Below are 60,948 nucleotides of genomic sequence, written 5' to 3' on the forward strand. Positions count from 1 at the left end.
TTCCCGGAAGGGTGGAGCAATAAGAACGGTATTATTTAATCTTCGCTACATTAAAAGCTCTAGCAAGAAAACTAACCGTCTGGGTTTGTGATCGGCTCGAAAAACAGCTGTTCTCGAGTCGTAAACAACACCGATGGTTTTTGTTTGTTTTTTGTTCTTCGCTCGCACGGCTCAACGGAACAAGAAGTTAACCGAATCCTAGCCGCTACTACTAAGACGAAGATAGACGGAAGCAGCCGGATTGTTCAGCCCCTTTCCGGACCAGGAAACGTTCAACTACAAAAACGGACTTGATCTTGACTTCAACGTTTCTTTATTTTCAACTAGCAAAATGTAAAAGAACCCCCAATTTGAGCCTAGTGTTGGGGAAGAAGAAGAGGAGAAGAAGAGAAAACGTTTGTGGGGGAAACAACTGGATCCATCCAGGTTTTGGCCACGGATTGCATAGTTCTACGATTGTTTTTTTCGGGTTGGCCGCGGATTAATTCGGTGAGTGTTCATTTTGGATAAATCCTATATTTTTTGTATGTTGATGTTTAGTGCTATTTTATGTAAGTTGTTTTTTGTTTGTTTGTTTGTTCTGGTTTATTCGTTTGCTTGTGATTAAAACCGATAAGCAACTAAACCTCTATCATTCTACTTGCACTTTCTAACAGCTGACAGCGTTTCGTTTGGAACTATTTGTGTGTGTTTGTTGGGTCAGTATTTGCAATGTTTGATTGCATTGGAAGAGTTCAGTTGTATGGGTTTTGTTTCGCTAAATGTTTTCATTTGTTTGTTTTTGTTCATTCGTTTCACTTCATAATGTAGGTTGAAATTTGTAAGTAATATTTTTCGGTTGTTTTCTTATCATGCTCTTGATTTATGTTACTAGCGTGTGTTTTCTTTTAGTTCTCTTTTCACTCAATGTCAAGTAACGGGTATTTTTTGCTAAGATTTTGGTAGCTTAAGAAAAGGTCATATTTATGTTGTAATAAGATATCAATGAATGTGTTTGTTTTTAAGTTTTTTTCTTTGTTGTTTTGTTTGTCTCGCATCAAATGGTGAGTGTTGGTTTTAACTCTCCATTAGTTTCTCCGCATCGTACTTGCTCCATCGCATCCTTTTCTACCTGGTTGCATTTAGTTGTATTTCTTATTCTAATATATGCATCAAATGATCTGTGTTTCTTGCTACTTCGTTTCAATGAGATTCAAAATATATTATTGGCACATTCAAGCCTCCTCCACCATTACTTTACCCTGGACTTTACTTCCCACGTGGCTCCGGACATGGTACGGTACGATTAACACAGTAAACTTTATTCCCGTGTGTTTAAACACGGCGCTACATAAGCGCTTTCCTGCTCGGTGTATTTCTTCAACAAGGTTTCAAAACTTTCGGTTTTTGCCACTAAGCCATGCCCAAGTAACTGCAGGAGTCGAACAATTATGGCCATTTCGGCAAAAAGGGCACACCCTTTGATGGACTGTCCGTTAATCGAGGCGACCGGGTCGGGTCTACTTATTTGGTTTTGCTACTTTCGTATCGAAATAATACGAGTAAGTAGGGTTGAGCGGCAAAACTTATCTCACTGGGGAGGACCGTACCGGTAAAGTGTAATGAAATCGTTTATTTGTCGCACACACATTGCGTAGCACAATTCCCTCCGAGCATCCTTTCGTCGCGTGGACAATACGGCTTACCTTTCCCGGAAGCAAACACCACAACCCCCTTGGTGGACCTTGGATCGGTAAAAACGATCCAATGGAGGAGGGAAAGGTGAGAGGTGGCACATCTCACAAGTGGATCTTGCAGCAAACTTTACCGAACGCACATTGGCACTCCCACACGTTCGGAATAAGTTTAGCTATTGGCCGATCTCGTTCGATTTCGGTACCCAAACAGTATTTCGGACTATTTCTGAGGAGAAACGAGCGGCATCGCTAGAAGAAAGTTATTGATTCGTTGCCAAGGTCCGTGGGTCCCCGAGGAGCAACCCCACGCAGAACACGCGCTCTGTCTTTCTTATTATCTTTTTATTTCCGGTTGTTTCTCTGCCGTTGCCAGTTTTTTTTCCCTTTTTTGACGAGTTTTGGCAACTTCGAGTCAATCCCAAAAGCGAACGGCCAAGCGTTGGAACTAGCGGACAAGTCACTTCGGCCGAAAACTCCCTCGAACTTTTGCAACTCAATTTATGTGCCGGTCCGCTCCCGCCCTCACCTACTGCTGCTGCATATCCTTGTGTCTCACTTTCTCCACACTCTCGCCATCCGAAAATCGTTCGAGTACTTCTGTCTGATAAAAATCTTTAATTTCCGACCTTTCGGTACGTTACGCTGGCGTACCTTCCGCCGGGCGCAACTTGCAGCCAAATTGCCCACGGGAGTTTGGGGTCCGCTTCGTACCGGGTTTCGAATTCAATGATTCCATTTCGGCCAGTGTTGTGCCAAAGTTGTGGCCCTATGTTTGCACTCCGAGTGGTAGAGCTGAAATTAGGTCCACGTTCTGTCGTTCCTCAGTGAGATACACGAGATGTTTTTGAATGTCGTGCTGCGAAAACAATTGAATCGGACCCATCACATGTACTGGTTTGCCTTTGGGTAACACTATTAGTCCACTTATTTATGCTCGCCCCGGCGTATTGCGGAAAAGGCTTCTTGCTAACTTGCGGGGCGGGTCTTGCAGGGGGTTTTCTTTCTGGTTTTGCTGGAGGGAGTTTTCTTTTCAATTTTCCTTTACTTTTCAAGTACTTCCGACTGAGCATGTGAGTTTTCCTTTCCTACTCGCCCACCACGCTCATTTTCATCGTTTGGAATGCACACAAAACGTACGTACGCACTAGTCTTTTAGTTTAGTTTTGTTTCGTAACTGGGGCAAACGAGGAGGGACACGCAAGGATACAAAAACCCGAACGAAAGCGAGGATGGGAAACGAACAACATTCTTCTTAAGAACAACCACCATCCGTACTTACACAGCTTACAAGAGACCGTCGGCCACGGGGCCATTACTGTATCAAGGGGGCGTTCTGCGAGTCGCCAAAGTCCACCGTGTAGTACATGTCGTTCTCCAGGTTCATCGGCAGCGGCTTGTTGATTATCCGCTCCGGTTGCAGGCCGGCGTACGAGTTGGGCAGCTGGTGCGCGTAGTTGTAGTTCGGGTTGGAGTGGCTCTGCTGGTGCTGGTGCTGCTGCTGCTGGTGGCCCTTGCCGCTCAGCCAGTGCCGGTTGGCGCTGGCCGGCTTGGTCCGCCGCCCGAACACCGGTATGAGCTGGCGGTGCTTGGTGGCGAAGTGGCGATAGCTCTGGTGCACCTTGCAGTGACATGCGGTTACCTGTGCGGCGGAGCGGGCGGAGAAGAGCGGTTCGTAGGTTATCGCAGCGGTTCCAAGTTGTGGTTACGCCACAGGGACGCATTTGTTGAGAGGTTGATTTTGAACGTTGGTGACGAAAGGGGTCAAATATAAAGGCTCCGAATGGAATGAATAAGTATAACGAGCAAGTTTGGTAAAGTTTGTCTGAAACAACACGAAAACTTTGCTTCCGTTTGGCCTCATTTTGGTGAACCAGCCATTTAATCTTGTGATTAAATTTTCTTACCCCCGGCAAAAATCAATGGAGTTGTTTAAATTACAACAGTGTTGAAAATTTTACTTCCCACTTGGGATGAATTTTATTTCTTTTTAAATTAAAAAAAACACAGGCAAAGTACTTGCTTGCTTATTGTTGTGCAGCAAATTAAATGTACATGAACGAATTTCCAATGGACATATGAAAATATGTCGGTATGGAATACAGAATATTACGTGTTATATTTATTACTCAACCAGATGCAATACAGTTATTCAATGATATTTAATAATAGTTGAAACTGATTTGTCAGAGACAGTCCGGACCCGCAAGTTCGAACTCTCTCCAACAGCACTTATCAAATCAAAAAGGAACGAGATTAGAGTTAGGAAAAACTAAAAAAATATATAGAAAGCGGGCCAACGTTTCTCTTTACTCTGTTACAAGCACAAGGAGTACACTCTGTAACAAGCAGCAGGAAATAAAGAGTCAATTTTTGGATTTACTTTACCGCGTAATTTCTAAGAACTCTTTGAATTGTCTACGCCACCAGAGAGTGTTTGTAACAAAAATTCTTCTGTGATAAATGCGAAAGAACGAACCGCTTGAATTTGTTGTGAAATCATGCTCTGTTTCTACGAAATCATGAACTAAAATCAGTTGAGAAAATTGGAGTTCTCCACCGATCATTTATTCTTTGCTTTAGCTGCCTGAGAAAACAATTATGGCAATTAACAAGTTTTCCTAGTCGTCTCTATCACTTATTTTGTTCTTTTTATTGAAAAACTACGGTTGCTAAATAGAGGATTTATCGGCTAAATAGAGGAAAAGATGTTATTTTCGCGAAATTATTAGATCTCTCTCAAAATAACACCTGAAATCATGAATCATTTTTCATACTCATGCTTTAAATATGTAATAAGTTTATTCCTAAATAATATTACTTTACCTTTATTTACTTAAGGTTACATAAACCAGAATAATCATTGGCATGTAAACAACGAACATTTATTCATCAAAACCAAAAATAGACACTAGCAGACGGTAAAGTCAACCAGACTGCTAATGTTTTGTTCATCACCAACTTCAACCAACAAACTGAACAAAGCAAATCGACATAACAGAATCTATATACAAATTTTATAACAAAAACACTGATGATCGATTTGGAATCATTAGCCATTTTGACCGAACGTTAGATGATTCTGTGATACCATCAATTAGTTATTACGAGCAGAAGGTAATGGAATCTGCATTACCAACTTTTTTTTCAAAACTTAAGTTGCGTTAACTGCGATTTGTGGGTTTTTTCTATGGATGGTTATATTTTTTTGCAAAATTAAACAAATATAATTGATGAATTGGAAAAAAACAAGACTTCCATAGGCTTTTGCATAGAAAGCAAAACAGACTAAAATAAATAAACACCGCGGCATCGATGGTCCCTAATCGCACATTTTAATCTATTTCGTATAGCCAGCATGTAACAGTAAAAACTATGTAGCACAATATCGATTGCGCTGGATAAACATCGGGTCGGCTTCTGTGGCCGTCCGCGGTCACTGCAACTGCTTTTCCCTCCGCAGAGCAAACATAATTCTCATTTTCCCTCGTGGCTTTAGCCACCTGGGGTGGGAGGAAAGTTATGTGTGCCAGAGCCCTGCTTGTTGCTCGACTTGTAGCGGATCTTATTGACTTTGATCAGCAATCGATAGGCGAGCAGGGCCGTCGATAACTAATGAGCCACGGTTCGCTAATGTTTGCGGTGGCGCTTGGACGAGTAATAAATGGATGTTTTTCCTGCGTTTTTCCCTTCCCCGCTTTGTGCTTAGATGCCTCCGACACGTCTCGCTCGAGGTGTGGCACATGTTCTATTGATGGAGTGTTAGAAATGGAAGGTGGTGGGGGGGGGGGAGAGTGTGGGAAGGGTGAGTAGGAAAACATAATATAGAAACCACCCGGGCCACCCAATACTCACCACAATGGCTACAATCAAAATGGCGGTGGCCAGCGTGCCGGCCGCGATGTACGCATTGTGTAGCTCCAGCGCGCTGTTGTGCTTGCCGGCGTGTCCACCCGCCACACCGCCGTCCTCGCCGTACATCGTGCTGCCGCTGATGGCCCGGAGACCATTCTGGTTGGCCAACGTGTCCGAGAGCATCTCGCTCGAGCTCACCATCGTATCGATGACGAAGTTTTCTGTCGGAAGGTGAAAGCGAACGTAATGATATCATAACACCCGGGAGATTAGGAAAGTTTTCCTTCATTTTTTTTTTTCGCTCCTGCACTTTCATAATGTGTGTGTGTGTGTATGCGTGTGTTTGTGCTTCCCTTTGCAACCGGTCCCGTCTAGGACGTTTCGATTCCGCAGAAATGCCGTCCCGAGATTGTCGTGCGGGGAAAAGGGGCACGGGAATCGGAGCTGGCCAGTGTTTAATTTGGGCCCCATGAAAAACCCATGAAAAATGGTCCAGTTGCTTCCGCCGTAATCCGCCAGGATCATACTCCAATTAGTTTTGCTCTTGTGGGAATTTACCGCCCCGGCCTGGGCCGTGCGGGACATTCCGGCGAGTGGAAGTAAAGTGAACCATTTTATTGGCACTGTGTTGTGTGTCTTTTGTATTTATTTTCGATAAAAAAACGATTCGCGCTGGGTTTCAACATTGTAGACTATTTATTGAAAGGGATCCTTGTATAGGGGATCGCTGGGCAATATGCAACGAACTTGACCAGATGTACTTGCATATTTTTAAACAGATCTGGCTACTTTTAAATATTAAAACATAATAAATAGAGCAAATCATCTTATCTGATAAGAACAACAAAAATTTGGTGATGGTGCATTTGAGTTTAAATCATACAACAAGGAAACGGGATCTAGGACTCCAACCTAGTATGATTTCGATTATATTATATGAGTAAAAATGTGATCTATCGATCGAACAGCGATGGAAAACATAGTAAAACAACAGAAGTTGGCCATTTGCCATTAAACATTGTAATATACGGTATTCAACATTTGATACGAGCACAAATCTGAAAAATTAGCAAAAGCGCATAAGAATTTATTGCACTATATTCTACCGTTATAACCTAAATATAATTTACTCAAGAAGAGTTTATTTTATAGATTTTAAAATAATTTTGAACATAGATAAAGGAAAAAGTAGCTTCATACATGATCATTTGGTTTTTTGTTCAAAAATCTAAAAACAATTTCAAGAATTATCTTCAAACAGGTCTTAAAACACTGTGTTTGAATTGATTACACTGTTAAAATAACACCAAAACATAAAAATGACATATTTCTATAAAACTGTTTAAAATTTATTGTTTTTGTTAATAGGATATACGAGACTCCCAGACTAGCCAATCTAACAACTTTATAATGGCTCGAGTTCCCCTTCCTTTAAGTTCTAGAAAAGTGTCATTGTTCCGATGGAACGAGGTTCTTATATCGAATTGAAAGACGTTCATTTGTCACGTTCCGTGGCACAAATGTTCTTTAAAATGATTCCCCGTCCGCAACGCGGATGGCTTCGATGGGAAATCCATTACGGATTCTCCCATTGTTCTTCATCTGCCCTGGTCGATTAATATCGCATTTAAATAATAATTCCCATAACCCCGAGCACCCCTGCCCCCGTCGGCTCTCTTACCTTCGCACATTTTGCCGGTAAATCCTGGTCGGCAGGCGCAATAGAAGGACTCCTCCGTTGTCCAGCAGGTGCCGCCGTTGGCGCAAGGATTCACGTTGCACAGCTGTTGCGGATGAGGTGAATGTTGAAATGTTAAAATATGGCCAAGGATCGTGTGTGTCTGTCCGTTTGTGTGCGTGGGTTTGTGTGCGGACACTGGCTTACAATACGGTTCCGAAGAATGGGTTTATATATTTTTTAGCTCTATTTGCCCCTATTTTCCCATCCCATTAAATTGGCCCGGCAAAGGGTTTAGATCATCTGGTGTGCATTTTCCACCCGCGTCGGCCGAGCGTAGGCATGCTCTATCGTCCCACACATCGTTGACCTGATTGTCGAAGCTACACCCGCCACAAAAGGGATCCATGTCCCGCCCATTTTTTTTTTTTAATCGGGGTCGATTGCAAAAGAACCCTCAACCCCGGGCACTAAATGGAAACCTGTGGGATAGAGGGTTTTGCATGGTTTGTTCCGGTTCCTGTTACATCCCTTCCGTGTGCCATAATACGCCAATCCGCGTTTAACGCACCAATTGGTGCGTACAGGATGGGCCACCATTAGCTCGGGAGTAGTTATTCTTTCGCATGTGTGTTTGCCCGTCCGCTTCATCGGAAGCCTTGAATTGATTTGGATATGAAGCCCAGGAAATGGGAAATGAATGGGTGTGGCAAGAGAAACGGACGCCTAGACCTTCATCTCCTGGAAATCCTTTCGGGATTCGGGAAACAAATGATTATGTTTGCGTTGTGGACTGGTGGTTCATGTTGGGGGTAAAGCTTTCAAGGGTTTTGTAAATAGCGAAATGTTTCTGATTTTTACGATCACGGAGTATTTTGAGAGCCATTCGTTTCCATTTTGTAGCTACCAACAGTTCAAAACTGACTTTAAACGAATAATTGATAAACTGTACGACGATAAAACAGGCCATTTTGAGACATTCATTTTTTTTCTTTCATAAATCATCATTATTTTGAAAAATTAAAAACTACTTAACAAGGGAGAGAAAAGAAACCAATATGTGGCGTGTTGATCAAGACAATCATGTGACAAACGTTTTCAATTGACTGTTTTTCGTTTGAATGCTGATTTTCAAGATTGGCGCTTGAAATGTTAATGCTTTTTTGTGTCATTATTGTTTCCTAAATAAAGAGTACTATTTTGAAAAAGGGAGAAGTATTATCGCAAGAATCTCATTCCAAGGAAATTTGTTAGAAAATACAAGGGAAGTCAATATACAAAGGTTTGAAAAGGGGTGGAATTCACAATCGAAAACGCCATAATAAGGACAAATCCATGGAACTGATATGAGAAGTAGTAGTATATATGGTTTATATAGGCTTTGGACCGCGTGGTTTCCTTCGCCTCTTTTACTGATATGAGAACCATCGAACAGTTTCATAGATTTTCTTTAAATAAAATATTTGCTACCTCAAAGTACAGACTTATTACGCTTCATTCAAATTAAACAAATGCACATACACTGGAAAAAAAGCATTGATGCATACTATTTGTTAATTGATTTATAGTATCCTTTTCAAACAGTGTAGTAAGTCTTTTCCAACATGGAATTGGAAAATGTTTGAGCCGATCGCAACAGTTTCACGCTCAACAATAAATTTTTAACATTTTATTGTAGCAGGTGCAATTATTCTCCAAGCTAGCTGTTTCGATACCTTTGTTGGGTGCGTTTTATATTTTTATTGACTGTTTTACATGGCAAAAATATGGAAGCAAGTTAAAAGTGTTCCATTTAATCGGTTGATAAGTCACGAAAAACACGCACTGCTTGCCATCGCAATCGATAAAAAAACCTCCAATTGTATGTTTCGTATCGATCGTCAACAAAATAAAAAAGGCCAAACCATTTAAAGCCATTCACAGAGGGTGAACAAAATTTCACGCTGCTCAAAAGCGCTGCTTGTACAACATGTTTGACCCAAAAAAATAATCCTTTTATCGGGCGGGCGAGGGAGTGTGGAAAAGCATCGAAAAACCCATGATTGATAAAAACAACGGAAAAGTGAAGAAAAAAAATACGTAAGCCTAACGCTGGGACGGTTAAACAGTTGGGAGGGCAAAAAAGTTGGGCGACGGAAGACGGCCGGAGATTAATTGGTCCGATGCCGATAGCAAACAATGTGTCAAGCGAGCCGAGGAAAAAAGTCGATTCCAATTCATCTTGTACAAGTCGCCCGCAAGTTGGGGCTGGCCGGAAAGCCCATTCCGTGCGCACCATTTCCTCGGTGCGTTTTGTAAGTTTCCTTTTCGTAATAAATTGTGCCCTTTTTTATTGTTGCTGTTTCATTCTCCTCTCGACGATTGCTTCCGAATGCTGTTGTTTGCATTTTGTAATGAGTATGATTTTGCTTTGATCCCCCCTCTCAACTGGAATGTGTTTTTATTACTTTAATATTCATTTGCAACGTTTGTGGGAGGGAAGACGAGTTTTTCCAACCACAGTGAAAACACGGAATCGATCCTTGAACGCAACGAAGCGGAAGCACAAGGCATCACATTTCGACAGGTTTACGTAACGGGCTTCGGCATTCACCGTGTCCATCGTGTCCGGCATCAATTGAATGATGGATGATGAAGTTCAACCGATGAAAGGATGATTTGTGACGCTAGGAAAATTAATGATTTATTGGCTTTCCGTTTACGTAGCTACTTTAAATACGAACATTTCAAACACAAAATATATTTAAAGGGTAATGGATGCTCGTTAAAAATAAACATAATTGGAAGCTTTCTCCAACAAGGTACACAGCGAAACGGGATTAAGCATGTTTACTTTGCCGGAAGAGGCTATTTTTGAAAACGCACAATCGCACGAACGAAAACAAAATTAGTAATATAATCTTTTAATTCGCTCCGATAAGATGGAAACACGAATCCCGACCCGGAACCTGCTCGGCCGTAGCTTGCGCCTACATTTGTAGCCCATCATCAAGCGGTGGAGGAGAGAAAGCAAACCAAGTAGTGGGAGAAGAGGGAACCCGGAATCGCTTTCCCAGTTCCGGAAGACGTAATCTAAATTCCTTCGGAGATGTTTTCATTCCTTCTACTTCCACTTGGTGCGATTGGCGAGATGGAGAGAAATATTTCATTCCATTTGTTTCGTTTCGTTCGTATTTATTTTATTTATATCCTGGCTCTTCTTGGCGTCCTTTGGTGGTTTGAGAGGGCGTTTTCCGTGTTTTCGTTCATTCCACGCTTTATAGGATAACGGGGCAAAAATGGCGTATTGAACATCTCGTAATTCTTGGGTGTTTCGTTTCTCTTTTCACTCGCTCCAAGGACTCGAAGGACTCTTCCGACCGAGAGGGCCCTTCCCGGGCTTTCGCCAGTATGCGGCAGCACATAGCTTCGACAAGTTTATCGAATCGAATGAAATACGACGTCAAGTCTGGGCTTCGACGGGCCACAGACTCCCACCGAGTCACATTGGCGATGACACGAGCGCTCCGCTGACGACGCCCATGGCCGCTGTGGGCTCCGGAGGGTCTCGAGGGTGGGACGGAAGCTTCCACCCTTTGGGAAGGAATGTGTCGTGCTGCTCGATTTCGGAAAAGAACGTACCACCCCCCGCCTCATGTCGAATGCATACAAATATGAAAGTTATATCTGATTTATACCGACGCCCAAGTATGTCCGGAGTTGAGGAGCACGGGTTGTTTATCGTACCGACGGTCGACGTTGGAAACGTGGGACATGGGACGACCCGGAGGTACAGCGGGACGCTGGGTGGAGAGATCCAAAATCAATACAGATTAAATTCCCTCCGGGGGTGCCCAAGCGAAGGAAAATATCGCATCCCAGCAGAGTGCGCAAATGTACGCCCGGCCGAAGGTGGTAAACAGTGGTTTTATGTACATGTTATTCACCCCCGCACACACACGCACACATACACATTCACGTGCGGGTGTGCGGAGGTGTGATATCCGACAAACAGCAACAAAGTCCCTTGACAAGGGTATATTACACTTCTTGCAGCTTCTTGGGCTTGGCCAGCCGAAGCCCAACCTTTTCCAAGACCCTCGAGTGGCCAACGGAACGCGGCGTCGTGATGGAGTTGAAGTAAAGTCCCCGGGTGCGCCGGTATGCAAATGATGTTGCATAAAAATCGAACGCAAGCACCGGGAGTTGTCACCTGAGATGTTCTTCGCCAGACAGAATTAGATGGAGCTGAGCGAGGCAAAGGGAGCGCGCCTTGTTACGTATGCATTGGAAATATGCATGACTTAGGAGGGAAAAGGGTAGTTTCAAAGCTTCTTAGACTCACTTCGGATCGGTGTCTATAAATACTGGCGAAGCCATTGAGTCAATTAGGTGTCAGACGTCGTTGAATAATATTCTATCAGCTGAGTAAAACATGAAATAATACTACACTGTACTGCAATGGAATTATGAACATTGTCTCAAGTTTTTTTTGAACACGATGGAAGTATAAAAGCTTGTTTGAGATTCAAAAATATTTTGTTTTGGTGTGTTACTCATTTCAATGTGGTTCAATGTAAAGCCAAATGTAGACGAAATAATCTGGAATCTGAACAGTAACTACATACTGTTTTCCACAAAAAAGTTTAATGGAGAATTCGAGAAAGACGTCTGCAATAATGTGTACACAGGATAGACGGGAAAAATGTTTATGTTTAACAATTAGTTTAGTTAAAATAAAGCATAACACAATAAGGAATCATGAGAATTAGTTTTAGGACATATTGATCTTCATACGGATGGAAAGTACCGACGTACTATTGTCATCACTGACAAAATGACAAAACATATTGCGATATAAATTGTAGAGAGCTATTTTGGATTCTAAAACATCTTCTTCTTCTTGGCGTAACGACCTTGTTGGTCATGCCTGCCCTGTAAAGGGCTTACGAGACTTTTTACCTTATGTGTACATGGATAGTCAGTCCTCTCGTACAGGGGAGGGTCCGGTCTCGGTTGGGATTCGAACCCACGCCGTCGAGGTGGTGAGCCCCGGCGCTCATGGGCCGATTTTCTAACCGGCGCTACCGCTCGGCTGTCGCGGACCCCTATTCTAAAACATCTAAATGTTTTAAACAAATTAGGAAATTCCATACTTTCGTAGAAAACAATCATTTATATATTAGAAACATCTAAACTGTGTAAAAAACTAACTAAACTATCAACTGTTACAAATGAACTATCAAAACTGTGGAGTGGCGCATTGTGGCCAACCGATTAGAAGCGAAACATCCACACCAGAAAAGCTGTTAAACCCTGGTTTTTTTTAATGAGTAAAGCATGTGCGTTCTGCTGTTTGAATTGCATTTGAAAAATTGACCAAAATTGATTTATTTGAATGCGCTAGAATGTTTCCATGCGCATCTTGTGGGCAATGTTAAAATGAAAAATACTCGTTTACCAGCCTAGAACTAGGCCCGGAATCGAATTTCGTTCATAGAAATGAAAACAAAGTTGTGGCAAATGATGTGTGAAAAGGGAAATTTCATATGTTTGCAACGTTTGTTGTGCAATCCTCTGTTCTCAGTTAAAAATATCAAATTTAATGTTTTCATACGTATAAACACTTTTTTTGACAATAATTTCGTTTTACCTCGACGAATTCACAACTTTCAACCAGTGAAACGAATGAATCAGTGCAAAATCTGTGTCGTTACGATTTGCGCCGGTGAAAAGGTGAAAAGTACTTTCCCTTCCAATTCACTGGCCGGAAAGAAATATCGTTTGGTGGTACGCGCCAAGAATTTCAATTCGTCGGTCGCCCGAAGACAACATGCATAACACACACTCGCGTGTGGTTACATCCGATGCCTGGCGGGTCATAAAATATGTACATCGGTACTTTCTCGCTCACATCGTGTGCCGGTTCAGGTTTGCTTTCGTTCGTTTGATGTTTCGAAATAAATAGAATAATAAAAAGCGGCCGCCTTTCCGAGGGCACGATTATCGTCCCGGTGCCGGTTGTCACACCGATATCTTTAATCGTATATTCATGGATAATTTAATCCGAAGCTGTATACGGTGCCCGGTACAAGTTTCAGGTTCGGGATTGTTTGCTGGCTTTGGTGCTTCTGAGAAGGTTTCCGTTTGAACCTTCATATTAGTGCTGCAACCCGATATTCGAATTAACTGAAAATTAACGCCGCTCTAAAGGACACTTTTTGCCGCTCGAGAGGACATTTGTCTTGTTTTATGACACGCGCACTCTCGATCCCGCACACACACACACACACACACATACAGTTCAGTTCAACCTGATTGAAATTCTAGCCGCGTTTCCATGGGATTCCTGGCGACAAAGGCGCACCCCATTCGGTTGGCCCGATTTTCGGGTGATCCGGATGCTCCGGAGAGGTTGTTTTCCGAAGGAAGCAGTTCTATTGGTGCCCATTTTCCGGTCCCTCAATACGGTGTGGGGGACGGTAGAAAAGGCCAACCGAAAAGAAAAGGTGCCCAAAACTATCCCTACACCGCTTGTGCCGCGGGAGGGCTTTTCTTTGCCGATCAAAAGCCGATGTGTGCCCGGGCGCATGGAAAAACAACTCTCAAACCTCAAATCCGTGATCCTTTCACCGACGCAAAAGGAGGGGGGTTGGGGCGTAGCGAAAAGAAAAGCCAGCGCTTTGGGAGCTGCGGGAGAGCTGGAGGGAGAGGTCATGGTTGTGGTGGGTGACCAAAGAGAAAGCCCAAACTTAGAGTCGTACACACTTTCGGCCAGAATTCGTTCTGCCCGAAACCTAAGAAAGGCTTACCGAACCGCTTTCGCTATCCTGGCAATGCGTTTCGACCAAAGTAGAAGAGAAGTTGGGGGGGGGGGGGGGGGGAAACGTGGGAAAGAAGAGAAACGGTTTTGGGCATGGAAAATCCTTTTTTCTTTTGCCGTACGCCAACCGGTTTACGGCACACAAAGGGAACAATATATCTTACGGTTAGTCGAAATGTTTTTCCCCATTTACGAGGGAAACTTTCGGCCACCGGATTGTGGATACGAAGCGTGAAAGAGAGAGAGAGATAGAGGGCAAGAGTGAACGAGTCGAACTAAATGGAAGCTGGAAAGCGGACGGACGCCTAGTGGATGGCCGTTCTTTTCGGTGACGGATGGCGAAAAGTCCAAACAATCGAACGAAAACCGACAGGACACACCGGAGTGCACAAACACAGCAAAAAAAAAACCCACGGTCGTAAAAAAAAGTTCAGAAAATGCCCTGCGGTGTGCGGCAAAAAAAAAATACTCAAGCGCGAGAGCGAGCGAGAGAAAAGGCACCGAAAATAACGAAAATAAGTGATTCCCATTTCCCGGTCCCCGGGTAAGCTGATTTATGTTTTAATCCTTTTTTTTCTCTCCACTTCTGCCATTTCCACGCCCGGCCGGGGTTGCCGTTGGAAAGTGTGCGACCGCGAGCGGGAACCCGAAAGTGTTTCGGTGGTCCATCCCACACCAATACTAAACAAGCTCGGGGTCGGGCTGCTCGGATAAGTCATCCGCACTCAGTGACTGATTTGATTTGTGGCACGGTCGGTTGACGGCTTCGGTCCGCCTGGCTGGTTTTCCTGCGACGATTTTAGAGCCGCGCGATTTTCGCTGGGCTCAGGGTTGGCGCATCGGTTGGGCCAGGTAAAAGGGAATGGTAGCTTGCTGGCCCAACGGAAGGAGCGAACGGAATGAACGAAACACGAGTGAAATGCACGAGGATGTTTCGAGGATGAATGTTCGCGTTCACGGGGAACGCATACGCCATCTTACGACCCGATCTAATGCAGCAAACAAAATAAAGCCACAATCAACCCGTGCACACCCGCTATATGGTCGATGCTCTGCGGATTAAATTACCGGCAAAGTCATTAAAGTTTAAATGGAGGCGCCCAGTTGCTCAAGCGGCGAACGGGTGGTGGAAGAGGGTACCACCGAACCCCACTCCACGCCGCCTTGGAGTCATGAATTTTAATTAGTTTTCAACCCGATTCCCCGTATGAAGATATAGGAGCATAATTATTCCACCATCCCGAAACCCGCCTCCACCGACACCCGGCCGTCCGTCTTGCGAGCTTTCGTTTGCTTTCCGAACGCCGAAAAATGCTGCTCGAAGAAATGCAGCGCGATGCAATCGGCACCGAACCGTGGCTCCGGACGAAAGTAAAATAAAACGCTGGCCGAGAAATGGCGCCGTCGGGATGTTGTAAAACCGGGTGCACTTTTACGGTGCCGCCGTAATAGCGGATAACACGCCACATAAATCAAACTAAACGACAAGATAATAGAGTGCAGAAGGAGATTTTTGATGGAAAAGAAAAGAGCGCTCAAATTGAAGCGCACACCGACAGGGCGCGTGCGGTCTTATGCGGGGAAATTTGAGTGGAAATTTTAGACACCAACATGACAAACTTGTGAAAACGGCGAAAGGGGGCGTGGGTTTCTTCGTGGCGTGGGTTCCCCGGACGCAGAACGTCGCCCACCAAGAGTTGGCAGTATTTGTTGATAGCGAGCGCGATGTTACATCATATCCATATGGCGTCTTGCCAGCCGGCACCATCTTTGCAGCACATAACTGCAATGTTGCATCGTGCGATGGATCTGCATTAAAAGCTAGACTCAACTCTTTTCGCAGGATTTTAGAGTTTCTTCGCGTGTTTCAGCGGGGGAGAATCTTAACGAGGAAGCTTCTATTCTAGTTTTTGCAGATCACATCAAAAGAAGAACTGTTGGACCCAAAAGGATCATTGTGAAAAGGCTTTAAATTAACGACAAAAGTTGTGACCAACCGTACAAGCGAAAACATCGAGAGAACAAATAAACTCAAACAATTCCACGCAAAGCTTATAGCAGAAGTACCGGAACTGTAGTGAAAAGTTACTAATGAAGCGCATGACGGGATATAGATGAAGCACTTTAACCTGATTTAAGAAAAGAATTATTTTGAGTTCAGTGATAATGAATGAGAAGAGTGTAATCAGGGGTAATTTCTGTTAAATGCCTGACAAAAAAGAACAAGTCTGTGAAATGTATTTTAAAGGCTTAAAAAATATTGTTCTTCTGATACCAAATTGAAGAAATTCATTATAGGTATGTGGCGTTCAAGTCAGCATCGTATCTATTACTTTAAACTTTATTTGTTTATTTTGCACTCTAGTCCTGTTTTTAAACACTTTTATTTTCAATTTCATAGATTTCTGTCCATATTGCCCGAAATAAGCATAACTGTAATTCAATCAGTTAAAAAAGTACAGAAAAAGGAAACATTGATAAATCATGTATGTGCATATGGAACAGAATTGTTATATATGGATAGAAAAACCATGACTGTCATACAACATGTGCAAATTTTTAGCATCGGGCTATTTACCGGAAAGGCTTTCAAAACCATATGCACCTTAACAGCTCCCAGCGCTAATAACAATCAGGAAACATGTCAGGATGAACTCAAAAGAAATGTTTCAAAAAACTGCTTCACAGCAGTTTGATAGTTTCAAATTTCAACAAATTTTTTTAACTATAAATTTAACGATAAACATTATAAACGTTGAAGATTTTTATTAACAAAGTAAAATCTACACGTCTACTAGACATACGGACACAGAAAAGATTAAAGAGACGCTTACATAGTAATACTGATAAGTTTAAAAATTGTCTCAAAATAAACTACACTCAATACGAAAAGGTAGAAAAATATAAACAAAGAAAGAAACTCGAAACTCTGGACTACAGACAATCTGTTCAGAATAAATTGCATTGTGAATGTATTAATTCGAAACGGATGAGCAAAATGTTATTGGAATGAAGTTATTAATTTTGGTATGAAATGGTTTATTGTTTGAAATTGATTTATTCCATTTCAATCGGAATAACTGCACGTTATAATTTTCAATCATGCAACAAGATTGCTTGAAGATGTCCCAACCAAATTGCCATCGGAGATTCTTGAGCCATTCACTTTGGCCCCCCCTATATTTTCATCGAATTTCATCGCAATAATCCACTGAACCGTATTATTAGGCCCGCATCAGGCGGGCATGCACTTACCGTACGAGGCACCTGATTGCAGTCCGGCCCGTTCCTGCCGCCGGGACACTCGCAGGTGAAGTCGTCGCCATGGTCGATGCACCGATGGCCGTCCGGGCAGGGATCGTTGGCGCAGAAATCGACCTGCGGGCGTAATGAGAACATCATTAGTGTTGTAAATCGAACGCGAATCGCGCGAACATGGCGGCCGACAAATGGCTGCCGTTCGATGTCCGTTGTTTTTCGCCGTGCGGTCGATGCCATTGCGGAGCAGGAACAATTAAAATCTTCTGCGCTATTAACCCCGAGCATGTAGGTTGGTCTTTTCCCAAGGTGCATTTCCGGAGAACGTCTAGTTTCTTTCATTTGCACCGAACCGAGGAACACTCGATGGCGCTGGCGCTCATTTTAATCTATGATCGATTGTTTAATTCAAATGCTCTCACCGTTTCTCTACGGCAGGCAGTCGAGCCGGCGACGGCAATCTGGCACAACTTACCTTAATGTGACACCGTTTGCCGGTGTAGCCCCGGGTGCACTTGCACGAGAATCCACCGATATTGTCGATGCACTGGCCGCCGTTGATGCATGGGTTGGATTCGCACTCGTTGTACTCGAAGTTGCACAGTTCACCGGAGAATCCTGCGAAATAGAGGGACGCGGCAACGCGGCGGGTGGCGAGTGCCGGGAAGAGAAGGGTGAATTATATTAATGCGCCATGGCAATGAATAATTTGCACGGTTCCCGGAAATCGGAGCAGACGGAGGCTTTTCTTCGCAAGCAGTGCCATAAAATATGCGGCCCGGCTGACGATGGTGGTGGTTCGTGCACAGCCGTGCCCGGGTCGTAATGCAGCTTTGTTGTAGAAAGTTTAGATCAATTTAAGTGCCACCCTCACCCTCGGAGTGCAAGGGTGTGGGATCGTTAGGACGGCAGCATAAAGCTGGCAAAGCTGGGTTTCATAAATTGTGTCATTCGCTACCGAACCAACTTTGTTACGGAGAATTATATTGAACTGTACAGAATTGCTTTCACTTGCGTACTGCAATGGATGCAGACGAAACATCGAGTGGCGCTACCACAACATTGTACAGTATTTTCAACGAAGCAAGCTGAAGTTAACTGCTTTCAGAGTTAACTAATCCATTTGCCTACAAAACAAATAAATTAAATTGAATGCTTAAAACGAATTAATAAATTCTTAAAAACTCTTAATTTCATCGATAACTGACAACACGCGCTGAAACGAACAAGTGTAGCTCAAACAAAAGCTTCAATACGCTTGTTCTATCACTATTCCAATAAAATGTTTTTGCGATGTTAGGTCAGCAATGCTTTTTCTAAGCCAAATTGTTAGTCCATCGAAGTAGGATTACAGTTTCAGGGTTTCTTTATATTGTCATAGTACATGAATTTCAGATGAATTGTTTATTTCTCTGCATTTGTTTTTTTTCTCTTCCATTACTTTCTTGGTTTAGTTTCTTACATGAATTGAAACTGTCTATAGTTTTTGCTATGTTTTAATTTTTCTTTTTCTTGACCAAATTGCTGTATCGCCATAATATACAATAATGTTGCAATCGTGACAAACCATAAATAACATAATCCGACCGCTTTTTTGAAGAGCTTTGCATACATTTACACTTAATGAAATTTCATTCTGTTGAAAATAATTTATAACTAAGTAAAGTTAAAAGTTTCAATACTAGAAAACTTTAAAAGATCAATTTCAAAGTGGACTTGTTATTTTTAATTGGAATGCTACCCATTTTTCACTATTGTAACTACTCTTATTTGGGTTGTTTGGAGATTGAAACCAAATTTACATTTCGGTTCATTTGTAAATACAAATGGCCTCGAAAATAATTATTTTTTCCAACACGTAAGCGTGGTAAAATCAACAAAGAAGAAAATAATTCGTCAGTATGTCAATAGTATTGTATGACATTCTTCTTACTGATAGATTTTTACTAAACTCGCATAATTTGTTACGATAGGTTAAAGTTCTTTAAATAATAGAGGTTAACCTAGAACAAAAATTGTAATATGATCAAAAAATCGACATTACATTGAACGTTGCTTTTAATAAATGCATAACAAGCATTTTAATGCCCATGTTTCTACTCAATGCATTTTCTGGCTTCGCTTCTCTCAAACGACAAATCGCGCCATAACAGAGTGAGATCAAATTCGCGCAGCACATACGTACAATTTATTCGCATTTGCAATGGCTTCTATATTTACTGCGCGCTGCGATGCCGTGTCGCGACGGCTCCTTAAAATAGCGCCTCGCAGAACCGATGAGCTCTGCTCCAGATTTCTCGAGATTGCAAAATACACACACACAAACACACAAAAATACACACGCTGGCCTCTTGCACTGCCACGCTGCGCAACATAATTTCACGTCAATAACATCAATTTATTTTCCATCACAAGCAAATTGAATTATTCTCCCCACAGACTTTCATTTCTGTGGGTTTCGCGGAAAACTATCGGTCGCCGCGCTCAAATTCGCCTTCGGATGCCAACAGGGCGGCAGGACGGAAAGGAAACAAGGGCGACACGGACGAGCCCGCTTCACCGATTTCTAGGACCCTCTGAGTCCCTTCAGGGTTGGGACAGCAGTGCATAGGGTTATCGTTGTATTTTTTTCTTCTTTAACTCGGCGCAATCTCTGCTTCTGTATACAGGAGGTTTTTTGTTTTTTTCTGACTCCATGTTTTTCTCTCGAGGCGCAAAAGGGAAGCGCCACCGTTGGCTTCCAATTTCGGCGCACCAATTTATTGCACATTGCACATGCACCAAGTCAAGTGCAAGATCGACCGTTTTTCATTCGTGCATCACCGGTCGCGGCCAACGATGCATACAGATGCGCGGCGTCGATGCAACTGGCAGGTCGTTTGCATGACGCTGCTCCGAAGGACTTCCGGTATTGCCAATCTGGGCCATTGTTTCGCTGTTGCGTCATGAGAACACTGGTGCTGTGTCAAACTGTTGACAGCTGGTCAAAATTGTCCTGTCAGTCTGTAGGATCGAGTTCTAAAATTTCTTTTGCCTTTTCTCAACTTCTAAAATATCTGTTTAGTTGAAAAACTTAACTTAGAATTCAAAAAGCCAAAATATCAAAACAAGTTTATCGAAAACAATTTTGTAATTTTTAATTTGAAAACAATTCCTTCGCATAAATGCTGCTAAAATAACAGAAGAGGATCTAAATATTACTAAACATTCATCTTTACAGATGAAAAACGGTAAAATGTTCGAAAGTTTCCTTGTTTTTTCTCTTCGACAGTCATCTTTTATGCCTCGATTCAACTCCTATGAGACTTATTTCAAATTGTTGTTGCGTTAATTTATGCTAAAAACGTGTATCAATCCTTGTTTTTTTGTATAATATTAATGTTCTTTTAATTACAGTTTTATTTCTTTTCATATAAAACAATGGATCTTGATAAAAATAATCTTGAATGTTACAAGCGTAAGTTTTGAATTTTCAATTGAAACTTACTCATTTAAGATGACATTTTGTGCTATAATCCAATTAATTTAATGATAGCAATCTTTATCTAGCAAATTAATAAATAATCTAAAAAGGAACGGTTATTGTTAGCAGTTAGGTAAATGCAGTTAAATAGCAGAAAGTTCAATGCTCAAAGCCTTTTCCAAATAGGGAATGACAATTTCCAGAAAGTTATTCAAAACAACCATAACAAAAACACAACCTTAACGTGAAGAAAAACTCCGCAGCAAATCTGTTTTCGTTTTGCAAATAAACCCCGTACGAACAGGGTCCCGAAAAAGTAATCCATTTGTTTCGAAACCTCATCAAAAAAGTCCGCTCCATCACGCTCGCCCTTTGTGCGTCCCGCCCAGGGCTATGGCACACCTTCCGGGGCCCAAAATTGGAACTCACCTGGCTGGCAGAAGCACCGGAAGCCGTCCTCCTGATCGACGCAGATCCCGTGGACGCAGGGCGACGATTCGCACTCGTTCAGATTGTGCTGGCAGAGCGGCCCAGTGTAGCCGGAAGTACAATCGCATCTGTATCGCGGGAGGTAGAGAGAGAGAGAGAGAGAGAGAAGAAAAAACAATGAAAAAATAACTCGGACGGACGGACGGTGAGGTATGCTAATTAGGCTGTCAACCTCCGATGAGACATTTCGGACCGAGTGGTCGGGTTTTTCGTGGAGGGTAGGGATGTGGTCATACTAACCTGAAGTGGGTCGAGTTACCGACGCAGGTGCCCCCGTTCAGGCACTGCGATGGATTGCACGGATCGGACTCGAATTGACAGTTCTTCCCGGTGTAGCCTGCGCGGGGCGAAGAGAAGCAATGAAAATGGAAATATATTACCACAAATAAAGAGGAAGCATATAAAAAAGAAAACCATCAGCGGCACCGAGAAAATGAGGAAAAATGGTAGGAAAAAAAACCTATCCCCCCTCCCGTTACCCGTTGCGACTGGCCAACCCCGACGTACGATTGTGTGTGGGTGTCGCATTCCCATACAAGCCAGTCCATACATCAAAGGGAAAACGGGCCACCGAGGGCCGCTTGAAATACATCCATCAGCCATCAGCGCCGGAACGGAAAAACGCACGCACGCAGGGTGGTGGGCGAGTGTGTAAGGGGAGAGGTTCGCGGGATCATTGGTCGTAAAATATTCAAATAGGACCCACATAAAACCCAAACAATCCGACCCAGGCTCCACCGGATCGTTCCCGGACGCACACAACGGCGGGAGCCAGGGTATCAATATTTTATCGATGCTCGCCATACGTCGTCCACATTCCGACGTTGACTCCTGGCACGATGGCAGCGACTCCAAGAACCGTCGGGTGACGAATCACCACCAGGGTATCAGTGGCGGGGAGGATGTGAAAAAAGGACACTCCGACTCCGGACCGAAAAAAGGCCCAACAACTCTCACCCAAAAGGGTGGTTGGAAAAAGCGCACCAATCGCAAAGATAAAAACATATACAAACACACACACATACACAATCCATCCACCTTGTCCTCGAGTGACTGAGTAGAGGGAAAGGTGGACACGCGGCAAATGCAAATAAAAGGCGCGCGAGCGATATAAATTTTTATGTGGTCCTGATTTTTTCGTCCATGCTTTTCCACCCGTTATTTCGTTCGGTGGAGAAGTGGAGGAAAATCCTGCCAAAACAACGGGGAAACACATTCCGCCGCCTCGAAGGATTTGTTTGCAATTGCGAAAACCGAACGCTTTCGGCACATAAAGATCGGGATTAGGCATTAACCTTGTTTCACTTTTATTTATATAAATTTTTCACTCCTCCGAGTGGCCACGGTAAGGTTCCAGGGGTTTCCACCCCACCAAGGAGGGGCTTTAGCTTTTTGGGCCATGCACGGGTAATGTGTTGCACACGCTAACCGGAACGCAAATTGAGATTGTTATTGTGCGGTGATTGTTGTGGCAATAAATGTGTTCTATGCATCCCCCTTCAAACAAATGCGATCGCGAGGGGGAAAAAAAAATACCGATAGTTCCGTCGATAGCGATGGCGGTTTTATGTGCGACAATGGCCGCTTGGTTTTAGTGCTTATTCACGCATTGAGCCATACGTGCCCGGTTGGTTGTGCCGAATTGCAGTCAATAGGAGGCGAGCAGTTGCATTTTTATGGGGCCGAACCGTTTTATTGATGAACGAAAATCACTACCGAAGGCCCTTGCAAATTGTTGTGTCAAGCATGAAACATAAAGATATCATGTTTAGGGATTTTGTCTTGCCTTTGCGATTGCCAGTCTGCAATGTACTGGCATTGGGCTGAAGGACTTTATGCAGGATGAAACAAAGCAAATGATTTGATGAATTTGATTCTGATTTACTTTCTAAATTGTGTGTTCCTTTTTTTAAACAACGCAAAAGAACCAGGCATGAGATAATCTTTTACTTCAGAAACCGTTTGACGGTGACAGTTGCTGGATATTTTGATTTTCGTACATATTGTAATAATTTTAGTGTATCAACAAAAAAAAAATATGGGGATATTAATTTATTGATCTTCCAAAATGCTTCTTCAAAGTGTTTGACTATGGAGAAACAGAAAATTCTTAAGTAGGTCTTTTCTTCAACGATTCATTTTTCTAATTGTTTGTTCAACTGTTCAAAAATCTCATATTGACATAAGTCACAGATTTATACAGTGATTTTTAAACGTCATTTCAAATCATTTCCATCATTTACAAGCTGCAAACTTTAAGTTACAGCAGGCGAAACTAGAACAGGAACATATTGATTTTTAGAAAACGATTGGTTTAAATGACACAACACCTTTCTTACAAACAATCGATTTTATCTCTTATCTTAAAAAGGTATTTTATCAAAATCATTATTATGCATACCTGCTATTTTCAAATCGAACCAAATTTCTTTAGCTAAGGTTAGCAGATAAAATTATTCAATAGAGCCCATACAGCATTTTCGTATTTTTTAACTCTGCGTGCCTATAGGGGTTGTGTCATCAAAAATGCAATCAATGATTGAAATATGCAATTAGAAACTATTATAAAACGACATAACGAAGTTTATGTGAGAAAACATGGAGGATGGTTAATGAAACAAAAATCAAATCAAAAGCTGCTACAGCGAGTTCCTTGCGCAAATATTCACCACAAATTTACCTAAACAAATGTGTGGCTGGATTGAACATTCTTCCCCAAATGGTTTGTCTGAGTTAAAAATATTTCACCCCTGTGTGATGGAGTTATCTTTTCGACAACACATCATTGCTCCACCGTCCCACCCAAATTTATCTCAACGTGGTCGAGTCAAAAAAGGGCTAATTTCTCACCCCGAACGCCGAGCATGTGGTGCCACGCTGGCGAGAGCTATTTTAACATTTAATGAAAATTCCTACGGTGCTGCGCGAAGAATGCGGTTCGCGAAGAGCGAGTACTTACCGTACGGACAGAGGCACTGGTACGCGTTGCCCTCGTGTCCTTGCGACAGATCGACGCAGATCCCGTTGTTGGTGCAGGGCGAAGGGCTGCAGGCATCGATCTCCTCGCAGTGCGTGCCGGCGAACCCGCTGCAGCACTGGCACTCGTATCCCTCCTGTCACACGAGCGCCCGCAAATGGCCGGAAGTGCGAGGAAGAAACGCAACGCCAAACGAAGGAAAGTGTCAGAAATCAATAGAATATGCAACCACTACCGGGGAGATGGCGCTGTGATGTGCGGTTAAAAAAAAGTTGAGTGAGCTGCAAAACTATGATGCGAAGCTGCCACGCTGGTAATCATTTCACGCTGATGTCCTCATCTGCATCGTCCGCGTCGAGTGGCAGCATCAGCAAAGGGCATTATCATCATCATTACCATGACAAATGCGGCAACATCATGGGTAGCACACGAGCACGCGAAGGACAGCTGTGTGGTTCGGATGCTGCGCCATCGTCGTCACCGTTCCGTCGGCGTCGGCTCCGACAATCCAGCATTAATGAGGTCACTATTTCATTTCGGGTCCATCCGGGACGCTGCGCTTTCGGGCGCCGCCGGCTTCCGGTCATGGTCAAACGGACATAATAAACGCTGATGAGCTCGACCGGATTGATTCTGTTTCATTCTAATGTCCCTGCTGCCGCCCTGCTTCCATACGATGGCTTCCATTTCCGCTCCGTCGCTTCCTTCGGTTGGATTTTTTTTCCCCCGTTCGGTTGGGTTTTTTTTCTCTTCCGAGGACGAATCAGCGCGAATGTGCGATTCCGCAACGAACCGTTTTTTTACCACCCCGCAACTTTGGGCGGAGGCTGAAAGGTTCACTTTTTCGTGGTGCGCCCGAAACTTACCATAGAAATATTCGAATAGCACACACCCTTTCCGGAGCAGTCAGCATTTTCGCCACAATTATCCGACTTTACGGTCACCTTCAGCCGGACGCACTGTTGGCCCCACTGCTCGGACACGACTGTGGATGAGAGGGAACGGAAAGAGAAGGGGATGAGAGAGATATAGAGCGAACGAGGGACGTCAGGATGTCGCATTAATGGTCAACAATTGGCGTAGTTTGGCGGTGCCGTGAACCGAAACGAAAGAAGCTCTCCGTGACTCGTACGAGATGCAGCGCGTTTTGTGACGGGTGTTCGGTTTTTCTTTTTTTGTCTACTTTTCGACTTCGCATTTCGCCGAGGCTTCCATTTTAGTTGCTGACCGGGCAGAGATTATATAGAGGGGAAAAGTCCGCTGCTGAAAACTCTGCCCGAGCAGTATAAGACCGAAGGAGCATTAAATTTGATGTTTGTTTCGAGTTTGCAAGATGGGTGGCGTTGGCCACCGGAATAGCTTTTTGTGTTATGATTTGAACATAATTTATGTGTAATTAAAATAATTTATAGCCCGTTCGATAAAAGCGGATTAATGAGACAGCACTGCTGCGATCGGCATATAATCGTTTTGTGCCGTGGTAGTTACGAAACGGTGCTGCTTTTGAAATGCTTTCATTTGATGGGGAAATTAAAAAACCATTTAATAGAAACGGGAAAGCTAACCGAATGTCGTTCGATTCAAAGCTAACGATAAGTAGCTACATAAATTAAATCTTAGCGTGCAATTAGATAATAAAAGACTAATCACAAGAAGTAAAATTAAAGTTTTCTCAAATTATAGATTTTGATTCGCTTATCAAAGTTGAAAAACTGGTAAAATTATATAATAGAATATGTGACTGTTCCAGGAATGGGTTTGTCATAAAAAAAACAAAGTCAATGTCAAAAAAAACCAACACAAAGACAAGGTTCATGACAAACTAACAACTGACTAAAGCGTAATTATATTTTCCATCATGGTTTATTAATCAAACCTAAACATAAGATTTTCGCAATCCTTGATAAAAGGCATCGACCGTGAGTAAATTTAGGCAAGCGGGTTATATTTTTGGTAAACGAATTGATATGAATGAAAAAAAGGACACAAAAAATATGTTAAAGATGCTAAGTCAAGAAGTTTTCAAGCAACACCAAATAAAAAAGGTACAACTTTATACTCTGATCAGTTTAACGTATGTTTGATGTTTGAAACGAGGTTAAAATTCAATGTCCTAAACAGAGATAAAATGATTGAAAAATATGTATGCCTCAATCAATATTACTTTTCTTTTTCACAATTTTTATTCAAACATTAAATAGAAAACCGTTACTCATTAATTAATGTTTGCATAAAAGATGGTTGATCTTCAATTACGTAAAACGGTACATGATGATCAATATATCTAAAGTACTAAGTGAGCTTGAAACTGTCGGACGATAGCAAAAACAGAATTATTACTGACAAAATAGAACACACAAGATAGCGCACCGCAAAAAAGTTTTTTTTAAAGAAAATTAGTTTCCATTCTTTTTCTGTAAACCAAGGGATGATTTTTATCACTAATAAAATCAAATAAAAATTTTTGAGTTCTCCTACGAGCGAAGTAAAAAAAAATAAGAACTGTGACACATGATGCATGCAAGCTACGAAATATATTTAAAAAAAGTTAATGTAATGATAAAAATGCATAAGAACACACGAGATTTCAATGACACCAACTTAAATTGAGCTTTAAACTCAATCCATACCGAAACGGAAAACTGGTGAGAAAATCCGGTCGTAATTATGCCAAAGCCTCCACTAAGAGGCACTCCAAAAGCATCGCTTGCCGGCGGGGAGGATCAAAAGTTTTATCAGTTAGCCCGGAGTTACATCGTGCGGTGTGCGTGATATGAGTGTGTGTGGGTGGGGAATCTCACGCGGGTGCCACCGGGAAAGCATTGCAGCGTAATGGTGATCCTATTATCGAATTAACGATATTCATTCGTGTCACGTAAACTACCTTCGTGGTACCGAAGCACCAAGAAGAAGATAAACCACCGGGAACCGACACGAACGCCGGCAAGGCGTGGGATTTTCCGGACACGAGCCCGGGGCTAATCGGACCGAACGCGGCTTTGACCGCGCGTTGCGACTCCGTGAATACCAAAACCAGCGACCATCCGTGGCCAAAGGCCTTATCGGCCCGCCTAATATCGGTTTGGGGCCAGTTTTGGCAACCTTTTTCCGGCCGGCCGGCAAGCGTTTCCCACCCACGGAGCCGCAAAACGGTCGGGAAAAACGCGAACCGTCGCCATCATTCTCGAATCAAACCCCGGCCACCCGGGCGATTATGGAGGGAAAAATATCACGGTTTTGGGTGGGATGTAAAAGGAAAAAAAGGTACGCCGCGAAAGTTTGTACCACTCAACCCCCCCGGGCGAGGGAACATTTTGGAAAACCGCTCCCTCGGCGGGAAAGCGGCTAATGAGCCGGCACGCTTGGCCGAAAATCGGCGGCCGGCGGACGCGGGCTAAGGCGGAGATAGATCTTACTTACCAATTAGTAGATTAATTCCCTCCGTCAGATCCTTGTCGTAAAGGGTGACCAGCTTCTTGCCGTCGGCCACGAGCGGCGTGATGTCGAGCAGGACGCCCTCGGTGATGTCGCAGTTCTCGTGCCCGAGCCGGGTAACCTGATAAACGGCGGTGGTCGTGTGATGGGCGCTGATTTTAATTGAAAAGAGGGAAGAAACAAGCAGCAGAACGTCAGCGGTCAGCGCAAGAAGGAGGCTTCGGGGAGGCGGGTTCGCGGGTTCCTTGGTTGCCGGACGGCAGAAGTTGGGTTGGGAAAAATGATGATTTATTTCGCGGTGCATCGGGCTGGAAAAACGCGGCGAGATAGTGCGGCCACATTCCGGGCTTCCGGTGGGATGTGAAAATGAGCGTAACCACTCGCAATAACTGGGAGAGCGAGAACCTCCAAACTCCGAAACCCACTCCGCGCACTTGGGTTCCCGGAAAAATCTTACCGGCTCCGAGAACACCCGGAAAACCGCGCGCACGCTAGCGAGGAATGAAAATTTTCTCGCCACTGCGGCGGACAACATTCATCAAGTCCGGCTGGCTGTGAAAAGTGATTACTACCGCCCCCGTCTCCGTCCCCATTGCCGTGGATCCTCACCTAATCCTCGCCCATAGATTGGGTTGCTCACTTTTCACCAGCAAATCTTTACCATCCGTTTCGAGTTTGTTTTTCTTTTTTCCTCTCGCTTCTCCTTGTCCTTACCGTCCATCTCGCGCCAGTCAAATGATCCTCGGTGGGTCACGACACAACGACGTTTAAGCAGTGCCTTCCGGCTTATCCTTCGGCTACGCGGTGGAATATGGCTCCGCCTTCTTAAGCGGAGCCATAACTTCGGAGAAGTGACTTCGCTGTTGCCGGCGCCCGCGCGCAAGTTAATAATGTAATCAAAATAATGTGCAGAGTAAGTGGAACTGTCGCTGGGATCTGATATCGTTTGCGAAAACAGATGACACCGGAGGGGCTGTAACGGGAACCGCCCGGAACCGGAACGCTGCTTGCTCCTGGCCGTTCGGCCCGAGCGAGCCTTCCTAGAGCCATTCGCCGTCGGTGCCGACGAATGGCATCGTTTTGGTCGCAAAATAAAGTACAAGATAAAACTGCAGGCCCGGAAATCTCTTCTTCCCCGGCGCGAGCGACGTTGAGCCGCTCACCAGTTGAGCGCCTTTCAACTTTCCCGGCCAATTGTTCGCACAGGAAGGTAATCATGGAAAATATTATTGGATGCCCGCTGGCATTCGAGCGATGGTCCGTTGACAAAGCTCTCTCGTACTTTTTCACAGCTACCCCCTCCAACCCAATAGCACTTACACTGAGCCGATTCTTATCCATTAACATATGAGCCACGTAAAACAATTTCCTCCCCCCCATCGCGCCGGGCAGGGAACGGTTGCGGGGGTAGCCTTAGTTTCTAAGAACTTTTTCTTCTCGACTCCTCTCGTCTGGTTGCGTCATAAAAATGAAGAAAAAACATCTCGCAAGCACCACCGAAATAAACTGTCGAGTGCAATCGTCTAGCCGCTTAGCTGTCCACTTAACCTTACGACTTGGGGTGACGGCTTGGGTTGACGGCGTCGTGGACACCACGGTGGACATCTTTTATTTGTACTTTCGCCTGCGTTTTCTGTTTCATCGTTTCTAAATGGAAAAGCGTAAGCCCACGCTTGTGGGGGGAGGGCAAGTTTATGTGACCCCGGAGGCGCGGGGAACGTCCTGGGAAACTATGGCGCTTGTGAATAACTTACCCTTCGGAGGATTTGTTGTAGTTGGAAGGGATCAAGTGCTGGTCGTCGATTTCCACGATGAGCACGTCGCCGGACTGGATGTCGGCCGTGCCTTCCCAGGAGATGGTGGTCGGGGTGCAGCTCGAGCCGGCCGAGCAATCCTCGGGAGTCTGCGGAGAGGGAAAAGCGCCGAACAATGTAGCGAAACATCTTTAAAGAACATCTCGTCATCTCGAGTAATGCTGCCGCTGTTCTGCCGATAATCCTTCGGATGGGTTTGTCTAACGGAACGATGCCGTGTAGCGTTTGCACAATTCCTTTCGTACCGTCACGGTGCGGTACGGGTAATGTATCCTCTGAGATGTATCTCACATGGAGAAAGCATGCTGCTGCCGGTGTACACGTTCAAATTGAAACGATTGCATTTCAAAGAACATCTGCAACGGATGGCCACGGTCGGGGCACAAAAAGGAAAGCATTGTTTATATAAAACGGTGGCTCTCTGGAATGTACTGTAACTTGCAGTGCATTAGCAAGAGCACCGTTAATCTGTATCCGGAACGAGCTTCTTACGTTGACGAATGTTCTTATAAGTACGCTTGTCGGAAAGGGATACTGACTGAATAGGTACAGATTTATGCAATCGAAAGCTGATGCTTGTTTTTTTATTGTCAAAGTAGCAAAAGGAATTTCAAACAATTGCATTTTCATGTTACTGTTTCGTTCCTTGAGCTCCTTGTGAAACATATTCAGCTGCTGAGAACTTGTTACATTCAGGGAAAAGCCATCAGAGGTCGATTAGTATGTTTAACCTCAGAATGTTGTAGTGGTTCAGATATCTGAAGAATTTGCATTAAACATACTGTCAGCAAAACAGAGGACATAATCAATATTTGCGGGTATGGGTTTCCTTAACCTGTCAATTGATTCCGTTTTAATTTAATTTAAATGTCTTAACAGATATTCAGAGGCGTATTAATCTATTCCGGGATCCCAAGCTGTGGGGTAATTGAGACTCTCCAAACATTTCCATTACCTCAAATATTTCTATACAAAAGAACAAAATTGAATTTATTTGTTTTATAAGAGCTTAAAATCGATTACACATGTTTGAGGTGTTGTCACATATATTTATCATTACGAATAATAAACACTAAAAAGTATTCTATTATTTTTACTAATTCGATTACATATCTCATAACGAATGTTAGTTGATGTAAATGGGAAATAGCAGAAGAAGAATTTAAAATAATGTAGTTTAAGCAGCTTTGATTAGTTTTATGATTTCCGAACGACTTTCGATTCGGATTCGATTTTTAATTATTTCTATAAATTCAGCAAAATTATGATGTGATAAATTCACGTTTTCTTAATATTATTATATTCACAATATTAACTTGTTGTTTATATGTAACTTTTAAAATTCATTAAATTCACTTAAGCAATCTAAACAACTAGAAAAAAAACCCCACACTATCCGAATCTTGCTGTTCATTACTGCCTCCAAATCCTAAATCTAGCTAACACAATCAATTTCTATTGGAAACTACTTGTTTGTACTTAGTAGCACAAACTAATATATTAAAAGTAATATCCATTTTTAAATAGTTTTCTCCAATAATTTCACTCCGATGAGGAATATTTTGCACTCCGATGAGGAAAATAATTTGCATGGATAACAATATAATCCTTTGCAAGTGTGTCGCAGGCACTTCAACCGGAGAGGTAAGACAAAAAAAAACAGAAAAGAAAATATATTCTACCAAGACTTTAAAAGTGAAAATTAAAAGTGATAAAGGATTATCAAAGTAAAATAGTAGCTAGAATAATAGGTTTACAGCCTGGGCCTCCTTAGGTAAAAATCTTGAAGAGAGCAGACATCTTTCAAGACTAAATACTTCTTCAAAAGCAGTTACTTTCGTTCATTTCCAAATCATTAATAAAAGAAGATTTAGAAAAGATAACGATAACCGTGGCTAACAGAAAACAACCATATCTGCAGCACCTTGTCTCTAATACCAGCAAATGTTATGCATCTCTACAGCAGTTCGACTTCACTTACATAGCAGCCACGAAAAACACGTACCAAACCAGAGCAGCTGTAAGCAGAATTTTCCCCACCCCATCCTTTCCGCGCGCACCTTCTTGCCATCGAGTGAATAGTCAAAATTCTTGTCCTTCCTTTATCCTTTTTCCCTCCCCCTGGCCATCGAAGGTTGGTGAAGGAATGCTCTCAAAAGAATGCCTGCCGGTACGCTTCGCGGTGCGTAGTCGGATGGCACAGAACCAAAGGGCGGGGGGTGGGGGCGAGAAATACGTTCTCCGGATTTTTATGATGTCCTTGTTTTTCTTTTGCGCCTTTGGTTCTTTTTTCCCCCACTAGGACACTTATCAATCGTACCGCGTGTGTAGGACGAATCCTTACAAATGATGATGGCATAAGATTAACTTCTCGGAAGGGAAACGATCCTCTCAACCGATTAAGCCGTCGTCCGTGCCGTTGGCGAGCAGGTGGGCATATGGCCGAGTAATGGATGGTTGGTTCGGTTGAGGGCGAAATGGCCACACATTCGTCCGCTGATGACCGCTCACAAGCGTCAGCAACATTGCCGTCACGTACGCACGGGCCGCCGGTTCCCTTGCGTAGCTGACATTTCGAGGGTGACAGCTTAATGGACAACTCGAAGGGGGAAAGCATTGCATTAAGAAGAGAACAATAAAAATGGTTGTGCGCCTGTTGGGCAGAATGATTTCACTTTATCCCAACCCGATCGGTCTCTCAGAATGTGGGCGCAGATAATCAGTCAACATGATGGGCAAACCGAAGTTAAAGTATTGAGCGCCGAGGAAAAGGCTAGAGAAAGGGAAAGAAATGTCACACAAAACGGCCTTTATGATTTTACTGGACCCATTAGCGTATCACGTGCGCGATAAATAATGATTGTGCAGCCGGTGGTCTCGGCCCGGGACGGACCGATCTGCGGAGGCAAGCGATGCTCATGCATATGCCATATCATTAAACCCTGCCCATCGTCCTCATGATGCATGCTCGACAATATGCGAACGGATGAATTGTGGGATTTGGAAGCGATAAATTAATGGTACAGATTTGCATACAAATTGAAATATTATCACTCGCCCAAACTTGCGGGTCAGGGGGGTGTATCTGTGGGGGAGCTTTGGTGGGGCGAAATTCAAGAGAGCTGCAGCTCGCGACAGTTCCAGCGAGCTTCGTTTATGCATTCCTCGAAGTGTATGCTTCGCGTCTTTGCGACGCGTGGAAGCGTGACGAGCGAATCCATAAATCCGAAACATCGATCCGGTTTGTCGGCAAAAGTCAATGATGATGAATGGACTCCCGGTTCCGGAGTTCGCCATCAGAGGGGGCCGGTGGTGGGTTGGGGCGGTTGTTAAATCTGTTCGAAATTCCAATCAAAGTCAATCAGTACCGAAGCGGGGGCCGGATGGTGGAGAGCTCCGGTGGCGATTTATGAAGAATGCCATAATTACCCACCATTCGGTACGCTTCGGAGCGCACGGAGTACGGTGGTGTGCTCGAATGGAAACTACTTTTCCCGAATATGAGTGCAAACATCAAGTTCTCCGGGACCTCGGGAGCCAGCGGAACAAAGTTCCTTCTTTTTCGTTTTTCGCTGCTGCTGCTGCAGGTCCTTGTAGCAGCACTCGAGCAAACTATCTTTCCAAGATCAAACGCTATTTGGCCAGCGAGCAAACGGCGAAAACAACCTTTTTCTGCAGCGGAAGAATAAAGGGAGCCGTGGAGTTCGGTGGAAAAGCTGGTGGACGACGGCGTAGGAACCTCGCGCGGACAAACTTATGCTCACTTTAATTTATTCCAGAAGAAGCAGTAGTAGTGGGAGAGAAGCAGTTGCAAAACTAGTGATCAGAAAATAGAATTGAAAAACTTTGAATCCACATCGTACTCCCCTTTTTCGAGCGGCGACAGTGAGCAGGCGCCCTGCTCGAAAATGGAGGCGCGCAAAATAAATGTGTTTGCTCCATTTTGTGTTTTCTAGCGCTGGAAATGGCTGCACCAAATGGGGTACTCGTGGCACCCCGCGCGGCAGAGGAGGGATCGTTCGGCCCCGAACCTCGGTGGTTTATTTTAGATTCATTCTTTCTTTTCGCTTTATTATTATTTTTTTTTTCTAGATTCTTAAGGTTCCGATCATCCAGCGTTGATGTAACTGCCGTATACTTTTGCGAAGCACCGAAACGACGGCAAAACTTGGGGGATGCTTAAAAACCTCTCCAAAGTATTTTCTTTTTCAGCACTGCTTTGCATTTGAAGATGTCGATAGTTATTTAAATTTCCTCCCCTTTTCTTACGGTTCGTAACGGTTGCGAAAACGTTGTTGCATAACCAAACTAAGTCTTTGTAACTCTTGGTATCTACGATGGAGTGGTCATCAATTAGCCAAAATTGAATTCGCTGTGCATCTCAATGTGTTCCACTTGGAAGAAACAAAATGGTTTGCGTAACATCGCAATGGGACCATAAAAATAACGTTATTTCTGCAAAAGTAATAGAAAAACCACTCCATTTGACCAGTTCAATGCAAAAAACTGGGAGGTTATCAAGAATGAAGTTTAACAAATAAACTCTTTCGTGTTTTTATTTGATTTTGTACTTTTAAATCATCAATACCCAAACCTTCCAGCTTCATAATTCAATGAAATTTTCTAATTTTTCCATAATATGCCAATAGTTTTCCACGTCGATACTACCCACATTTTCTAAGTAGATATCACTTCCAATCGAATGATAATGGAATTTTCTTGCCACTCGATGTTTATGATTAACTCAGCATTCACGAAACAATCGAAATCGTTGTTTAAAAATAAGACTTTTAGTATTGAAGGCCTTAAGAACAATTGATGACTATAATGAGAGCAAATTCCAAGATTACATCTATCAAATCGGCGATCGAGTTTGGAAATTTATTTAATAAATTTGCAAGAGAGAAACTTGGCCTGAGAAATCGCAGAAAAAAATAACATCAGCAGCGTTTCGGTTTAGTTATTGAACACTGGGAGAAAACAATATTTTTCTAGTTGCTCAACACACTGTCCAGTGATTCTTATTTGTTTCGTTCAAAAAAACTTCATATTCTTGTTTGGGGGGCTACTTATTCTCGAGTAAAGAAAACTTATTTTCACACCACCCAAGTTTGATAGATGCGCGTAACTTATCCATGACGCATTTTCCCTTTATAATGACCTTCCCTTTTCCATGGAAAGGGTGGTTGTCGGTTTTTCCAAAAATGTTGTTCGAGTAGCTTATATTATTTACGTCGGGGTTGACCATCATAATTTTAGCCATCGCAAACTGTTCTCAGCCGCAACCTCCTACCTGCAACCTTTACGCATTGTTAGCAGTGGATATTTTGCAACCCAACAAAGGGAAAACCAAAACCAACGCAAATCCTTTGAAATATGGAGCAAAGCGTCCCTTTTTTCCGCCGAAAGAGAAACGGGCGTCAACGTTCGTGGGTCAGGGTGTGTAAAGTGTTTAAAGTGAGAAGCTAAATAAAAAAAAACCAAGCCAACCTCGGGGTACCCTCCTCGAAAACCGTGGGTACTTTCATATTAATTAATTTATTAGCTGGAAATTCGGGCGACCCCTAACTTGCTCGGAAAAGGCGCGTGTCTTGTGCAACCGCAAAGGGGAAAACAGGCGTTGGAAAACCGACGACCAATGGTGGTGAAAATAAGATTTTCCATCCGAAGGGGGCCTCGCTGTGGTTTTCGGTGGGGCAATAAAAGATGGTGGGCAGACCGTCATATTCTTTATCGCCATTATTTTTCTTTCCTTTTTCTTGTTGCGAACCGAAACACATAATGCTAATCATAAAAGTGTTGCGTTACGGGCAAAGATTAATAATAGCGGCTTGCGGGGCGGGAAACAAGTGCATTAATTGAATCTCACCAACCGTGGAAATTCAAGTGCTTTCAAAGGTCAAACCGTAGGACCCCTCCGGAGATGGTTGTGTGCCAAGAAAACAGCGAGTCATTTCACTATCGCTCGCTATTTTGCTCAGCATCCGCCTTTGAAGACGGAAGGCCACGATCGATTAGACTTCACAAGTGCCCGTTGCGGCGACCGAAGCTTGCTGGGCTGGCTTTAGAGCAAGCGTTCGGTTCATCGACGTCACGCACCCTCCACCGGAAGTGAGGCATTAAAAGCGATGATGCGGGATTTTCGCGGAAAGTACATTCCTCAGCGATATTATATTTTGGTGGCTCGAGCTGGTATGCAGAAATTGCGGGCTGTAGAGATTTCTACCGCCGAAAGTCCCAACGCTCGGCAAAAGTTTAGCTTGAGTACGCTTCGCCGAAACATGGTACACAAAGTGTTGAATTATCTTAGCAGAAATGCTGAAACAGAACTTAATTTATTCTGTTCCTAAATATTTTCAAAAGCTTTTTTGTGCCCTGATACTAACATTACTGTGTAAACCAACGTGATTTCAACTTGTTTATCCTAGCATACTCCTCAAAAAGGTAAATTTATTTTCTTTAACTATTTAACTATTTGATTCTGCCATCCAATGATTCCCGCAGCTAATTTTCATAAGTTGCATTCGATAGTGAAAAAGGATTGGTAAAAAGTGGGAACATACTTTTCCAACAATGGTTTTCAACATAAAGTGAATAACTTAGGATCTGTTTTTCATTCATCCAACAATACAAATATTCCTGAAATTCCTTGTTTCAATTTCCATTTTGCTTTGGTACTCAATAGAACCTTAAATCTTCTTGAGAAAATATATTGTCCCATCCATTCACCTTTATTTAGGATCTATTGTTCATTCTTCTACCAATAATAATATTCCTGAAATTCCTTATTTGATTTTATGAAAATAGAGTTCGTAGGATTTGTCTCTTTACGGTATAATTCGGTGATAAAGTTCTTCCACATTCCGTGAAGGCACAACGATATTTTAATCCAGCGAACTCATAGTAGATAAACATTTCATTTTATGACTGTGCTCTGTTTTTACTTTTTTTTAACTTGGAAGAATGCTGGCTTAGAACATAGTTCCTTTGCCATCTCTTCGTGATGATGAACACAAATTTATTTTAAATTGTAATTTGGTTAATACATCGATACTTTGGTATAGAGATTCTTTCCATATTGGTCGAATGATAGCGTTATGTCTATTCAAAACAACAATATGATACAATGTAAATGATGAACATGATTATGTTCCAACGAGTTTTGCGTAAAACATATTTTAATATGTTTTTCTTCTCCATTCCACAAACATTTGCACAACCTCCAGCTGATGTTTTGTCGATAGATTTATGCTTTCTTCTGCTTCGTTCGAAACCGCAGTGCCCATCAGGGCCCATGGCATATCCGGCGCACCGAGATTAACTGCATGAATGCAGCAACGTAAAAGTCGCAGTAATTACGAAGCATTACGCCAACTTGCAAATGCATACCCGCGGCCACACTCCGCTCTCCCACCCTGCCCGTTCATGGAGGCATACCATGGAGGTGGAAAACATTTTAACGAGTAAAACCTTTTTGACATCGACTTCTATTTTTCATCCGCCCGTTTGAGCTCTCAGTCTCCCATCCTGCGCGCGAGATGTAGGAACGAAATAACTAAAACAAAAAGAAAGAAAAAAAAAACAAAACCTGACGAGAAAATATAAAAGGTTCCTCTCCTCGCTTCGGTGAACAACAACAGGAAGGCAATCCTTAGTCGTGCGCTACATTTCCGGTTACATGTGTGCGTTCGTGTGTGTGTTCTCGCGTTTCCATCGAGCCTTTCCGGATGCGAAGAAGAAAACGAACACCGGGCACAAGTTTAGATACACACGAACAGCAGCAGCAGCAGCAGCTTACAGGAAGATAAATAATCCCTGCGATTTTATAAAACATTTCCCCGTTTTCTCCGGCGATCGTACATCGTTTTTCATACGAGGCACATTATTCATGCGGCGGATTCTGGCTGCCAGGAAAAATCAACTCCTACCCGGCCAACGGCGAGATTGCTCGGGGGATATTTTGGTGGTAAGTTATTGCTAATGCAACAGATTATCTTTCGCGAGCCGAAGGAAAAGTCTAAGAACATTATAAAAATGTATATTTGTTGAGCGATGCAAAAGATCACACTGTTTTAAAAATATATTACTAAATAAAATTCTAACCTCGGTTAAAGTTTTATCGAAAACAATCGATTTAAAGCTTATATTTACATTTTCCCTCCTAGCTACCAACCGACCAACGCCCATAGTGCGCCGGAAGCCCTCCCGTTTGTGCCGCTGATGGCTTGAAAAGACACACCGTAAATGGCGCATTCAAAACGGTGTATTCCGGCTGTTGTTGACAAGTGCTCGGTAGATAAAGCGCGCCGGGCGTGTGTGTGTGTGTATATCATGCGTTGCAACCCCCCTTTCGGTCGAACGGGAACGAGTTGGGGGTAAGCTTTTGTTTCCGGTTCCTTGTGCCCCTGCCGTGGGTGGCACCGAACGCGTGCATTGTTTTCCCGATTGCGTCTGCACCTTTTGGTGCGGTTCCGCTGCTGCCGGACGAACAAAACAAGACTTGTCTGCAAAAGCATCTTTGCAAACGGATATTGATAAGTTCCATAAAGTGGAGAAATAGCGCGGAAAAAGGAACAACCCATTCAAATACATTTCTTTCTTCGCAACCGACGCTGCTCCTACGGGCTTATCATTCCCTCGGTCGAGTTTTTCCTCCCGGGCTTCCCGCGTAAATTGGTCATGAATAACAAAGCAATTGACGAAAGCCAGCACCTGTCAGGGACATAAAGCTTTTGAAAAGGACGAATTTTTATGTCGCCATTTTTTTTTTTTTGATTTCCATTCATTTCTTTTTCTGCCTCTTGAACCTAGCGGTGGCCAGAATGTGCAGTGAATTTGTGAAAATAAAAACCACGAGCGCTGGGGATGAGATACCAACCCTTTCCAAAACACACCATCCAGCGAAATCCGTTGCCCGGTTCGCGTTTCGCAATAAAGATAAAACAAATGGCATCAATGGGATAAAGCAATGTCGGGGGGTGCAGGCGGAAAAGAAAAATGTTAGGAAAAAAGCACGCACCCTCTTCCCCGGTCCTGCTTCCCAAAAAAAAAAAAAAAGAAACCGGAAGCACCGGAGCGCATAAAACGAAGATGTATTCGTACGGATACCGAAATTAATTCAATTAGCCTTCCTTTTTCCGTTCGGTTCCACCTTTTCATTTCCCAAAGGTTGGGTGCGCTTTTTCGCTCCTCTCCCCCCCCCCCCCCCCCCCCCCCCTTCCACTACCCTCTTGCTTGTATCAGACGCCATCGGGTTTTGCGTTTGCTTATTGGGCACATAAAACTCTTCAAACTGCTAACGGAAGCAGCAGGTGACCGCAGGAGCAGCTGGGAGTCGAGGGCGGCTACTCACCATTTCAAATGAGACAGTTGGAAAGCGTGCTTCGTTCGAGCCACTCGGAAATTCGGCCCAGACGGTGCCGGTACTGTAATGTTTTCTTTTTTTTTTTTTCTTGTGCTCGTTGTGCTCCTATCCAACTTTCGGCCCGGTTCGCCTATCGCAACCAGTATTATTGCAAGTGCTTATCCCTTTTTTGCCAGATTCCCCATCCATGGCCGGCTGCCGAGCGTGGGAGCGTGGGAGCAGTAAAATTTTATTCAAATGGAGATCATCGATTTTTCTTTCCATTTGAGTGCCCTGGAATTAGGCAGATTCCGGGAACCACCGACTGAAGCTGAAGGTAATCTACGGTTCCCGGTACGAAAATACCGCCACGATCTACCCGTGCCGTTCGATGTGTTTTCGGATTGTCGACTTTGACATATTATCCTTCGGTTCGAGTAGATTCGAGTGGGTATGAGAGCTCCGTTGGATATTGGATGATGTCGATTTTAGTTTCATTTAATCAACACAACCATGATGGTTAAAAGTAAAACATTTCCGGGAAATAGTTATTTCGTAACCGCCTAGCGTTTCCCTTAATGGTTAGTTTGAGCTGTGGCTGTTAAATAAGAGTTATTAAGTTGAGAGGGAACATAAGTATCAATTCGAGTAAGATTTTTATGTGTTCAGCCTAAATTGAAATCTTAGGTTTGTTTTGCTACCATCGTGCAATCATGGCATGGTAAAGTCATGTGTACCCAATGAATCAACTACCACAGATTAGTAGCTTTTTAACTTTGTTTAATATTTTTCAGAGCTGTTCCTTTTCAGTTTTTGACCAATAGCTTTAAGTAATCTTCTAGTATCTAGCATTTTTGGGGGTGCCCATGGCGCAGCGGTAGCGCGAGGAAATACCACGCCACAGGTGTGGGATCGAATCTCGAGTCTTGGCACCCCCCGCTATTACGAACGGCTGACCACCGATCTATCCACCGATATACCGTCTTTTGGTCACCGAAAACTCTCCTCGGAGAGAGGCCTTGTCCCACTTGGGGACGTTGTCCCACAAAAAAAAATCTAACTCTTTTATCTACATCAGGCTTATCAAATTGAATGATGATTCACATTTTATTAGCCGAACAATTTAAATTATTCTCAAGGAAATTTATATTTAAAACAGCATTCGATGTACTTTACTCCGGACGTAAGTAAAAGTGGTTTTGCTGAAAGATGCATTCTACCGGTTCTCAAGGCAGTCGAATTCATCAGCTTTTGAATCTCTATCCCATCAAGTGAAATGGCAGCATCTAATGTTATTGGGTGTCTCGATCGCCAGTCGTTAAAAGTAACAGCTTCATTATAAATACCGAATTTTCGCGTGAACAACACCACCTTTTGCATCTCAGATTATTGCATCGAAAAGCAGATGTGATAAGTGTGACAATACGAAAATGTGTTATTTCGATACATTTTTCATCTTTTTGTTTTAAAACTGGAGATAAAGTTCAAGGCTGGCTCCCTTGGGTAATGGCTGACCATTAAAGTTGTGTGATTCCAATTCATTCAATTCATGAAGCTGAATGACCTTATGCTACATTTTTCGAGATTCATGAATCTTTTAATGAAGGATTAAATCCCAAAGATTCGTTAATGTTCAAAAACAGTTAAGATAAAAATGTGAAAAGGGACACAATAGTTTTTTAAATTAAAGAATCATGAAGGTTCTTGAAGGATTCTTCAATGTTTTAAGATTCGAAACCCAAAAGATTCATGAATCAACCTGAATGAATCTTAGGTGAAAAATTGATATGAATGAATCTCACCTAAGGATTCATAAGGCACAACACTATCAGTAGTGTTCCCACCGATCTATGATATCCTATCTTTCGGTCCCGTAACTCGCTTCGGGGAGAAACCTGGTCCCACTAGGAAATGTTGGAATGTATAATAAAAATACCCAACTGTACTTCAAATTTAAATTGACCTTTGCACTAACAAAAGTATTACAAACATTAATAAATAGGGGATCTCGGTGTAAACTCCGTTGGAACTGAACTAGATGTTGTACATCATAAACCAACTGAAATGGATTGTAATGATGATAAACAAACACAAAACATATAAAAATAATTTTGAAGTAGATACAGAAAAAGCTGTTACCAAATCTTCTTTTCATCAAAATAACAAAAAAATTGGGGTAGTGTTATGGAAGGGTCATTCACGCGAAAATATGGTAATTACTGACTAAAGAGAAGGTTAATATCAAAATGATTAAAAACTCAAAGCTAAATATCGTGCAAAACTGTTTAATTGAAAAATAAGTTAGCTAACATTATTTTTTTATATTTTTAAATTGTGCCGCACTTTCTAAGATGTTTACTGCGTGTTGGAAGTAATAACAAGATAAGACCGATGGAATAAATTAACAAGTATGACAAAATATATAAAAAGGCACCGCATTAAAACCATGTAAAACGGTTTGGAGCACAAACCAACGGCTAAATGTAAAACTTTTGTTTATATCTTTAAAGTACGCGTTATAGTTGATGAATTAAAAATAATATCCTAGGTAAAAGTCACGTACAAAACTGTTATAACTTATGTTTCGGGAAGTACGTCAAAATATAAACGACCACTTTCATCACAGTTGCGTAAGCATCATTTTATCATAGAGTACGGGTGCTAGAAGCTTTTTACAACTTTCACCCAGAAGTTGCGAAGTGGATGTGACGCCCCGAGCTCGTCTGACATTGCTTCGGGTTTCAGATTACTCGTAGTTAAAAGCATCGTTGTTGCTCTCCAGTGAAGCACTCCTTCAGTTCAGCAAAAAGCAACACCTGGTTAGACCCCCCATCTCATCAACAGTCCTCGGTACTCACCATGGCCGGAAGCTGCAGCTCGTGCGTTTCGTTGCCTCGCCAGACGCTCGACTCCGGTGCGATGGCTTGGATTTCGCAATCGAGCGTGTTAATTTTCTCGTGCAGACGCGACAGGGGCGCGGTCGGTTTCGTGATGACGGTTTCGTGCGGCGCGTTCGAGGAGTCCAGCGTCCGGTCACCGGTAGCGCCGCTTCTCCCGCCGTCCACCGAGGGCAACACGGCCGACTGTGCCGTCGTTGTCGTTGCGGACGTTGCGGTGGCAACCGTTGAGGTCGACGGGCGGTTCGGTTTGGCCAGCTTGGCGGTGGCGGCAATGATGGCGGACGCGGCCGAACCGAGCGACTTTATTTTGCGCTGCTGCGGATCGTCGACGACCGTCTTGCTCGGCTTGAGTGCGACCGCGGCCGACGGCGAACCGTTGGTGTCCTCGTGCAGCACGAAGTTCGTCTTGAGCGTGTGCTGCTTCAACTCGCCGGAGGCGGGCGACGCGGGTTGAGGGCGCGTCGGTTTGCGGGACGAAGCCGCCAGAATGGCCTGCGCCGGTTTTGACATCGTTTTCGCCGTGATGATGTCCTTCTCGGAGAGGATGGCGGCGGCCGCCGCCCGGGACTTGGCGGTCGACTGCGTCCGATTCGGCACGGGAGCGGGCGGCGGAGGAGGGGCCTGCTGGTGGTGCAGCTCACTATACAGCTCCTTGCTGTTGTAGAACTTGGTGGTGGAGAACTCCGGCTTGTCCTTCTTGCTGCCGTCGGCCAGATCGTGCCCGTTTCCGCCCGGTCCGCTGTTGTCCGTGTTGAACTTCGTGGCGGCGAAGTCAATCTTCTTGATCGGCGCGCCCTGCTCGGCGTCCGACTTGGCCGCCAGCTGGGCCAGCTTCGCCACCGTCGAGGGGTCGTTCTTCTTCACGCGCCGAGGGATGAACAGATTGCCGTCGAAGCCGCTCGTCACGATGTCGCCGCCACTCACCGGAACACCGACCTCTTCCGTTTGGGCCGCCATCGGCGAACTCGACGCCATTGGCGGCTGCGTTTGCGCGTCCTGCACGTCCTGCTGCGAGGAGGAGAACGTCACGGAGGAGATGGCGATCGTGATCACCTCGTCGTCCTTTCCCCGGCCCTCCGACGCATCCCGGTACTCGACCTCGTCTTCCGTTTCCCCAACCGCGGTGCCCTCGAACGTCCGGAAGCCCTTGAAGTTTTCCTCGATCCGGCTGATCACCTCGTCGTTCTCCTCCAGCTTCTCCGTGATGTTGTCGATCGTGGGCTTGCTGCTGCTGCTGCTGCTTCCACCCCGCTCGTCACTTGCCGACGTTTCCGACGTGTCGTCAATCAGCTCGATTTCGATTTTGGTAGTCGAGATGTCGCCACCGTCCGGTCCGGTTCCATTAGCTGGTGGACTTACCGGGCTGCTACCACTACTACTGACACTCGTCACCGTCCCGACACCATTCGACGGTCGCTCCATGCCCTCGCCCAACACCTCCGTCGTCGTCGCCAGCGGCAAAGGCAGCATATCCGACGGCTTCATGATGGTGGACTCGAACAGCAGCTTCTCATCGGTCCCCCCTTCCCCACCGTTCCGCAGGATGGCCTTCTCCCGCAGGCGCTCCTCCCCCTCCCCATCCTCCTCCACCGCCTCCTGCATGGCCACCGGTTGCTGATCGTCGTGCTTGAAGTCCTCCAGCTTCGAGGGGTAGAAGTCGTCCATGTTGATCTTGCTCGGGTAGACCGACTTGTGCAGCGGTGGACGGCGCTGCCCCGCCCCCAGCGTGTCCGTCATCAGCATGTTCTCGTTGTCGTTCTCGCGCAGCCCGTTGTCGAACTCGTCGGTCGTGATTTCCGCTATCTTGATCCGGTACAGGCCGTTCTTGAGGTTGCGCTCGACGTGGATCTCGTTGGAGAACGCTTCCTCCGGCGGGTCCTCGGCGAGATCGAGCGGCGCGGCCCCCCCGTTGGCCAGCACCTGCGTGTTGATCGTCACGGTCGACTGACCATGCAGCGCTGTTGGTACATCTGCCTTCTCGGGCCCCGGTTCGACCGCCGCGGGCAACACCGGAGTGGACGCCACGGCTTCGTGGGTGAAGTTGTCGCCCGCCTGCGTTGCATTCACCAGCTCCACGTCCGTGCTCGCACGCTCCGTGCCCGTCCCAACCTCCACCGTGAACGAGCGAATGCCGAAGCTTATCACCGGCGTCTCACTCTCCGGTTCCAGCTCACCGCCCACCTTCTTATCGTCACCCTCAGGGGTCTGATCGGGCGTGCCTGTCGCCACGGGGCTCACACCCGCCTCGTGCACCAACTTAGGCGCCTCCGTCGCCGTCGTGTCAGCCTCGGGCACGGTCGTCGTCGTCGTCGCCGCACTAGAGACAACCGTACTCGACGCTTCCATTAGTGGCGCTTCCGAGGACGGCGCCGGCGAAGACGAAGGCGACGCCGTCGATGGCACGTCGACCGCCGATGCCGGTGACGATAACGGAGCCGATGAGGAGGACGACGACGACGACGATGACACTTCCGTTCGGCTGTCTTCGACGACAGGCAGCGACTGCGAGGGCTGGGGCGAGGGCACAGACGTAGACGGGGACACCCCGGATGAGTCGACGGATGCGGCGGTAGTCAACAACACTTCAACGTCCTGCTCCGTCGACGGCTCGCCCGCCCTCACACCCAGCGCCAGCAGCGTCACCCACAGGACAACAACTGCACGCCGGCGGTTCATTGTGTGCAGCGCGCTCTACACTTCCGGTACGGTCTTCCTCCCTCTTGGACGAGTGCCCGCAAAACTTCTTGTGGCTTTGTGCGCCGGGGCGGGGTGTGTGTTGGTGTGAGTGGTTGATGGTTTACTTCTTATCCCGCAAGCGACGCTTCAATGCACTAGCTCAAGTGATGCACCCTGCAGAACCATTCGCGTGATTGGATCAATTCAATGGCTCGAAAGGGATCGGCACCATTGCCGTCGAAGCTAGGGCCTTCGATGAACTGCACGGAAGCTCTGTAATGACGGAAAGGGAACGAATAATGGTTCTGATTAGTGCACAAATATTACCACGGGAAAACTGAATGGTGTAGCGGGGGCGATTTATTCGATTTGTCGAACCATCATCTCGTTGATCAACTCAATTGTTATGGATCATTCGGATTATAATGCGTCATGTTTGAACGTTTCTACCGTACAGCTTCTGCGAACCATTACCAACTGCGTTAAACATAACTTATAGTTAAATACGCTGGATACATGACCTCTCTATCGCATAGAGTAATTGTTTGTCACAAAACAGAGGATACCATTATTTGAATATTTTGTTGGATTTATGTGATGAAATTTCTATAAAAGACAAAATAGGGGTAAATTGCCAGTTTTGGCCCATTTAAACGATAAACTTGGTATGGTAATGTAGAGTAGCTATCTAAGCATGCACTGAATTACATATTTTTGAGTTTATTTGATGTTTTCACTGAAAAATTAACAATTGGAGGACTCATTGTTTCCCACCATTTGTTTCTATGTTGGTCCTCCTGTGTACCTGTTTTGGCCCACATGAAAAATGCCTATTTTATGTGTTTTATGGTTTAAATAATCTTTAAAAATTTAGAATCTACTGTTTACTTTTACTATTGTCAAATAAGTGCGATTACATGTGATTAAAAGTAAGATTAAAATATCCACGGTGCACGATGATGACTCTTTTGTCTAGAATGTTTTTGACAATCGGCTGTCAGTGTCAGACGGCATATAAATTTCGTTTCAATTGAAACCAGATTTCTATTTTGGCCCACTTTTACATCGTAATTAAAATTATTTTTCGAGCTAAAACATTGCTAAAAACATTCAAAGCTTGAGAAAAAAACACTTCCAATTTGTTTACGCAGTGGTTGCTTAAATTTCAAGGTGGGCGAACTATCTGCTCACAGCATGATGGGTTGAAAAAGTGACAGCTTCGTAGATATTAACGATTTCCTCGAAAAATATTGATACAATCGCTCCCAAATTTGGCTTCAAACCAGAATAAATTGATACCAACACTTTAACAAAGTTTTGAGCGCATTTTTATTTGAAACGAGCATTTTTTTTCGATAGTCTCTAATTCTGGTTTGTCTGTACGAAGGTAAGGGAATCAAAACTTGCCTGTACGAAGATAAATGAATCAAACTGTATTTGCTAACGTCTGTTCCTTATAATTAATTTACATTAAAAACAAAAATCCAAATGCTTTAACCCTTTCACGACCGTAAGCTATTCAAGACTAAAAATGGCAAAACAACACAATATTTTGGCTATTTGGGGTGTATAATAAGAGAATATCACCAGAAAAACCTAGCAGTATGTGCAGGTTTTGTATAATTTCATTGGAAATATTTTTTTTATGAACCATAAAAGTCAATAAATGACCAGTATAGTTATGATATCGGAATTTATTTTATTTGCTTTCCACTACAAATTACATAATCAAAATTCTAAAAAAAAGAGTTTATCCATTTCTATGAGAAAAATAGTGAATTCATCAACTTGCCACATACTAAGTTTTTGTTGTTGGTTGCACGCACAAATGGTTTGGTTTTGGATCAATTAATTTTGATAGTTCTTTTTTGTTTATTCGTTCAGAAAGACATTTTCCGCCTTTGACATAATGTTTTCTTTGATGTTTCGTTTCAAAAGTATCGTTTTGATAATAGTTGAACAAACAGTAACGAGTTTTGTAGATGGGAAAAATGTTTCCCTTGGTCGTGAAAGGGTTAACTTAGAATTGCGTAACATAATTATGAGTCTGGATGAGAAAAAATAAATATGTTTGTTTGAACAGGTTTTCAATAATATTTCCCACTTGCTATTTGTTCAATATTGTATACCAAAGCTGAGATAATGTTCGCCTGAAGCAGGAAACTATAAAGTGTTTCTTCACAACAGCACCTATGGACACACTCGTTTCTTCAAGTTGATCCTTTTTATTTTACTAGAGTACCAATAACATCTACATTTCAAACAGCATTTTAATGCAATCAAGTGTAATCTTCATAGGAAGATGCACGCTGTCATATGAAACGTTTGACCAAGGGCAGAACGAAAAGGGGGGTTGACAATGTTTAGCACTTTAGCTTCGAAACGAGAAATGTTATCCCCCGGTAACTTTCAATCAGGCTCTAGTAATCTCACTGCTCCCTTTATGCATCAATAGATATTTGTATGGGACTTAACACTGAAAAAGGGACAATCTTTTCTCCTGCCAATCTAATGCATTTACAGAACCAACGTCGGTGACGTGCAAGGTACAAACAACCTTTGATGATTTCTACTCTAAGTGCCTATGCATGAACGTTGGGAAGTTTTAGGAATGGAAAGATAAATGATCATGTTTTAGGAATGGAAAGATCTACTCTATGAGGCCCTTCAAGTTTTTTTTTCAAAGTTTATTTACCATTGTTTCTTAACATATCCTTTACAAAACCATACCATTGACATAGGCCAACTAAACACTATCCTAAAAGTTACAAAAACGAATTACTAGACTTTGGCTAATCTAATCAAATTAACATTTGCTGGACTCTCATCTGATTGATGTAGCAAATGGTTTCATTTCAGTATTCAGTCTTGTGATAGAGAACCGTTTACGATAAGATTTTTCAAAATTCACCCAACATTGACACTTCAAGGCATTTGGTAAAAGTTTTGGAGATCCTACCTATCTAAAACTACTATTATTGCTTTCATGATGAGCACTCTTAATGAATAAAAAGGGCATATCAATTAGTCCAAAGTAAAAACTGAGTTGAAGCTTAAGGATGGAATTGTTTGAACCAGTAAATTGTTGTTTACAATGGCTTATGTTGCGCAGTGTGAACTGATATAATATGGGACCTACTCTCGGCAGTGGAAAGAACCAGGAGAAGAAAACTACTCAAATAATATTTACACATTGAAGTCTGCTGATGAACACACAGAAACAAGCATCAAGCGGCATCCAGTCTCTCATTTCACTTACTGGGTTGTACGACTGTTGAACCAGCTGGTGCTGGAAAAATACGAGGCTCACTTTGTTTAATAAATGACAAACTAGGTTACGCAGCGTATGGGAGCCTCCCATTCACCACCGAAAGCTGCATCTGCCGCTGCAATCCGTGCCCTGGCGTTTGGGATTATTTCCTATCCGGGGTTTTATGTTTGCAAACGGAGCGACTACGTTTGCGTTCCGTGTCCTTGCATTCGCTAGCGGCCACTACCCAGTAGCCGGGAGCCATCCGGAGCATCTTCTCCAAAGCGCCTGTATGAGTTCGCTTCCGTCATCCGAGTGGACGATGAGGAGAGATGGAGAGATAAAGAGAGCGAGATGACGAGACAAAAGGAGACGGAGGAAGCGGCTAAAGGTTTGTTGTTTGCTCAAACATCGTCCTTCTGAGGCGATCAAATACGTCCGCCTATTTGCATACGAGCCACGGGATGAGCAGCACCGAAATGTGCCCATCCGATGGACCCGATGGAAGTGGAGGTGGAAAAACAATTGCCGACGAAAAGGTCGTCAGCAAATAATTTCGACGAATACCTTTCCCCTCACGAAGGGCAACGAAAAACAATAGTTTTGAAAACAGGAACGAAACTATCGAGCACAACAGTGTCTTCCCCATGAAGGCCACCAAAAAGAAAGGATATTAGTTGAATGTCACCGATGGAGGCGCATGGTGGCTCACGAGTGTTTTTCTCAACGTTACCAATTCTTCTGAAATTGATTATCTTTTTTCTACCTTTTTGTCGTCATGCAATAATTTGTTTATAATTTCCAAGTTTTCTATATAGTTAAAATTTTTAGATTTCTAATTTAAAACCCTTTTTCCACGCCGTTGAAAATCCAATGGAGGCGCCTGGTGCTTTATTCAATTACGAACTTCGTCCATCGTCTTTTGATCCAAACTTTTCCTAAGCTCCACAAGACGGGCTAGCGTGAAGCTATTTCATAAATTTTATTATGCAAAAATAGGATTTACAACCCTGCATAAAAAGGATAGTTTTCTTAACGGGCCGTTCGTTGTTTGTGTATGTGTGTATGTGTGTACGAGGGGTGGGTTCTGTCGTTCAAACAACTCCCTAAATGTTTAGCCTCACCCAGCGGGTGCCAAAAGCCCGCATGCAAGTGTGCGTGCGTTCGCAGCCTTCGGCTTTGATGCTTTGTGCTTTGGTGTTGTTTCGAAGGGCCCAGTGTAAATATTGTGTTTTCGGGAATAAACTTTGAGTGCTGCTGGTTGCGCTGGCCAAGGAAGGTTTTATTTTAAGACTGGTTTGCTCACCACACCCAACATGTCATCAATCATTCAATGCCAGTAAAAGGATGTTCGAATGTGAGGATTACGAAACGTTACATAGTACAGTATAAAATTTATTTTAAAAAATACGCTGGGTAATTTTAAACTTGGTACAAAAACAGTTGTGGCGAAATAGAAAGGCTTTAAAACCATTTATCTATTGCACAAGTAATGCGCATAAAATACACCGTGGATGAGAATGCACCAACCCTGACGGATGACCTCATTTCCTGGCAGCAATGAAGATGAATGTGCTGTCATTTCGAAATGCAGTTAGCCATATCCGGCTTCGGGCCAGATTTCCAGACGATCCTCACCCGAGCGAGCCAACAACCACCGAACGGGCTTCGAAGTCGACCTTCTGTGTAGTTCTTTACCACCCGTAATGGCTATAACACTCCAGCCGAATTCGACGTGAGGTCACGGTTCCGGTGCGGAGGGAACGGAGCCGAAGGTTCGGCCCTCCGTAACCACACGAAAACATGTGAGCTCGAAATTTCCCCTGTGGCCAAAGCTCTTGGCTCCAGGGCCAGCCCATTTGCCGGCGCTAACGGTGGCCGGATGCAAGATAAATTTTTATCTCCCGCTGCCCAGCGGCTTTTATTGCCATTTTATGGCCTATGCTATCGCAATTAATTTGAGCCCCTATTGGTTCCATCTATCTGTCCATCGATGTTGCCCTTCGCCTAGGTGGAAGGTAGTTTGTTTTCGTGCTCACACGATACCACATCCACGTCCGGTACACCTGGTTTCGTTTCATGCCCGGGTTTTATACCTTGTTGACCACCCGGTTTGTTGGATGGCGCAAGTGTGGCCTAGTTTTCTCTGGCGAGCATCTGACGACCACCGTCGTGTTTGATAGTAAATAATAATTTTCAGTTAATGACAGTCGGAGCAGCTGGCGTGTGCAAAAATCAATTGCGACATTATTAATAGCGCTCGCGTTGACTCGTGCGAGGCCAGTCGTAGCGCGTGTTGCTGCCAACCGACAGCAGCCAACGACCACAAAATAGACCCGAAACTTCTCGCAAGAAACGAACGCAGAACCGCAGCGAAAAGGGGGTGGGAGTTTGCTCAGTGTGCGCCCATTAACCATCGAGTCAATCCCGAGGAAAAGGTAACCCACTAATCTTGTTTTCTTTGGCAGCCACAATCCATCGCACACGCACATACACACAAAGATACGGAAATCTAAGGCGCCCAGCATGGGTTCATCGCAACAAGATCCGACGAATCCGCAACGTAGCCCCGTATGTTTCTTTGATGTTGGGTTTAAATTTCCTTAACCTTGTTTACCTTCGGACGGAAAGGTAACACTGACTGGATGAGGGAAGAGGGAGATGCTGGGGAAGAGGGGTGCGTGTAAGATACGAAACGAACGAATGCTAGATGATCAGGTGCTAAGGAACGCACGATCCAGGACCGTAACGTATGCTTAAGCTGCCCAACCCTTCGCTCCCACTTCGCTTTTCCACTTCCCCGTACGAGATGAAAAACGATATCTTCTCGGCAATGAGCTTTCCTTTAAGCGACCAGGGAAAAAACATAACTCTCACAAACATTGGTTAGCTTCGGTAGGTAGGCGAAATAAATTATTGACAGTTAAATTTGACGGCAGCGAACCCCAAAGTGGCGCCCATGAGTTTTCGGTTTCCCGGGAGCAAAGAATTTACATGCCAAACACATCGTCATCTTACGAATGGTCTACTGTTTCTGGCTCTCGGTTTGGAAGTGGAAAATGGCGGGGAAAATCCGCCTAATAATTATCAGAACGTGCGCGCCAAAATCGTACGAAATAATCGTCAGGCGCAAACGATCACACAGTAACTTTCTTGACTGCGTTGATGGTTCTGAAGGGTCCTCGTGTAACAACCTTTTCTTTTTTTTTTTTTTGACGCAAGCTGATAATATTTCTACTCTTGGTCCGGTTGTGGCGCAAAAGTTTTGCTCGTGGCAAGGGCAAGCAGCAATATGTCGCATAATTTACGCATTTTCTCTCTCCATGATGATCTTTGCGAAATTATAGTGCAAACCCAATGGGGCCAAGGAGGGAGAGACTGGTGGAAAACGAAGCAGGAGGAAGTAGAAACAATCAAGGAAATAATTACGATTACGAAAGTTAGTTTCCGTCCATCATCCACCCACCCCGATTTCCCAACGACGCTCGCCACATCGATGGCATCGGAGAGCGAATGTTATCAAGAATAAGATTATGCGATTATGTTGTGCCACGTTTCGTGTGCCGCGAAAAAGTATGCTAAGCCCGACGTGGAGGAGGGAGTGTCCGGCTTGAGCGGTGGTGGAACAAGGGAAACAAATTGTGCGCTTCCGAGTTCGTTTATATCGCTGTGTGTGTGTGTGTGTATCCCAGAGTGCGAGAGATTCAGAGTAGGATTAAATTAAGCTTGTCCCACTCTGCCATAAACATGATTGAGACACGATAGACATAATTTGCTGCTAACAGAATAAATCGAATAAATAACGCCAGTAATTTGCGAACGTCGGGTGCAACTCATATTTTCGTTTCGCTTTTATTTGTGTTTATTTATTTTTTTAACTTTATGCCACCCGTGCTGGTTCGCGTGGAAGTGTGCGAGTGTTTTCCACCAGAAATTCGTTGCGCTCGGGCGAGAGAACCGCTGGTAAAAGCATGATCCCCCCCATAAGCCCTGGTCGTAAGTTTACAATCAAACTTTGGTGAAATATGGACGAAACTATCCTTCCAATGCGCTCGCTCGCGCACACATACACACACATACACATACAGCGAGGGATACAAACCGACTGTCATTGAGGGCAGCTCCGTGAGCAGAACAAACAGTGCAGAAAATCCACCTCGAAATCCCCTGGATGCGTTTCACCGATTTCCACCGACCGTCCATGGCTCGTGTTTCTCATGCTGCTTTTCTTTTATCCTACTCCCCTCTCGCCCCTTCCCCCGCCTCTCTCTCTCCGACACTCACGTTGCCAAATGTTATTTTTCCCACTTGCGCCACTGCAATGCCACTGCGGCACCGACGGCGAGCGCCGAAGTAATTGTTCGGTAAACACTTTCCCACCGGGTTTTTGCCCACTTTCGAAAGCATCTCGCTTCGAGCACGTTTTTCCCCTTCAATTAGAGCCGCGCCATGGTTCTGTGTGTCTGTTCGTGAGTGTGTATTTCGTTCAGACAGCGCTCCGAGGCTCGTCGGTAGGGGGAAGGATGGAAAGTGCCCTCGCTCCTGCACAAACTTACAGCTGGGCGTGAGGGAAAAATCCTTTGCATCGCAAGCGCACACCAACACCAACGGCCCGAAAACTCCAATGCCAAACCGTCGAGGACACTCGTCGACGGACGAACGGGCGCCGCCGATGAACGACATCTTACTTACGCCAGTTTACCGGTCGGTTGTCGAAGGAAATTCTTAATTGTTTGATGGAAAGTTTGCACCCCAAGGGGGGGGGAACCGCCTTAATAAAGCATTTTTCACTCCCGTCTATTGATGGTCGGGACGTTTGTCGTCCGACGAAACGATTGATTCGTTTCGGACCGCTTCACGGAATTCTTTCATTCCGATGGATTATCGTTGGTGTTGTGTCTGTTTCAATACAATTTACGTCCATCAGGACCATTATCTAATCAAATGTATTTTAACAGACCAGCTCGGTTCGATTTTGTTTGCGTTTGACAGGTATTGGATATATTGTGATTGATGCAGATTCGATTTGATATTGCCTTTCAGTTATGTTAATTCTCTCTTCGTGCTATCGAAAAGTTATCCAGTTGATTCGGATAAAACTCATGCAACAAGTAAACATAAGACATGAAACAGCTTCAGCATAAAGGAATGGTCGAATTAGTGCGCATTTAATTTTTGTAGTTAATTGTCACACAGCATTAATTTTAAATTTAGTTTAAATATGTTTTATGTTCCTTAAATGCATTTGCATATGGTTCGTTTGAAAATTGAAGCACATATATTTTATTTTGACACTTCTAAAGATAAAATCAACATGCTTTTCAATTTAAACGAAACTAAACGTGATCAAATAAATGTGAAAATATTGTTTTTCTCAGAGCTTTCATTGTAGAGTTCTATTGAAAGTATTTGAATAAAATGTTGTTCCCAGAGGTTTCAAAGTCGATTCCTATCGAAAGTTGAAATGAACTGTTTCATTTCATCCAATTCATTGTCATTGCCCGACGACCCACAACGTTTTTGTAATATTCCTCGTTCATTTTTTTTTCAAACAATAACAAAAAAGCATGTATTTACCAAGTTTATTCTACTATACACAATATCATTTGCCGTTATTCCGTTTCCCCCATATTTCTATTCATATCCGTTTTAATAGATTACACTTATGTAATTTGCAAACAGTCTTATTAGTTTTATTCATATTGACATAATCTGGTTTCATTTTCCAGATGATTTTATGGAACCTTAATTGGAACTATGCCATTATTTCTACTATATTCCCCGTAGTACTGCTTCCGAGTAGTACTGCTTCTCTACAGCTCTACATTTAGCTACTTTCAATAGTTGTTAGCTATTGCGAGGAAGACGAAACGTATTAAATATAACGCATTACACAACATTTGAAAAAAAAGTAAGCCCTACCCAAAGAAAAGATGAGAAGTAATACAATTAAAAAAAAATAAAGTTCCTATTTAAATAATAGGATGCTTGGTGCAAATTCGAAAACATTCTCTCTCAACACTTCTGAAGGAATTTGAAACAAGAATAGGAGATTACTGAAAGTGAAGAAACACGTTCATGTATCTTTTATACATACATGTAAGAAAAATGTCTAATGAAAGTAGGTCTAACAGAAGAGTACTTTTTAGCAAAACACATTGAAAGAGAATTTCTTTCGATTTCCATTATCATTGAAGGTATCCGAAAGTATGATAAGCTCGTACTGTAATCAGTCAACTAAAGAATGCCTTGCCAAGCGTGGTCACTACACTTCTGTTTCCTTACACACACACAAACACATTTCTGCTGTCGTGTTCATCAAACGAAACACTGACGGCATACGTAAGATTACGGAAAAATGAAATCAAAAACAAAAATGCCGCTTTTGGAAACGAAAAAAAAAGACTAGCAAATGGAACAGTGTTTTTCCCCTGGAGGGATGTGTGTAGTTTAGCCTCGGCCCTGATATCACCGTCGTCGTGGCAAGGGAAAAGCCAACCGCCGGCGGCTGCTTTGCTCCGGGCTTCCGGCGAAAAACGGCGTCGAGGCGCACGAGCAAGAAAAGAAGTTAATTGATCTTGCCGCTTGGTGCCGGATTATTTCTTTTTGCGCTCCATCCATCGCAATTTATTCCGATCTGTTGTGTTTTTTCTTTGCTTTTGCCTGTTTCGTGTTTCATTTTCCGTCCCTGGGTCCCGTCCGGGCGCTTTACCACATTTCAAGACGATTCTTCCGGCACGCAGCTCATCAGACCACACCGGCTGCCCTTGCCCGGGGCACTGAATTTTTCCCATTTTCTCCTCGATGGGCCCGCTTTCCCGAAGATGCGTCCGCTCGACGAAAGACGCCGGGGCGTGCGAAAGAAAACCAAACCGTCGCAAGGCCGTCGGGCGGAAAATGGGGTTGCTCTGGGTTAAGTGTCCATCCCCGTCCAGTACGACAGGGCGCCAAATGGAAATGAAAATGGAGCGCGGGGGCCGGGGCGAATCGGACGGAACCCTTGGCGACGGGGGAGAGAGAGAACGAGGGCGACAGCAATTCGATGCCTTTTATGCTGCATGCATAAGCATAGGCTGTGTACAGCTGTAAGAGCATCCCATCGCGAGGGTGGGAGTACCGAGCGAATGTTTTATGAAGACGAAGAGTTTGTTTACACCGTCCTTTTGTCTGAAAGGAACACGTTTCGGATTACTAGTAGAGTCTTGTGTGTTGTTTTTTCTTTTCTTCCCCACGATCTTTTTACCACCTTTTTGTGTGAGCGATTTTTCTCTTTTTCTTCTCGTTATCTTCCCCACAGCCATGCTTTCACTGTTGCTCCTGTTGGCACCGGGATGTGGTTATGTTGCGTCGGGCGACGTCACTTTACGTCCCTTTAGTCCGAGGCGTGTAAGGTTCTTGTCACTCTTCCAGGCCTGTTTCCCTCGTTTCGTCGCTCTTCTGAGTGTTGGTGTCTATCTCACCATAGCTTTTCTTTTATTCTTCTACTCCTCCGTGGTCCCGCCTTGTCAAGGTAGCACATAATGGGTTTTCCTTTTGTCTGCCGGCGTCGTTCGACGCAAAGAGGTCGCAGCACCGGGTGCCAAGTGCTGGGCTTGTTTCCATTATGAGCACGATTATAAGCACGATCAGGCACCTCTGTTCTTCGCCGTCGGAAACCTTATCACCATCGGCATCTCCATTTTGCGTTCAGCGCCGCAGCGGTGGAAACGCTTCGCGGTCGAAATGGAGTGTTTGCACAATTTCATCCAGGTTATTTCGGTCGAGCAGTCCTTTAAAACATTTGCTCTGAATCATGCAAAGAAAGCTACAGCTTTTTTTTTGCGTGACAAACCTTCGAAGCACAGGACGAATTGAAAAGCTCACTCCCTTTCTTCCTGGTCCTCGATTTCACGTCCTACAAAACTGGTTTACAGTGACGAATGTGACATGTCACGAAAAACCCGGAACCAATTTCGGAACCAGAACCGTTTGTTTCCGCTGGCACGATTTTCCTCCCCTCCTCAAGGGCGCCCAATCGAGCCCAGTTCACCATTCTGGTCACGTGCGCCCCCGTTTCTCCGGGGCAGGAATAAAAAAAAACGGTTCTGGTGCTGTGTACCTCTGGGGCGGTGGCAGTCTGTCCAACTGTCCTCCCGAATATCGGGCCGAGCTTTCTGGAGCACCGTTTACGTATCGATTGGCCTGCCAAATAGATATGTATTCATGTCGAGCATTTATCAACAAATTTATTCCAAACATATTGCCCATGCAAGCGGTACAGTCGGGCGTAATTAAATTGCTCGACAGCGTTCTACTTCTGCCGTCTGCGACGAATCGGCAAAGAAAAGGTTTGAAAAATGCAAACGGCATACCCTTCTACAAAATTCAAACAAGCGTGAATAAGAGCGAGGGAAACCAGGGAAAGGTTTTGCGCCTAATGGTTGGGAATCAATATTTAATAATTGAACGGCATCGATTGAACGGTCTGAATTAGAAACTGGAGCGGTAAATAAAACAACCAACAATCAAAGGATATGATATATGCTCTCTAAAATAATAAAAAGAATGGTTTCGTACAACCAACTAAGCCAAAATTTCTTAATAAACATTTTTTATTGTAAAATGATAAACAGCAATAAACGTAAACAAGCAGTACACATTCAGAACACCAGAAATGTGATTATTTGCAAATCAAATGAATTTCTTCGTAGGTAATAAAGCGCGTCAAACACATTCCGTAGGGTCTATTTCCATCATAAAATTTAATTAAACGGTTCTCGTCTGGTACGCAGAGCTTATTAGGCTAGACAAATTCGATACACGGTGAGATTGAAAAACAACTTTGCCCGCCCGCGGGAATGCCTTTCAATTTGACGTCCACGTGTAAGCTCATTAAGTACGCTGCTCAGTCAACATAACATCCACCGAATGGCAATGCCATTTCATTTGCTTTCTCTTTATATACAACGCGCAAGTCGGTATCCCGGGCGCACACAATCAAGTTGTGAAAATCTCCCCTCGGCGTATTGCTTACTGAAAGATGTTTATTCCCAACGGACATGGTGGCGACAAAAATTGTCATAAAATACTTCTCGCCCGTGCGTTTACCGGCCGTTCCGTTGCGTAATGGGTGCGGGAGAGGGCAGCGGTAAGCAAACCCACAGGCTATTTTTGGAAAGCTTTCCCATTTCCAACACTCTCCGGCGGAAGGAAAAGCCGAATGAAAATTCCCAAATCTCAAACGCTAGCCAGGATCCAATTTTTCTCGTTTTTACCAACCGTAATCTAACTTTTGCCAAGCAAAGTGGCTTATGCTCAAGGAAACTAAGGTCCAGTCCCGAGAGTGTCAATAATAGATCTACATCCAATGATTATTGCTGCCATTCCGTTCGGTTTTGCATTCTTTTCCCCACCATTTTGTTTAATGGTCCTTTTTCCCATTTCCCTTCCCTTGTTCGAAACCGAGGTCATTCTTTCGTGATGTAAAATTTAATTAAACTTTCCCGTACACAACCGACAAACAAACAAGCATGGCCCAAACGAGGCCACAAAATATGTACTTACCTATAGGGACTTCCTTTTTTATGGCTTGCTGTTTTTCGATCCTTGGCGCAGGTTGAAGCACGCGGATGTTTACACAGGTACCGATAAACAATGGCCGCCTTTTTTTGAAACGTGTGCGTGTTTGTGCCGGGCGATATTTGAACAGCAATAAATTACACCAATTATCAATGTTTATCCATCTACGGCTCCATAACGGAAGAATGTCAAGTTCCGGATAGTTTCAGCCCTCGCTGGCTTTTCTCGCCTATGACTGTTTTTTAACACTCCAATCACTAAAACTTGTTGGAAATTCAATACTAGCACATTTTAACTCACCCACACATGGGACTGGAAGGTCACAATTTTTCCCTAAAATTAATAAAAACCAATATGTTTTTATAAGTATAACACAATCTTAACGGTTGACTACGAATAAAGTAACGTTTCACGTAACGAACCCGTTACAGACGTTACAGATTAGCTCCACTGGGTTTTTATTAAAAATTTACGCGAGATTTGAAAAATTTGAATTTGGCTTTAAAGAAGAGGAAAATATTGCGCTGTGAATTCCAACCATCGTATGCTTACAAAAACATCGGAGAAATCTGACCCTTTTTGATTTAGTTTCATTTTGTCAAAAAATAGAAAAATTTGAGCTCGAAATTCAGTTTTTTTCATCCAACAATAAACGGTAAATTATGGACAGTAAAACCCAATGGCGTTCGCAGCCTTGCCGTAGTGTTTTCTTTCCCATCTTCTTCCCAAGAAGTTTCAATTGTGCTGTGGCGCTGATTTTTATTTCATTTGTTTTTCCTCACTTTCAAGGGGACGCCCAGTCGATCATACGAAACCATTCAGCAAATACAGAGCTGTTTCTATTTTCCTTCCATTTCATTCCACTTCGGACGAGGTGATGCGTGTATATTAATGTGTTCGGTTGCTTTTCATCTCTCGACGCTTTCCAACAAGAATCTCTTAGGAAAACTCCTCCGAATGTCCTTTCCGCTTGCGGAATGTAGAAACGAAAGCAACGATTTACCACCAATTCGTCTTTTGAACGAAGTCTCGTGCTCGTGCTCCCCGGTGAACGCAGCACAAGTAGGGAAAATATGAGAAAAATAAAACACCAGGGCATACGAGTAAAACATGCAAATGATAACAATAATAATAAAATGGCCAACGGCAATAAAAACCAGGCAGCCGCAGAAAACGATTGCCATAAATTGCTGCCCGCTTGCACGCCGGATCCACAAACCCACACGACGCTCCGACGGTTCGGTAGGAAAACGGAAGAAGTCAACTCCACCACCACTCCGGCCACTCCAAACCCCTCGGCACGAGCACCTCGAGGCGCTTCCGCTCGCCGGGCTTTATCGCAATGCTAAGTGATATCACCGCACTTTCAAATGCGTGTCATGCCAAAAGGCGATGATGGGTATAATTTAGGATTTATCTTCTGCGTCCTGGCTGCCCCGTTTGGTGGGGGGGTGGGAGGGAAAAGCGTTGGCGTTGTTTTGTTTCGTGCGTGCCGAGCTTTCCAGAGAGCGAACGAACGAGTGCCAGGCGCTTTGACAGCAATTATCTGCCCAGGGTGGGGCGAAGGCTCTGGGAAGCGAGTCGGTCAGTTGGAGGGTTCGGGCATGATTAAGAGGTAAATTTGATACGAATTCGCACTATCCCCGGGAAACCTGTTTTGTTTCGGTGCTATTTCGTGAAACAGAGTGAAATGGCAAAGAGTGGAGACAGTTTTTCCACAAACCTTAATTAGTGACCCGTTATATTTAACAGTGGTGCCTAGAATGAATGTTTAGATTTTGGAATGGTACTTTTTATCTTCTAAAAGCAGCGCTATAAAGACTGAACCGCTACTGTTTTACCTTTTGATTTTGTATTTTGAATACCCAAAATGTATTCCATCGCTTGACTTTACCGCGGTACGCAAATAAAAGATAGTTGACTGATCTTTTTTTGTGAAGGGTCACTTTGACACAACCACTTCGTGATTTGCTTATTAAATGCTTGACAAATATCTTAAGATAAACCCGCGATTCTCACAACTATGTAAGGGTGGGACTCAGCATATAAAACGATGCTTTAACGTGCTCTTTATACCATTTTTGGATTTGGATAACATTATTTCATTTTATTTGTATGATAGACTTTGTGGAAGAAATCTAAGACGTAGGAACTTTTGCATAACCTCTCGTATTTGGTTTAGGTCATAATGTTCATTAGTTATGTTGAAAGAGTTAAGTTCTATTATTGTAAATACATCGTTTTTTATTCTTGCTTCCATAGGGGAAAAGCTAAGAAAGCAGCATAGTTGTCAGTTTTCAACATAATGAGCAGTTTATTTCATTAAATATTTGCCTTATTATCTTGCCCATTTAGAAAAATGTCACAAGCTAACAAAAAATACATACATAATTACACAGAATGGCACTCTTTTCTTTGTCTCTTATTTACCTAGATAATTTTAATTGTGTCCTAGTGCAATATTTTTATTTAATCTGTTTTTCACAGTATGAAAGAGACAGAGTCAGTCAGTCACTACCTTTGTAATAGAATGGTTATATTGACTGACCCGAAAAACCAGATTTTGAGTATTTTCTATAACGAAATGATGCAACAGTATGTAGGAGTTTTATTAATACATTGAATCAGAAAAAAACTCACAAAAAATTAAAGTAGCATTAAGCAATTGTAAAGTTTTATCCTTGTTTTACTTGTCGCAAACGCTTCCTGCAAAACCTCAATGAAAGATGTAACAACAAAATTTACGGATACTACTACTGACGTTAATTTTTGTTAAAAAACTATAGCTCTGATTTCATAGCTGAACATTATGCAATTAGATATGCAAGTTAATGATTATTGGTCGCTTTGCCTAAACTTACATTCAAGATAAGATTACCAAGTGTAAATTGTAATCTCTAGCGGCAGCTGAACCGTTCATTTAAAACATTACCAAGCGCCATACCACAGCAATAAAAACATTAAAAATATCCTTTTCTGTTGACCGATACGAAACTGCTTTGACAATCGTCCTAATAAACATAATATCTTACTATCGGACTTTCGAAACGGCGCAATCAAAATGAAACCAATTTCATAACATTCCCGCTTCAAATCTACCAGATCAAATCAAATCAATCTAATAAAGGACAAATCGGAAACCCCTTTCTTCTCGACCGACGCCTTGAGCCCTCGAGGTGTAATTCATTTAAGCTTTTGAAGATTCGAGGCGAATCCTGGGCACCCTATTTGGATACGCCATTGAAATTTAGGTTAAACAGTACGGTTTTAGCTGTGTTGAGTGTTGAACTCGACGGCTAATCATTCGCTCCGGTCAGATCAACACCAAATCGGAAACCGCATCCCATCAGCAAATGGGAAGCTTCCTACCGCGGAGCTGGTGCCTACGGGAAATCTGATGCAGATAATCAGCTACCGGACCGTGTAATGCCGCCAATAACTAACGAAACCATAATCGGCTAAACGATGGTGCAATTTTACATTCGATTAGGGTGAACGGTTGTTTTTGTGGGCCTTATCTATAGCGTCAAGGTTATTTTCGTACTGAGCATCCAATTTCACATTACATCCAAAAAGACTTCAAAGTCTATATGGGTCTCATTGTTTTTAAAATATGAATGCGTTTTAAGTGTTGCCTTCAGATGAATATTTTACTCCAACATCTGTATGATAAGCCGTCATTGCACGCTCCTCGTTGAGGGATATAATTTTTCCAAGCCTGAACGTTCCCGAACCGAGCGTTTTCTCGTTCGGCAACACACCGGCTGTGCATAATGT

General features: G+C 43.6%; 1 protein-coding gene across 1 annotated transcript; it reads right to left on the bottom strand.

Moving 5' to 3' along the window:
• Positions 1 to 2,988: 2,988 nt before the first annotated feature.
• LOC131281234 (uncharacterized) lies at positions 2,989 to 44,363 on the bottom strand. Its single transcript, XM_058310503.1, has 12 exons — positions 41,646 to 44,363; positions 29,385 to 29,533; positions 27,616 to 27,782; positions 25,062 to 25,180; positions 24,178 to 24,331; positions 21,459 to 21,555; positions 21,159 to 21,286; positions 17,742 to 17,884; positions 17,264 to 17,386; positions 7,210 to 7,312; positions 5,529 to 5,749; positions 2,989 to 3,315 (listed from the first exon to the last, which is right to left on the bottom strand). Exons 1-12 carry the CDS (start codon positions 44,361 to 44,363, stop codon positions 2,989 to 2,991), a joined length of 4,449 nt encoding a protein of 1,482 aa, XP_058166486.1.
• Between the last annotated feature and the right edge of the window lie 16,585 nt (positions 44,364 to 60,948).

The sequence above is a fragment of the Anopheles ziemanni genome, chromosome 2, assembly GCF_943734765.1.
Source record: "Anopheles ziemanni chromosome 2, idAnoZiCoDA_A2_x.2, whole genome shotgun sequence".
NCBI classification, from domain to species: domain Eukaryota; kingdom Metazoa; phylum Arthropoda; class Insecta; order Diptera; family Culicidae; genus Anopheles; species Anopheles ziemanni.

Excerpts from the sequence above, each read along its gene's own strand:
- LOC131281234 (XM_058310503.1), bottom strand. The coding sequence starts at position 44,363 with ATGAACCGCCGGCGTGCAGTTGTTGTCCTGTGGGTGACGCTGCTGGCG. Across the intron at positions 17,387-17,741 it reads GCAAACGGTGTCACATTAAG|GTCGATTTCTGCGCCAACGA; the intron begins GTAAGTTGTGCC and ends TTACGCCCGCAG. Across the intron at positions 5,750-7,209 it reads TACCGGCAAAATGTGCGAAG|AAAACTTCGTCATCGATACG; the intron begins GTAAGAGAGCCG and ends ACCTTCCGACAG.